A 61,536-nucleotide genomic window follows, 5' to 3' on the forward strand; every position below is an offset into this window, starting at 1 on the left:
TCTTCTCTCAACTGTATTATTTCTAATCACAATTTGAAAATAGTCTAACTGGAATCGTCTTATAGACAATTTCCAGAAGTACTTATTTATTTTCAACATGGCTGTTGTTTACATCAGTAAACCCCCTCTCATCATCACCACGTACTTAGCATTGTCAGTGTTACACCAAACGTTTTATTTTTCATCACTCTTGCAAAGTGTTATTGGTTATTGCAAAGGTTATTGTATCATTTGCAAGATATAATTAAAATCCATTTGGAATAGAAGCGTACTTGTTAGGGAAGGCCAAGCTGTTGCTGTGCCAGAGCAGCCTCGTTGATGCCAGACACGGAGGATTGGCTCTGGAGCACCTGTACACGATCAGCTCTCTGTGCAGACACCCAGAGACAGCCTCCAGCTCAGACACCGGGAAATCGTTCCTCCTTATACACGAGGGAATTTCCCGGCGTGGTGACACTTTCCTCACGTCCACAGACTAGAAATTCAGTCCAGGACCTGAGAAACTCTTTATGTCAGAACAGAGACGTGCACTCCCACAGAGAAAGTCTTAATCTTTAATAAGCACATTTTGTATTTAGGCGAGGAGGAAAAGGTTTCATAAGGACTCCATAACCGGACTGACACACTTCTGGCGTTATCCCGAGCCTCATGACGGGGCTTCCCCTGCCGAGGCTTTCCCCGACACTCCGCCACACGATTCGGAGAGACACGGCTGCTCTCGCCAGGCCCGCAGCTCCTGGGGATGCGACAGCCCCGCCACCGACCTTGTCCAGCACGGGGCCGGGCACAGCCCGAGCCGGAGAGGCCTTGCTCGGACACGCCCGGGGCCGGACCCATCGCTGCCCTACAGCTGACTGGCGCAACGAGGACACCCTGCAGCAGCCGTACACCTCCCTGCGCCCGCGCACCCGGGATTTATGAACTTTCTCCCGCCCCTTTTCCCAATCGCCTCCGCAGGCCCCAGCTCCTCCCCAGCCTGTGTCGGGCAGCCTCAGGCGGGGCGGTGCCCGTACTCCCGCTGCCCGCACCATGAGCCGCGCCGCGCTGCTGGCGCTGCGGGGCCCGCGGCTCCTGGGGGCCGCCGCCCGCCCGCCCCGCTGGAGCCGCCGGCGCAGCGCGGGCTGCGAGCCCCCGGCGGGCGCCGCGGTGCGCATCGGCTGCGCCTCGGGCTTCTGGGGGGACACGGCGGTCGCAGGTGGGCGGTGGGGCGGCAGCGGCTGCTCGGGGGGCGGCCCGGAGACCCGGCGGGGCGGCGGGGACCGGGGTCAGCCCGGCGGGCGGCGGCCCCAGCGCCATGGAGAGCCCCGTTGCGCAAGCGGCCGGGCCGGGGCCGCCGCCGCACGCCCGGGCGGGGCCGGCACCGGGGCCAGGGGTGGGCACCGGGGGTACCCCGAGCTGATGGTGCCTTCTTGCCTGCCCCGGCAGTGCCGCAGCTGCTGTACGGAGGGAAGCTGGATTTCCTCGTCTTCGATTACCTCTCCGAGATCACCATGTCGCTGCTGACGGCCGCCAAGGCCCGCTCTCCCGTAAGTAGAGCCGGTGTCCGGCCCCAGCGTGCCGGGCTCGGCCGGGGCGGGCGCGCTCTGGTACTTTGCGACCTCCCGAGCTCTCCTTCAGCACAAATCGCGCCCGAAACCTGTTTAAGACATACCTGGTCACGGGGACACGGTTTCTTAAGTATACTTGTTATTCGCATGTATTTATTTGCATCTGTTCAGTTTCATCTGGTGAAAGTGTTCGTGTCGTTTCCCATCATTACCTAAATGATGGTACTATTTGAGACGTAGTGGTTCTTCGCTGTTTTCTGTGTTAACCAAGGAGAGGGATTGGGTTGACCTACGTGTAAGAAATGGTTACAGCTCTTAATTATTTCAGGTTTTAGGCTACACTCCGGATTTTGTCTCCACTGCCATGGCTCCCTATATAAACGATATTCACAGGAAAGGTATGCTACTCCTTGCACGAGTTTCTGTGTTAATTCAGTACACCTGCTTAGGAAAGCAGGCTGACAGAGTTGGGACTGTTCAGTCTCGAGAAGAGAAGGCTCTGGGAAGATCTTGCAGCGCCTTGCAGTAGCTAAAGGGGGCTTGCAAGAGAGTTGGACTTTTTGCAGGGATATGTAGTGATAGAAGAAGGGGGAATAGCCATAAGCTGGGGTAGATTTGGATTGGATGCTAGGAAGAAGCTCTTTACTGTGAGGGTGGTGAGGCACTGGAGCAGGTTGGCTGGAGAAGTTGTGAGTGCCCCATCCCTGGAAGTGTTTAGGGCCGGGATGGATGGAGCCCTGAATAACCTTGCCCATAACAGGTGACTTGGACCTAGGTGATCTCTAAGGTCCTTCTAATCCAAACTATTCTAGAATTCTATGAAAAATCCCATTGTAATTGATGTGGGGTACAGGTCTGATGGTGAAATTGGGTTGATTTAAGGTATTTGTTGCAATTGCAAATACATACGTGTATTTCCATGTATTTCTTACTATAGCTTCAATCTGTGAATGGTAGATTGCTTTACAGATCTTTTTTAAAGCGTGAGAGCTAGATGTTTTCAAGGTATTTTAAAATTCCCACATAGTTCTACAATATGATTTTCCACTGTTTTTTTTGTTTGTTTACATTAGCAAAGCTTCACAGTGTCTATTGCTGTTCTGCTGGAGGTGTTTGATGGTGTCTGTCTGCCTCATTATGTGTGTCTTTCTGGTCACTTTCTCCTTCCATTCATAAAGGATAGATGAGAAGTATCTATAGGAGTTATTTTTCTCTAAACAATTTTGCACTGGCTTATTCTGATCATTTCACAGGTTAAATGTGGTTTTATTTTAATGTGGTTTTTGTATTTTGCTTGACTGAATGTCTGTTACCTTGCAAAGATGATACCTTGCTTGTGCTCCAGCACACTTTTTAAAGTACAGGTTATTGATTATTGATGCTGCTGAACTTTATTTGCCTTTGTTTTTTTTCTGTTAGGTGTTCGTGTCGTCAGTAATGCTGGTGGAATTAATCCACTTGCTTGTGCAGCTGCCCTTCAGGAGGTGGCAAAGAAGGCAGATGTTGATTTGAAAATAGCTGTTGTTGCTGGAGATGATCTGATGAGTGAGGTATTTCACTGTGTTTTACACCCTAGCAGCTCAAGTCTGTATAGCATGAAGATGGCAGTTACTGTCCCATAGGAACCCTGTGTGTCTCTATGCACTAGTCTTCTACTATCAGAAGCATTGTTCTTCATAATCTTTTATGTTCTTTTAGTTCATAAATATAATTCTTGGCACATCTGCTGTTTGGTATACAGTGGGGTTGAATTTTATAAGGTTCTGCATCTTCTGTTTAGCTTTTTGAAGCAAAATGTGCATCTTCTGTAAGGTCTGTCTGCTCTTCAGGAGAAGCTATTACATGCAGTTATTTACTGCTTCTGTCTAAACTAGGTAATCATGCCAGTTAATTCTTCTGAATGTGGTGTAGCTACCACACATTCAAATGTTTATCCCTTCTAGCTTTTTTAGTGGTTTACAGGCATTTCCTGATGGTACTTTGTTTATAGATAGTTGGTTTTCTGGTTTTAAGTAATTAGTTTACAGCCAGTAAGGTAATGTTAAGTGAGAGGATTGAAGTTCAAATATAAAAAATAAAATGAAAGATTAAATACATGGGATTTTTTTTTTAATTTAGAGAATTGCACTTTATCTATGAAATCTGCAGAAAAAGGTTGGCCATACCTGAAAAGCTACTGGGAAAAGAGTTTGTACACAATAGTAGTTAAGAGAGGAGAGGTTTGCACTGTGGTTAAATCTCTGCCTGTAACTTGGAAAATGATTTATCTGCATAGGATCTGTTACCTCTTGCATGCTCTTGAATGTGGAAGATTGTCAAGTAAGATTCCTTATTTGCAAGTTATGTGTGGTGCTTGGACTTCCTTTTAAGACACTTCTGCCCTGCTGAGATTACTGTCTGTGGGCCAGAATTTCATTACTGGTACAACAGTGGTTGTTGTTTGAGCTTGTTATGAACATGTCTGATCTGAAATGCATTGTTTTCTGTGCTGTTGCCAGTACATAACCTACAGGAACAAAACAACACAGCTTTTATGGTCTACAGACAACTTCTACTGTTGATACATGAAACATGGTAAATGTTACTTGTGGTTTGGAGGATTTCGGTCATTTAGAATACCAAATTAGTTCAGAGTGGAAGTTTGGGGTTTTTTTTCCCCACACTAGAGATCCCACCTGTAAATTAGTATTTACAGTTTACATGGGTGTTGTGTCTATGCATTCACTGTCCCCTCAATCCACAGGATTGCCAAGCTAATGCCTAATTCATGGTCAAAACCACACCCTCCCCTTGCCCCTACTTTTCTGGAAACACAGCTTATTCTAAGTACCATATGAAGCTGCAGGATTAACCTTCTTCTCTGACCATGACACCATTGGTGATGTGGCAGGTACATTTCTGATTGCAGGGTTTGATTTATTTAGTCCTACAGCAATTAAACACCTTTTGAAGCCTAGGAAATACACCAGATCATTGTTATTGGTCATATATAAATGAACATTACATTCTTTAAAGACTACCTTAATTTTCTGCATGCTGGAAGAGTTGTGGTTAAAAGTGTATCTAAGGCTTTTAGCCATTCACTGGATTGGTATTGTTAATGCTTTTAATAATTATACTTGGCTTAGAGTTGCTATGATGTGGATCTGTTGTTTGATACTAAAGAGAGGCTAACAGTAGAAACTTCAAAATACTCACAGCTTGTGTGTTCTGCTTGTTTTCTAACAGAAAGACAACTTAAAAGGAGCTGGTGTCACCGACTTAGAGAGTGGCAAACAATTTCCAGAGAATATTCACAGCATGAATGTGTATCTTGGGTGAGTTATTTTAGCAAGGTGTATTTATTATGAACAACTAATTTTAACACATTGAATACAGGAATTTATTTTGCTTTGCAGTTAGAACTACTCAGTAGATGAGGTTCACCTTTGAATTAAAATTCAGGCAACCAGAAAAAAATTTGTTTGTAACTAAGTTTTAGTTATGACATTGTAAGTTATGACTTCTTAGCAGTACACCATCTGAATTATCAGGTTTTAGTTGAAGCCAAAACAGTGTTAGTTCAATTATAACAATTGCAAAAGTGCTTTTTCATATGCTGAGTATTCTGTTGCAAAATGGAGTAGTTTATTGTGTTGTCACTAGAGAAGTGCAAACAGGGAATTAAAGTACTGGAATGTGGTCAGTGCTGTAGGAGGTTCTGTTATGTTGTGCTGAACTCTGTCAGGCTTTGTACAATTGAAATTTTGGAAACCAGTTTTTCAGCATGGTCACTTGTTTTGAAAGATCTCCCTTCCCTCCTTTATGATGCTTAGGGTTTCCATAAGTCTGTGAATGCAGGTATTCTAGCTACCTCTTTGTGAAACTGCATTTTCATTGTCACCATCCACTTCTGATGAATCAGTGTGAATCAGGTCTAGTAAAGGGAGATTACTGAGAAATGAGACAGTGGTCACAGGCATCTCTTCCAATTGATGGTCCTGGTGATCCCATTCTTGCACAGTGCTCTTGAAGCTGGACAATATTGTGAGTTCTTAAATCACATAGGTAATTGACCTGAAAGGTTTAAAATTGAAGGACTAAGTCACCAGGTTTTGTCCCTGAAGAATGTTCATCTTTATACACTTTATACACACTGAAAATTAAATGGTTAATGAATCTCTGAAAAGCACTCTTTTCTGTAATTTATTTAGAAATGTCCCACTCTGCACTTTATCCAAGAAAGTTTCCATGGACATTAAAGAAAGTGTTCCAGTTATGTTATGTAGGTACCTGAATCTGATAGTGCCCTGATGACTGCTCTTTAAAATACTCTTGATGTACATACCTAACCACAGGTTTGTTGTTGTAGTAGATTTTATTGATTTCTTATGCAATTTTTAAGTGTTTTTTTAGCCAGTGTGTGTCAGGGAACTGATGCTTTAAAAGATGAAGGTACTTACTGCTGTGTTTTGTCATTTTTAGAGCCAGACCAATAAGCAGAGCTCTAGACCTTGGAGCTGATATTGTTGTGACGGGCAGATGTGTCGACAGCGGGATCGTATTGGGACCACTCATTCATTCTGTAAGTACAAGTTAATTTCCAAATGCTAATGAATAAATGTGAGTGAATATTCAGCAGTTGTCAGACAATTTTTGTCCCTTATGAAAATGTAGATACTAAATAAAAATAATGAGCATCTGTATTTTTTTTCTTACATGTGTGAAAAGTGTCAGCTTCTGCTTGTCCTAGATTGATAGCAGGCATATTTGTTAACTTGTTAATTTGTTACCATTGAACTAGAAAGCACAGGTGAAGTTCAGGAAGTCTTAGCCTCTTTTACCAATATTTAACTCTTACCATTTGTTTTAGATTTTTTTCCCTTGCCTTTCTGAAAAATTTGGTGTGCAAGTATATTTTTCTTTACCACCAAGTGTCAGTAGTAGAGCTCACTCTGGTTGGGGGGTGGCATGTGAGGTGGTGTAAAACATTGGGGTTTTCTATTCAGTGGGTAAGCAGTTTTGTTTCATGTAGTCAAGTTTCAATGCAGCATTTCTGAAAGTCCTTGAAATTCAAAAATTACACTGGCATAGTATGTAGTTTTCTCAAGTATTTTTAATAGGCTTTCATGAATTTTTGTGAAGGATCACACATGGTCAAATATAGAAGCTTTCTTTTGGTGTGTATTTAAAAAAATAGAGTATGTGTTTAGTTATACTTTCTATGACATCATACTCCTTTGACTTCAAAAATTGCCTAATTAATTTTCCATTTATAATTTCCATTATGACTTCTTGCTTTATTCCTTGTTGTTAACTTTCACAAAATAACAACTGTCAGTGTGTATTACCTACTCCTGAGAGACCTTATCTAATTTATGTAGGAAGGGTTTTAGGAAGATTTCTGCAAAGTGCTAAATAAGAAACAATTACTGTATTGCTTGCAGGTTGAACTCAGGGAAAAGACTCTAGCTAAAATTTCTAATTAAACAGAAAGCATACGTCCAGTTTTTGAGGGTGACTGGTAGTACTCCAGGAATTGATAATTTTCAGAAGTTGAAGACACAGAGGTTTGTCCAGGTGACGCAAGCTAGGTACTATACTTTTAAACCTGTAGTTTGTTCACTTTTAAGTAATATGGGTGTTGCCCTTCCAGTTTTTTTGAAGAGGGTATGACTTTCAGAGTTTAAATCTGTTGTGGTGTATCAATGGGAGCAAAACTGGAGCATGTCAGAAGTTTTTTTTGCTGATTTTGCTGATTTGTATAGGAACTCAAATCCATGTGCCTGCCAGTTATTGTTATTTAGATTTAAAATATATCCAATGCATTGTTACTCAAAGCAATGAACATACTGTGTGCAGTTTGTTGTACTGTATGAAACTTATGTGCATTTAAAATATTTTTGTTTTTTCTTCTAGTTTGGCTGGAATAGGGATGACTATGACTTGCTAGCTGCAGGAAGGTAAATGATATAAGAAGAAATGGGGTAAATCTATATTTCATATCATAATGTCGAGGTAGCAGCTTTTTGAGCCCCTACTAATTTTTCATATTATCACTGCATTAATTTATTTGCATGTTTTTGTTAGGTTTTGAGTTTTTTCAATGCTCACTTACTACTCTCACTTGGAATTGAAATTATAGAAACTTCATTCTGGAACCAGCTTAAAATAAGAAAAGAAAGAAAGAGTTGAAAGATTTTATTTAACAGCTTAACTTTCTCTTGCTGTTTATTTTGTGTTGAGAGATGAAATCTTATACTTCAGGCCACTGATTCCCAGGTTTTTCTGTCTGGCTGCCACTGTTGATAATTGGAGTGGTTGCAGGGCTAACTCTGAAAGATGCACAAAAGCAGGTTTGGTCAGAAGGCAGCATCCTGGTATGGTTTTGTTGCAGCTCAGTGTCATGCTCCCATTTACAAATCCTTGTTGTAGTCCTAAGGTTAGGAATGTGTTTCAGAAAGGAGTAGAATTATGCCTCCTAATTTAATGTTGTGCATAATTTATCTGAATTGAAGTCCTCATTATGAAGACTCATTATATGAAGTCCTTAGCCTGAGCAAACTCTGGTGTTAGTGTTCTTGAACTTCTGCTTGAGGAAAAAATGTGGAGAGAAATTAATTCAGGCTCCACTGAGGGATGATGGAAATGAAGATTTTCCCCATAATTCTGTTAAATAGTTATGGACTATCACAATCAAAATTAGAAAATAGTAATACATAATTATAATACACTGTAGTGAATATATAAATGCAGAGGTGAATTTTTTTTCTCTTCATTTAAAATTGGTCTTTGTCTGTTTAGTTACACACAGTGCGGACTACTAAGATACTGAATTTTAGATCAAGATTTGAAATGACTAGGAGAACTTGGTTTTAGGTGTGAGGTAATCTTCTAGGTATTCATTTTGTGTAAGAAAATTCTTGCAAAAATTTTCTCTTTAAACAAGGTATTCATGTTTCAGGATCCCTTTTTATGCTTAATGTATAGTTCATAATTGTGTTAGATACTTGTGGAGGAAAATGGCATGTTTTTAATTTAGCTCTATTTCCATTGTATTTTAAAACTGAATTTGTAAAAATTTATTTTTGCATTTTACTTAGTTACTTTAATGCCATTTTCCCAGTCTTGCAGGTCATCTCATTGAATGTGGTGCTCAGTGCACAGGTGGAATATTCACTGATTGGCACACAGTACCAGACTGGTAGGTAAACTGGAGACCAGCATGCATGTTTGTAGTGGACTAAACATGAGGTTTTCTGCCTGTATCTGTGTTATGAAAACTGCTTCTACCTTTTTCTTTTTGGAGACACAATATAGGCCTCTTGATATTTTGCCACCTCAACATTACTTTTCTACAAGTTCTGGTTTTCATTTTTGGTCAGACAGGGTCTTTCTTTTGTTAACTTCAGCAGATTTTGAAAAACAAATTAGCTCTTTGATTATTTTTTCCCCTTTAAAACTATTTTTTTCCTGTTCCCTTCAGTATCCTCTGCTTTTTGAAAAGATTTATTATTGGCTTTCATGTATGATTGTATCAGAAAAGTCAATATTGATGTTTTGGATGCTGTTACAATAGTCTTTGGTTAGATGAGAGATGCTTGCTGGTCAGTCCAAATTTCACATAATTTGCTTTGGTAGGTATGAGTATATGCCTTAGTTCTGTCCTGCTGAATAACCCAATGAACACAAATGTGTTGGATGGTCAGTCCTTCCAGAAAATTCTGTGTGTATCTTGTGCTCAGAGGTATTGAATTAGAGTTACGTGTATGTATGCTGTTCTGCCTGCTGAGGGAGCCAGCTTTTTACCAACGTGTTTTTAAAAGTAGTTGGGGAACACATGAGAAAGGCAGGATGAAGAGCAGCAGGGAGGTGCAGGAGAGAAGAGTGCTTTAATGCAGTGTGTTCCTGCACTCAGGCTGACTCTGGTCCAGGTGGGTGACCCAGCAGAATTGTGCCCTGCTGTCTGAAGAGCCATAGGGCTCCCTGGATTCTTTCTTCTCCTCTGCTGCTGATTCAGAGTGTGATCCTAAAAGATGTATGCTGCTTTTCTGAGTTCCTAAGCGCTGCTGATTAAAGGTGAATGCATGTATGGCATTGAAACAAACAGGATTGGACATTTCTTCTCACCTACTGGAAGTTTACTGAGCAAAGTGCACTCACTCTTCACTGTTGTATTGTATGGGAAATCAAAGGAGAGAGTTTATAGTAACAAGTTGGTTTGGAAATTTAGAATTCCTATTCTGATGTCTTTCCCAGTCATTTAATTGTGCTGCATCATGAAACTTCTTAAAATCTTTTGTAACTGTGACTCCAGAAGACCTTGCTTTATAAAAGAATTAAAGTGAAAAAAGAGAATAGTAATTTTCTTATTAAAATGTTTGCTAGGTCTTTATTTTTAAGGATTTTTCTGTGAAGAGTGTCCATCTGGCTTTTAAAAAGAAAGGCACCTTGAATATATGAAGCTGTTGTGAGCTATTGGAGTGGGAGTAGCTCATTTTCCAGAAGGGTTTAAGTACACGAATATGCATAGCTAATAGTTTTGTATCTGTAAAATCACAGAACTTTGTCTAAAATCATAGTAGACTTGTGACAGCTGACTGGTGCTGAATTGAATCTCTGTTAAAGAATATAGAGGTTTAACACTTGATACTGCTGTTACCGTGTCCCCTTCGATATGTGTACATACCCTGAAACCATACAGGACTGTATTTGTGTTAATATAACAGTTATTTATTTACCTTCAGTTTAAGTCTGCTAGAAAGTTGATTATGGTGCCTTAAACTAGTCAGTTTGTTGGCAATTTTTGAGTCTTAGACAGGGAATTGATGAAATTCTTGAAATAAAATAATGTGACACATCAGCCTGTATGATAAGCTGCTAAAATCAGTCAAAACCAGAATAATGTATGAGCTTTGATTTTAGGTTTTGAGCTGTAGAGTGGAGATCCACTTCACTAGCTGAAGTGGAATTGGGATCCAGCCCATCCACTTAGAATACGGGGAGAAGGAATGCAGGGAGAAGATTATTTGGATAAATTTTGGCTTCCTGATGAATAGTGATTGTCTATATTTAGGCCCAAAAGCATGGAGGGCAGATATTATTAAGAGTCTTGGGATGCAGAAAAATGTGTTTTCCATTTAATAGTTTAGTAGTAACCTGTTCTCTCCTGAGTTTTACAAAATTTTCTGGCTTGGGGTTTTTCGTTGTTTAGACAGTCTGAATCTGTTTTCAGATAATGCATTCATAATAATGTACAATAATAACATGGTGTCTCAGTAGTGACCAAAACATCCCATACCTGCAGCCACTAACTATATTGCAAATAGTTCATCAGAGCTCTGACAGAGTTTGCAGAAGTTACATGACTGTGTCTGTTAATGATTTCGCCCTCCTTTAGAAAAAATGACATTTTTAGCAGTCTCCTGGAAATAAGTGAAAATAACTTACATCTCAATAAATCATTGTGTCTGTGGTACCTAATGTTAAATCCAAACCAGCCCAATTAAATTAGTAAATAGGAGGGGGAAGAAGCCAAGTTAAATCTGTGTTTATCATTAATGTGCCTTTCACATAGGGGTTTCCCACTCCGTGAGTGTATCTCTGCAGCCCAAGAGCAGAAAACCCATCCCGTGCACTTACACTGGTGTGTGGAAACTGAACACTGGAGGGCATCCTCTCTCCTCCTCACACCTCACTGTGGAGGGTGAGCTTCATTAGCCTACAAATGGGGTCACTTTTTGACTGTCCTTGGGGTTTTGTTCTCTCCAAGAACAGTAATCCATGGGGCTGTTCTGTCTAAGAAGGACTGATGGGTATGTTTTTTTTCTAACTTGTAAACAAAACCCAAAGAATTTGCTGCATTTCGGGTTCATAAAGCTTATCTGTCTATTGTTTATGCATAAGCAGAAATAATTACCTCTGTAAACAAGAATACTTTGGTTAATCTAAATGAAGCCAGACAAGTTAGAGCTTACATTCTGTGCATTTGCTATCATGTCTTGGTGAGTATTGAGGCACTGGATTGAATCCACTTCATTCATCCAACATAGTTGGTGGATTTTTGATGTGGGGGGGGGGGTTGTTTGTTTTTAATTTTCTTGAAATGTTTGATGCCGATACTTCTGGGAACTCAATTCCACTGCAAAAGGGTGCTTTGAATCTCAGGAATATTTGTGTGGGCATTTAATAGTTAATTACTAAAACCTAAGCTATTCTTTCATTTCCTTTGTTGTCTCCTGAAAGTAAGTTTTTAATGTAAAACAATTGAAGTGCATGTTCCAGCTTGTGACTCTCCAAGTTACTTTAGTTGATGGAAGCTGAACTTATTTGCTTTCTTTGTGTTCACCTAAGGCACTGAGATTTGTGCTGTGTGTATCTCCTTAGTGCATTTGGGGTGTAGGTGGGAATCTTGAAGCTGTAAGGTTTTGTCCAGTTTTCATGAAGACAACAGATAGGTAGAGGGGATAGGTGCTGTTTATTTTTCCAGTGAGAGGGTAGGTGCTTGACTCTTGTGTGGATTCTCTGATGTTTAGCAGAGAAAGTGCAAGAAACCATTAGTTCATAGTCTATAGAAAGAGTAATGTGCATTCCTAAAGTCTGATTTTAAGTTAGTGTTAACAAAAAAGGCGCTTAGTCCATTTCTGTTATTTGTATAGTAATACACATCAGCAGAGGGTCAGCGGAAGTGATAATACAGCACTGCTCCCAATTTAATGTCTGTTAGCAGACATTACATTACGTTGTCTGCAGCTTATAGTGGGGAATTCATGTCGTGTGTGAAAATGAAGTGTACTGCTAGAACTACACTGATAATTCACAGATCTCTATTTCATTTCGTTTGTCCCCAGACATTGCTGTCTCTTGCTCTTATTTAGTGCCAGTGGGTGATTAGTACATTGTTTTGTTTTGTTTTGAAATGCAGGAGAGAATAAACTAAGGCTGATCAGTAGATAATCATTTTGAGGAGATGATAAACACTGACATTTTACCCTAAGCCAAGAGTACATTGGTTGAGACTGCATAATCCTCTGGCCTGGGATGACCAAAAGGGTAAGTCAATAGCTGTAGACTCTTAAGGGCTGGATCCAGATTTCTTAATTTGAGACTAGAACAAAATCCAGCATGCAAGTCCCATTCAGCAGTGTGGAATGGTTTTTTTCTCTGTAGCACCCTCTGTTCCAGGCAGGTGAGAACACCAGGCAGCTGGTCTGTTTAGCCTGAAATTGTCTGGCCATTCGAAATGGAGGTACAAGACATAGAAATGCCCTAGTCAGAGGGGATAAGTGATGCAACCACTAAGTCTTGCCTCAAGCAGAATTGCATGTTAGGAAACATTTTGGTACCTACACATGAGGAGATGCTTATACCTTTACTTTGTAAGTTTGTGCTGATCTTGCCTGATGTAGTAACAGTTTCGAACCTGTTGTCAAAACGCTACTAGAAGTGGTAGGAGCTTCTGGTTTTTGCTTAGTAGCATTCTGGTTAAAATGCATAGCTAAGGAGTTGAGAAGCTTGGCTCAGAGCTCTCCTTGGTGTGACATTCACTGAGTCACGTCCCAGGCAGCTGCATTAGCTGTAGAGCTGAAAGTTCACACCACAGCTTACTTGGATCCTGGTTCACTTCCACTGTGCATTGCTATGGGGTTTTGTTTTCATTCTTGCAGCAACTTCCCCTGCAAGTAAATGTACTCCACTCCCTCTCCCATCTTCTGTTGCCAGTAATCTTCATTGAGCAGTAGTGGCTAGAATGAGGTACTTGAGGGATTTGACAGTTTTGATGGGAGAAATACATGTTCCATCTCATATGTCTCTTTCCCTGAGCCAAAGTACTGGTCATGGATTTTACTTTGCTTGTAATGCAAACGGTGTAAGAAGTATGGCAAGACAAGGAGGAAGTTTATCTCGATGGCTCCTCAGAGGCTTCTGAGTAGTGTTCCAGAGTAGACAGGGAGGAGATCCTTGCTTAGACTGCTTGATTTATCACCTATGACATGCCCATAAGCTGTAACATTTCTGAGAGCCAAAGCTGAAGAAAAAATAACATTTTACATGGAAAAAATTAATCCAAGAGTAAGTTGTTGGCTGGCAGAGAACTTGACAGAAAACTCAGATTCTTGATTGCTATAAGAGTAAGTTGATGAGATGGAGGCTTCAGCAGCAAAACCAGTTTTGTAACTTGGTTATTCCTGTGCTGTAGGTCTTCACTGAGACCTGCTTTAACTGTTAACTCCTATCTAGGCCCAGTTTGGAGGGGTTTTCTGAGGTATAATCTTAGCTTGGTCTCATTCAGTGCTCTGGTTTATTAATGTCTATATTATATATACATTCATTTATAATGGATTTACTTGCTAAGTGGCAAACGTGCAACCTGAAATGGACCTTTTGGACTAAACAATGGTAGTTGTCATCTCCCCTCAGAAACTGATGTGTGTTTCTTGTGTATATTGACCCTGTGCTGAAAGAACTGCTTAAATATTTTAAAAGTAGTACTTGATATTTATTTCTAGTACCGTATTTTATTAATTTGTATAATTTAATTAAAGTGACTTGTATTAGTTCCCTTTTGGAATTGTTTACATTGCTTGCTACTGCTTCATCCTGCATAGGAATTCTGTCACTAAACTGATGCAGTTCTTTAATTGATGAAGGATGCCACTTTGCCAAGGTACCTTTGGATGATGTGACCATAGTTGCTGATAAAGTTCATAGTTCTGTGCTTACTCCCCTGCTACACTATACAAAAGGACAGCTTGGCTATGGGTTATGGACAGCCTAAATGTGGCGTGTTCCCCACAGAGGCGATGTCATGTGGTGTGTAGTCATTCAGCAAAGCCTACAAGTTAATCAGGCAGAGTCGCTGTTTTGAGTGATGGTCAGGGTGATGGTGTGACTATACTGCCTGTGGTATACCTGAGCCAGGCAACTACTACTGCTGAAGAGCTTTTTATGCCTTTAAGTAGCTGTCATTTGCCTGTATCTTAGCAGTGACAGACCAGTTTGTTTCCAAGGTGAAAATTAATTTTAAGTAATGTCTTTTAGCAATTTACAAAATAGATTTTTGTCTTAAGTGTGTGTATGTTAATGTGGGTTATTAATGCCATCTGCTACAAGATAATACTGGATATTTGTATTTTCCCAGTCATCCAGTTACAATAGAGGTAGAATCCAGTTGCTTCTTACCCAGATCATTGCATCTCTATGTTGTGAACTGTTAAAAAAGTGAGGGAAGCTTTCAAGGCTGGCATAACCTGGGGGAAAAAGCACATCTTCTGCAACTAACTGGCCATGCAGAAAAGTTCATTGGTTGGTGGTGTACCACAGGGGGGAAACAATATCTGCTGTATTTTGATCACATTAGGGGATGAAATTTCTCATTTTGTCTCACTATTACATTTAGGTTTTGTTTTTTAATGGTTTGGGGGTTTTGAGAGTGCAAGTTGGGCAAAATGAAGTTGAATCAATGTTAGCAGACTCAGTGGTTCAGAGTAGGAAGTTGAGTATCTACAGTTCAGTTCTTCCTTCAAGACAAAGATCACTGGAGAGCCCTGTAAGAGTTGCAAGTGCTGATGGCTGAGATTCCAGTGGGCTACAGCAGGGACACTGGCTGTCAGTGCAGGGACATGGACTGCTCTGGGTGATCTGTCTTCATGTGAGTGGTGTCTCTTCTGGGGATCTGATCTGATCAAGCTGCATTGAGCCTGCTAGCAGGGCACTGGGTGCTGTTGCATTGAGACAGGACAGATAGGTGGTAGGGTCAGCACACAAACATGGAACTGAGAGGATAAAAGCTTCTTAATTCTAGTCTTGTTCAGTCACTGATCCTGCTTTGTTATCCTGGCCAAATCATGATGCTTCCTCTGTGTGTCTCCTTGCATCTAAAATGGGGATAATTACACATTAGTCTGTTCCCAGATGTTTATGTTCTAGACCAAGAATTGAGGGCTTTTTTGGCTGTTATTTTTTTCTATGTCACACTTCAAAATTTTGAGTAGTACATACTTCTACTACCATCTTTTCTCTCTCTATATCCCCTCAACCTCCCCCCCACTAGAAGAGCCTGTATATGAAATTGTTAATTCCATTCAGTTCTTTGCATTCACCAGGGCAGGCTGGTTTTGTTTCCTATATATTTTTAGTGGTGTAAATAATTTCAAAGACCAGTCAAATGGAGTATTACCTTAACTGATTTGATGTGGTGTCCACCAGCTACCATACTTTTCAGTTTTGTCTGCTATAAGTGTTAAAAGTTGCTGATCTCTAGTAACAGATCTTGTGTCTTAATCCTTTCTTTAAAATAATGGAGTTATGTTTGAATATTTTTGATGATAAGGAATCTGCTCAAACTCCCATGAACTTTTACATTTGTCCCTTAAGAGTTCACTGGTATTTTTGCTTACTTTCTTTCAGACTTTGTGGATTTATGTTATACAAACTATGTTCATGTAACCTTTGCTGATAACCAATTCAGTTGTATGTTCAGCACATTGTTACCACTACCACCCAAAAATAATTAAATTGAGGGATTAACTGGTTTTAAGTTTGTATGGAAGACCTGAAGGTCATTGGCTTTAGCGAGCATGGTAAAGTTCATCACCTTTCATTATTAGGACCTTTTTAGAATGGTTTAGCTTTTGCAAGGGACTGTATCTCCTTAACTCAGCTTGTGGTATTTATTTTATGTTGTGGGACACTTGTACAAATTTCAGGCTTCCTGTGAGAGGGAAGGGAGCCAGGTAGACTTTTCAGAAGAATCTTTGCATTCTTAATTTTAATTATCAGGTACTTCTGAAAAGTTTGAAGTTCTTAATTTTGCTCAAATTCTCTGTAAAAAAAATGGAAGCCTTTTAGCTGGAAAAGCAGATGTCTGGATCTTGTCCACATAATCCTGAAAACTCTACCCTGCTACTGTAATGACCAGTATGTGCCTCCTGTTATGAGTTATTTGATCACTTTTTGTATATTTTGCTTGTGAGAATGTGAGGAAGAAGAATATTTTAATTTATGAACATCTCTGTGGTTTCACTGCTTTTCTTTTTGCTGTGCCTTGTAATTTTCTGTTAGTTCTGTCTTCTATGTGCTGAAGATCTTTCATATGTCTTCCTGTTTTTAATTATTACTTTCCTGAGTATAATTTATTATTAACGTGTGAAGTTATCCTTTGTAGGTGTGATTATTCCTGTTTCCTACTTCTCTTCATCTCTGAGGTTCCCAGCACAGTTTGTTCTCCCTGCTTTGACTGCCTTTTTACAAATCAGAGTGCAAGGTTTGTTTAGATGTCTTCACCGTCATGCTGTGTGTGCTGCTGTAGCCAAATGGGGCCAGAATTAACCATGGTTTATTTTACTCTAAATTTACATCTTTAATCATAGTCCTCTAATTCTTTCAGCTTTTTACTTGAACTGTTTCTGTCGGTGTCCTTCTCCATTCCCTTCCCTACACCCATGTTTGCAGGTGGAATCTCCTGTTATATCTATGTTTCTTCGCCAGACAGTAGACTACATCCTCATATTATTTCAGTTGAACAGTTTGTTCAAGGCTTGTTTTTTTTTTTTTTAGTCTATGTTTCTGTAGAAACAACCAGATAAATTGTAACTCTTGACAGGTTTTACTTGACTGGCCATTACTAAGAAATTTTGGTTTGTTGTTCATATTTCTTTTCACTTTCCCTTCGTATTTATAAGGCTTTTTTCTTAATGTTTTTATATTCTAGGCACAACATAGGCTTTCCCATTGTAGAATGTTCCTCTGAAGGAGACTTTATTCTTTCCAAACCACCAGACACAGGGGGACTGATTTCTTTTGGCACTGTAGCTGAGCAGCTGGTCTATGAGTTGGGCAATCCTCAGCGCTATCTTTTACCAGATGTTACGTGTGACTTTTCCCAGGTTTCCATCACTGAAATTCCAGGTTAGTCCTCTTTCATGTAATGATATCTGTGTCCATGAAGTGTGTTATCAAACAAAAGCAGCTACTTTAATTTCCATTTAGTCTCTGCATATTTCTTGTTAAATCAGTTCCTTAGAGTCATGTTGTATTAAACTGCTACTTTCAAGGACTTCTTCTAGAAATTCTTTTAGAAATTGTAAATGTAATCTTATTTATCTTACTGGCTGACTATTTTATATTTTTGATCACTGCTCCTTTTGCTTTACTTTTTAATGCCTGCCTTGCACCTGTCAAGTCCGTAAAGTATTTATTCAGTGAGAACAACATCAAGACAGCTTCATTATGATTTCAGTATTTTTTTTAAACTGCAGCTAAATTTTTTTTCTCAAAAAAATGTTTTGTACATGGTTTTACTTAGGACATTTGAAGTGTTGGTAGCAATGAAAGGCTGTGTCTTTCAAAGCACTGCTTGGCAATGGCGTTTTTCTTAGACATTTAGGTGGATCATGGTAGAAGAATGATTAGGTACAGGATTTCCACCAGAGAATCTTTTTTTAAAAAGTCCATTTGCAATCCTCAAAACACTTAACAGCCAGTAAACTAAAGATAGATATAATGTATGTTCAGAATTTAGCTTCAAAAAGAAAACAAAAAAACTCCAGGCTTAACAGATTCAGAGACCTGTAATTTGAGTAAGACAGTTTGAAAAAAATTTTATCTACAGTCATCTAGAGTTTGCCTTTTACTGGATCTATATTATATTTTTTTCCTTCTGATGAAACTTACTTGTGACAGAATGCCAGGTGTCTTTCTAAAGCTTAGAACAATCGAAATCTCGAATTAAAAACTTACTGGAATAAAACTGAAATTGTGGTAACATAAAGAATATATTGCTTGAGTAAAAAAGTACATGAAGTGAATCTTCAGCTCATGCAACAAACGGCTGTCTGATAAGGCCAGCTTGCTGCTTTTAGCCCCTAGTCTTTCTCTTTTTAAAAAAAGAATCCCTAACCTTCCTATGAACTTTTAGCTTGCAAATGACCTGATATGACATGTTTGAACTTAAAATGAACTTTCACATGAACTTTCAGTTAGTCCTCTTAGAAATATAACAGATGGAAAATGGGCAGATTGCTTAAATATTTTAGTTTGAAGTGCTTTGACACGTACACCAGTAAAAAGAGGCAAGCTATCTAATTTTGCTGTTTATATTGCTGATTTTATTGTTCTGTTGGATTACTTGCAGGGTTTGAGCTGAGAGGTGCTTGTTTTCTTTTTGTCAATGGATGCTATGCATTTGGTTTTGTGGTATTTGTTTTCTTGTACTATGCTTTCACCTGGAACATAAAACTTTTCCATATCTTCACCCTGAATGGAGGGATGCAGTTCTCTATTTATAGAGTTAAATTAACTTCATGTCAGTCAGAGAGACAGTGATGATGTTATTTGACTAAAATTTGTATTAGTGACATTTACTTTTTTAGATAGGCTCTGATCTTTTCAGAGTATTTATATAAGGCTTTGAACTGCTTCTTAAATATTTACAAACACAGGTTAGTCACAGGTGAACTACACTATAATTCTGGCTCTAAAACATGAGGTGCCAATCCTGCACTGCTGATTTTCAAGGAGTAGCACCTACTGATTTTCTCCACCTCAAGCTTGAACCTGATGGCATCACAGCAATTTTCTGCTTTTCTCTTTTTGCATTAATATTCCTAATACTGAACATGGTTGTTGCCCTGGCAAATATATTCAGACTGTTTCTGTTATTGATAAGAAAGCTAACATTAAGTTACCCTTCCCTTACTAAGCTCTCAGCCAATAGCTCTTGCTGGTTTCTCATCTTGCTTTGATTCTTCACCAAGTGAGGCATTGCAGTCCACTCCAGCCAGCTGCAGTAAATTGTATGCTCTCTGTGTGTGTGTGCAATAACTGGATATTAAGAGGAATGTAACTATTGAGTCTAATGTCCTAAGGCTGCTTTCTTTGTTAAGTATTTTTTAAGTGCATGAATAAACATTTCAATCGCCCTCTTAAAAGGCTCATGGCAGACATAAATTCAGTCACCAGTTTGCTGCTGTGCCTTCTAAGGCAGGAAGGACTGTTTTCTGAAAGGTTTACTCTTCTCTGGCAGTACAGCTATCAATGATTTGCTTTTTAATTAAATGCATTTGATTAATATGTATCACAAAAGAATGTCTTTGAAGTTATATTGAAGAAGCTGAAGTACTGATTTTTAACTACTCTAGGTTTTGATGGTGGAGCAGTGAAAGTTTGTGGAGCAAAAGGATTGCCTCCTTCAACATTTTATAAGGTATTACCTCATTTTTTGATGTGAAAGGTATATTTTGATTTACAAGATCTTAAATTTTGGAGACGCTGCTAAAACTTAACACTATCCTCATCTTCTCTGCCCTAAGAGTAAAAGAAAGAGGGGGAAAATTTGGAAAGGCAAACCTTTTTTTATATGCAAAAACCTGTTACTTTGTTTAAAAAGTATGTATTTGTATAGATAATGATTGCCAGAGAGCGTTTATAGCCTGTCAGTACTGAATTCCATGTAACTTCATAATCTCTTTATCATTAGGTAAATGCCACTTATCTTGATGGCTTCAGAGCTACTGCTGTCTGTCCAGTGGGAGGCCCAAAGGCAGTTCAAAAAGCAAAACGCACTGCAGAAGCTATTCTGCAAAGGTTGGTATTTGAGTCTTGGAAGGGGATCTGGTTTGCTCCTTTTTTTTTCCAGATGTGATGAAAATAGAACAGTGACCCATGATGGCAACATTACTAACCTTGTAAGAATCCTAGAAGATTATAGTTTTCCTATTGGGATGACATTTCAAGACTTAAGTAACCTTTTCAAGAAACATGTTTTCAATATGTAGCTGCACTTCGGTTAGGTTGGACAGAGTGAGAAAAGTGTCAAATACATTTAAAAATAGGTGGCTGGAGAGAGACTGAATTTATTGAGGAACAAGCTGTGGTTGAGATTAAATTTTATTAGATACCAGAGATAAACCCATGTGAAACTAGTTTTCAGCAGCTTTCACAGAACTTTTTAATGAAAAACCTTACTGATATGAAATATAGGAAGTTTATTGAGTTGGTGTTTAAAACATGCTTTCTAAAATGTGACCCAGTGATTTTTGTTTTTTTTTCTTAGGACAGAGTTACAATTCTAAGACAGAGTGATAAACTTTCAGTTGTGTTGTCCTGCCAGTTTATTTGGGCATGGAGGAATTCCTCTTAAATATAATTCCATATCAGGAATCTCTCAGTGCTTATTCCAGTAGCTCCAGTCTTTCTAGTTAAGAGATCTATTTCCTTGTGCCATGTTTTATATAAAGCTTCTTCCCCATCCTGTTGTAGACTCCTGCAGAACAGTCAGAAATCCAAGGTTTACTGTGAACTTGGAGTGATTATTCATGTGCCTGTGTGCAGCACTGTGGTGAAAGAGTTGTCTGACTTCCCTCAAGAGATATGGCAGATAAGAGCAGGCTGATAGGGGCTGTGGAATTGCAAATGCTAAAAGCTCCTGTCCAAGAGCTATTGAGAAAATCCAATTATAAAAAAAAACCATCAGAAAGTGGCCAATATGAAGACTCGGAGCCTCTGGAAGGCCATCTTTCTGGAACCTAGATGTTTATTTTAGGAAAAAAGTAGAATGTTTTGTTTTCTATTTCATATTTGCTTTTGGACATTATTTCAGACTGGACTATATGTGTATCTTTGAATGAAACAGATTGTAGTGCTGCTGCTATCTCTGACATCTAGAAAATTAATTCAGCCTGTATACTGTGCTCTCTTGCATAATGATCAGAGGAAAGCTGAAGTGAGGTACTTGAGGGCTGATTAACTGGTGTGAAAAGTGGCCTGTAGCCCATTAGGCATGCTAGTGGGCTAGTTCTCTGTTTTGAAAATTACAGTATACACATTCTGCATCTCAAATGTAGTCTTAAACAGCTTAATATGTGGAATTGTTTCTTTGACACAGCAAAAGATTGGTGTATGTCAGCCCAGATAGAGAATAAGAATTAAGCTGTTCTGATCCCTCTCAAAGGATGCTCTGTGAGCAACTGTAACTGTTTCAGAAACGTTAACGTAAGGTTTTCTTCCTGGTTTCTGTTCATAAAATCCTGGAATTGTCAAGGTTGGAAGAGACCTTTAAGATCAGCAAGTCCAACCATCAACTCAGCTCCATCACTGTAATCCCTAAATCATATCACCCAGCACCAGATCCAGACATCTCTTAAACACCTGCAGGAGTGGTTACTTCACCACCTCCTTGGGAAACCTACTCCAGTGCCTGACAACTTGAACAGTGGAAACTTTTTTTTCTGATACCTAATCTGGATCTCCCCTGTCTCAGCTTAAGGCCATTTCCTCTGCTCCTCTCACTGCAGGCACAGTAGAAGGAGCTGGCCTCGTCCTCAGTACACCCTCCTTTTATGTGTAGCCTTTTTCCAGGCTGAGCACCCCCAGCTCCCTCAGCCATTCCTTGTAAGACATGTTTTCTAGACCTTTTACAACCCTTATTGCCCTTCTATGGCTGTGCTCCAGCACCTCAGTGTTCTTTCTAAAGTGAGGGGCCCAAAACTGGACGCAGGATTTGAGGTGCGGCCTCACCAGTGCCGAGTACAGAGGGACAATCACTGCCCTGGTCCTGCTCGTCACACCATTGCTGATCCAGGCCAGGATGCCACCGGCCTTCGTGGCCTCCTGGGCACACGCTGGCTTGTGTTCAGCTGCCTGTCAGTCACCATGTGAGAGTCTCTTTCTGCCAAGCAGCTCTCAGGCCACCCTGGCCCAGACTGTGGTGCTGCCTGTGCTTGCTGTGACCCAAGTGCAGGACCCAGCACTTTGCCTGAGTGAACTTCATGCAGTTGTCTTTAGGCCATTGATCGAGCCTGTCTGGGTCTCTGTTTCAAGAGAATGTTCTAAGGATGTGTTCTTTCAACTACCCAGCTTCCAGTCTGTTCTAGGTTAAGTTCTGTCCAGTAGTTGAGTGGCAGCAAGTGCAGAAGAAGGCGCACAAATTTAATTGCTTCATTGATACAGATCAAATTAGTTGTTAACCTAAGACATTGAACAGCTTTGGCAGCTTGTAAGATGACTTACTTTACTTCTTTCATGTGTGCTTCTCCTTTTACTTGTTTATTCATTATTGAAAGCAGAAGGGATTTGGCAATATGTGTGTGAAGAAGTCTTGAAATATCTCTGGTGTACTTCTATGTTCATGATTCTTTGTTGCATTATTAACACAGGAAAGGGCTAAAAATGACCCACAGAATGTATTTTCAGCTGTAGTATCTGTAGCTGTAATGTTTGTAGATATATAAATTTATATATATCTAATAAATAATAAATAATTAAAATAATTTAAAATAACTTAGTACAGACACAGTTTGCAAATTCAGTTGCCTTAAATGAGATTGTCTTATTTTTATCTCGTCAAAGATAAAGGTGGACTCATTTCTATTGTGTGAACACATTTCCATCTCTTTACAGCAATTAAAAAATTGTATCTTGTATTTATGTCTTGTACATTGCTTCATTATTGCTGTGGTTGTTTATGACAACAGTGATAGATTAGCAGCATGTTCAAAATGTTCCACCAAAGCAAAAAATGTTACTTGTTTCACCACGCAAAATATATATCCTTAAAAATTCCAGTATTTCAACTGATAAAGTCTTTTATACAGCTGTTTGACAAAGTTAACTTCTGTGGTCCACACAGGGCTACTTCAGATAATCATTTTGAGACCGTTTACTAATAAAAAAATCATTTATTGCAGGACTCGTCTTATTTTCAGTCAGCTTGGGTATGAAGATTACAGTGCAGTTAACATACAGGTTTTAGGGTCTGAAGATACATATGGACCTCATGCTAGAAGGAGTATAGAAGGTGTAAGTATGCAGTGGAGTGTTCTTAAACTTTTACTGACCTCTTTTAATCTTTCCATATTGTTATCTTTTCCACAACTTTAAAGGAAGTCATTATCATCTTGGGAATTTCACCCCTTCATGTTGCAAAGAATTCACTGTCACTACTTAATGTAGAAAATTAACAGTGACAAGGTCTTTGCAGTATTGGGTCTTCCAGAAGCACTGATACAAAATCTTACAAAAATGTTGTTGTACTTTGTTCTGATGATCTCCTAAAGAAATACCATATTATAATAACTTCTGTGGCATAGACTTAAATTGCATTAGATGTAATGCAAAAAGACCGCACTATAAATATTGCAGTCAGGAAATCTCAGCATTTATGTTGCCTGCACAACTTCAAAATTTTCTGTGAGTACTAGATATAGTACTGAAGAAATAATCTTCAGCTATGTAATTCTGCACTGTGAGTGCTTATATAAGAATATGAATGATGGCCATAGCCACTGCAGCTGTGATATCCATGGTCTGTTTTCCTAATCTAGAGAATGAAAGTCCTTTTTAAAGAAGGAAGACTGTAAATCATGTCCTCACTTAGACACAGTTTAAATATTTAGACAGTTTAGTTTGTTCCAAAACAGTAGCATTTAATTCTTCTTTGTCAGTGGCAGCCTTGCAAAACTCTTAAGGTACGCGTGGCAAAACTCAGCTCTGAGTTTCTTACTAGTGCTGACATTTTATCCAACAGTTTGTATCTAAAGGAAATGTGAATGTGGTGTGGAGAAGGACAGTGGACTTCTTACTAGTGAAATTGAGTGTTCTTAGAAATTGGTCAAGTAATAGCTGCAGCAATTAATTTCAGTGCTTGAGTTTCAATTCCCTTCAGCAAAGCAGCAAGAGTTGCCTCCTGAAGACTGAGCTTTATAATGTGGTCTCTTTCGTTTTAGGACCATAAAACCTGCAATTTTAAGTGTCTTACAAAGAGTGCAGAATCAAAATTTTGAAAGAGAGGAACAGATGTTCCAGATGTTCAACTTGTCTGTGTTCAGTTTGTACCAACTCCTGATCATTACACAATGTAATGTATTCTTTAATTGAATTGTTGTATAGGAAGTTCTGTACGAAGTGAATAATGAGTTGAAGTAGAGCAGTTTCTCCCTCCTGATTGATTGTTCAGTTTGCCTTGCTTATAGTACATTAAAGAAATTTTTTCAGTGGAAGAGTATTTTTAGTACTTTCTGTGTTTCCAGCCTCAGTTCCCAGCTCTTATATTAAAAGTAAACAGAGTGTTATCACCATTGTATGTGCTTCCATCCATGCCTGAAACAGGATGTGAGAGCTAAGGCTGAAATACAGGAAATCAGACTCTATTGCCTTTCATGCCTCCTCCAGCATTTTAGAAGAAGCTAGCCAGGGGAGCTTTCATCTGGAAAGCAGCCATGGTAGTTTGAGAAAAAGGACTGGGGAGTGGAGCTGGCTTTTCCATTTAAAATACAAAGTCATAGAATCCCAAGGAGAACATTTACTCATTGGGGCTTCAGGTAGGGATAGTGTAGTCACAAACACTCTTTCTTACAGTGTCCCTCCATGCAAATTTAGACCTGGTTATTTGGGTTACAAATCACGGTACTCAAAACCAGAGCCATACTATGTTAAGCAGTATATTCACACATAAGGAAAATAGTTCCTGCTTTGAAAGTTCTGCTACCTAAATTTGAAGCAAAGAAGCAAATATGTACATGAATACCAAGACAGGGTAAGTTGAACAATACTTGGAGCTCAGTGTTGATATGTGGTGTGGCTGGACTACTTCCCATGCACATCTGTCATACTGGTGCAGTGGTTAGCCTTTGCAGCTGTGAAATCACTGTGTCTCCCAGCCTTAGGTAAGCCTCTAGTCTGAGCTGCTGTGTGGAGGATTGACTGTTCCTGACAACACAAAATACCCTTGAGAAATAGGAAAGGGTGGCAAGCGCTTCTTTTTCTCGGACTTTGCTGCCTGTCACTCTTGATAGCACTTTGTCAGTTAGACAAAGGGACCTGAATCAGCCCTGAGTACTTTTAGTGATATTTGATTTTTAGTATCCTCTGTTCTGTTGGGGAGGAAGGAGTTGTGACAGTGAGTTTGTGGTTTGGAAATCTGGGATATGTTTCATGTAAGCTGTTTTTTAATAGTACATCAGGCATTAGAGTTTGTGGCATAGAAACTGTATATGTTCTGTTAATTTTCTGCTAACCCATTGTTAATTGATTTCCATGATATTGTTGAGACTTTGTTTTGCTGGTTTTTTTTTTTGTTTTAATTCTGATACAGTAAGATTAATTTCTTCAGCCTATATATATATATATACCAGTTTTAATACTGAGTTCATCCACTTCAAAAGGATCCAGCTGATTTTCGTAGACATTTTTATCTTGCCTTTGCAGGCAAGGAGGTAAAATGGAACTTTAAATGGAATCTTGATTATATGGTACAGAAAGCAGATGTGAATGCATGAGGATGTTTTCTTGCAAGAATGTTTCCAGTTGATTATTATTTGTAGTAATTTAATAAATCTTTTGATAGCTTTAGGAAGACTGAATGTTAAAATTCTGCACTTGTTGGGTTGTATGGCTCTATATTTTTTGTGTATTGATTCCAATGGTAGAAATGAGAGACAGTGCTCATCTGCAATGACAGGTGTTTTGGCTAGAGTAGGGAGCACATTTGGTTTATCTTTAGTGGGAGCATCTGCTCTTCTCTCTGAAAACATGGTGGTTTTTACAAGTTCTGTTCTCACATTTATCTCCCAAGGATTAGGTTTGAATTCTTTTCTGTGGACAGATCTGCTTCCTTCTTGATGCTAAGAGAAGTGAACCTGGCTCTCTAACTTGTCCCCAGAGTACTTTCAATGCTCTTAGAATAAGAGCAAACTTTGTTTGCCAGTTCCACTGACAGTGAAGCCACGAATTTGGTATTGTTAGTTACAGTACTTGATTCTTGGAGAATGCTGGAGAACAGGCACAGTGCCGTAGTGACTTGAAATACCCAATAGTTGATTCCATGGTATTCCAAAATAAAGATAATGAAAAGCTGGCAGCAAATGATAGTGATGGTGGATAAAAAGTCACCGAATGATTTAACTCAAATACTGAGCTAGAGTTATTTTTCAGTTTTGTAAATTTAACCAATGTTCTGCATCTAAGCTAATCTAATTTCAACCTTTTTGAAGCAGGGACCTCGGGAAGCTGTTATTTGGCTTGCTGTACACCATAAACAAAGAGAAGCTGTAGAAATCTTCTCCAAAGAGATTGCACCAGCTGGAACTGGCATGGGTAATTATTCATATAATCTAAGAATTTTCAAGTTATTTTTTCTTTTTATTCTCTGAGCATGACTAGCACCCAAAAACTTGGTCATATTAGGCTTTCTTATGTTGTTCATAGTGAATTAATAATTTTTAAAGGTGTATAAGCTCGGTGTAGAAATGCAACAGACATTAGCAGAATGATAAAATGAAAGTCCTCAAAGTTCACCTTTATATTCCTTTTAGATTCTTTATTCTTCCCGTGCTGCTACTGTTCCATCCTATTTTTTTCCTTTTCCTCATCCATCTGTTTTCCTACATGTGACTGCACTGATGTGCAGCAGTGATTTACTTTTTTTACCATGTTCCTAAAACTTAGTAATGCTATTAGACTTTGCTGAGTGTTACTCAACTGGCAAAAATATACTGTGTCCAACTATAACACTGCAGTTTAGGAAGAGATGTGCAGTTTGAGAGTTCTGAAGGTTCTCTTCATACTTCATTATCTGGTGTTGCTACAAAGGATTTTTATTGATGCTACTGTACTTTCAACTGTTTAATGTATAGCTGCTTGTGTAAGTAATAACAAGATTCAGGTATAATTTAAAAAATTTAATACTGCAGTGATGGTGCTGACAATCTGCATCTTAATTCCCATTGCGTATTAAATACCCAACTTAACTCATCCTGCAGTATGAAGTCTAACCTCAAATTATTCAGTCCTCAGAATTTGATTTTGTGATATATTGCAAGATTTCTTTTTGAATTGATGTGTGAGGTAAAATCTAACCACTAGAATTTGATTAAGTCCATCTTAATTTTGAGGGTATATTTTTAATTATTGGCTTGAAGGTCACGTAATGTGAAATGATCTGTGCTTCTATCACTTGCCAAATGTTTGTTCCAAAAAAGGGCACATTTTTTTTTTATAAATGTCATTGGTTTCTCTAAATTTTCTGGGGCGACCTACTGTGTGATTATTTTGAGCAAATTTTTTTCTTTTCTACTCCCAAGTCCTTAGGTGTCACCACTATAACTATCTGAGTTCTAAGCTCTTTCATGTGTTCTGTGCATAAATCATGAGTACTCATCCCACTTCTATTATCCATTCTAAAAGAATTTAAATTTTGACAGCCTAATTTGAGGACCAGAGTTTAGATATTTTGCAGTGGCTTCTGCATATCTTAATGAAGACTATATCTAGGATTTACATAGATCTTCAAAGTTAAATTCCATGGGCTTCACCTCAAACTCTGAAGTTCCGTAGCAAATCTAAAATACTGATTAATGGAGGACTAGTTAAATGTTGCCTTGCAATTAAGGAATGAATTTTTTGCCAGTTGGTTAAAATTTGTGCAGAAGTGTGCACATTCTCACATTCTGTGTTTATAGTCTTTCAATTTGCAGAGAACAGTTTAATGCAGGTTGGGGTTTTCTTTAAAGCTGTATTTATAGAGACAAGGTCAGCACATGGTCCTTTTTTCTTTTTTTTTTTTTTGTGTCTACAATAAAGAGATGATCATGTAGAATTAACTGTAAATACTCATTGAGATAATAGTTTAAAATGTTGCTGTTCTGAAGGCTGATCAGCAGGTCAGCATTTACCATAGATGTAAGTTGCTTATAAAGACTTGAAGTTTTCGTTATGAATGAAGGACAGTATTTTCAGTTGGACCAAACTATCATATCTGTAACTAGTTAGGAAATCATAACTGAAGTAGTTTCTCCTTTTTCATAGTGATTTCTCCATAGCAGACCAAGAAAGTAAAAATACATTCTTATTATTTATTCTGTGCATGCATAGACAGTGCCCTAGAAAACATCCTTTTGAATTAAAGAAAGCTGTGTGGATTTTAAAATCATTGCTTTTCTGGAAGGTCCAGAACTAATGGACCTGTACTTGTCTCTCTATTCCTAATCTGTGCTTCTTTTATAAAGCAATTGCTGTGTATTTAAACCTTGTTTAAAGTCTGAAAGTGTTGGTTTTATTAAGGGTTCGATTTTTTGCTTTTACCACTGATCTTTCTAGAATGAAAAAGTGAAAAATCTGCCTACGTGGGTTGGGTGAAATATGCAGAATTGAAATTGAGTTACGGTAACATGTGAACATCTGTGCCTTAAGGTGACTGGCAAACTTTCAGTTCTTGTTATCAGGGCTTTCAGTGATGAAACAAATGCATTCCTATGTGGAATAGGTTAGGCAGTCTGTGTGGATGATGGTTGGAGTGCTGAGCTTGTTTCCAAAAGGAACAGTTTAAGCTTTCTAGAATATCCTGTAGAAGTTTTTCTCAGAAAAAAAAATCTGTTTCAATTCTTAGAGCTGCTGCTAGTGACCAGCAGTGGGAAAGAGGCTATTTCTGGAATCATCCAAGGCATCTGGTGATAAATAGCACTTATCCTTGCCAGGTACAGGACTGCAAAAAGGGTTTTGGCCTCCATGACAAAAATGACTACTGTCAAAGGCTATCAGGGCAGTTTACTGACATGCTTCCAAGTGCATAGTCATTCTTTATTTTTAATTTGTGGAAGATATACTGGAACTGCTTCATACAGTCACTTGTTTCAGTTGCTGTTGTGTGGTAAATTTCTGTATTACCTGTGCCCGTAAACTCTTACATAAGCAGAGAAGGGTCAGATTTGGGATCTGAATGCTTAGTAAGCTACTTGTTGGTGTGGAGTATGTTTAAAGCTGTGATTAAGAAGAATGTTTTTAATTTTCTTTCTTCAGTGAGATTTAGAATTTTGCAACACTGCCAAACAGTAATTAGTGGAGTACTAATAACTGCATCAGCTTAACGATGCTTAATTTCTGACAGAAGTGTGGAATTCCAGACCTTGCTGTGAAGAGCAGAACAAGGAATTCTTGATGCTTAATTGTCTTAAAATGGGCAGGTCCACAAACAAGACTTGTAGGGATGGGTGAGTGATCTTGGGAACAGAAGCCAGAACTAAGACTGTTGAGATTTTTGTTGTCCTGGGTGAATTCTCCAGTAACAGCACCTGGTGTTCATTTCGCTTCCCCTTTTCCCTGAGCTTATTCCCTCCCTTCTATTTGACTAGGACATTTTTGGAAATTATTACAATTCTCTGGAATGTCACAGCTTCAGGGAGGGGCGGAGCATGCCCCATGGCAGTATGGTCACCCTCATGAGAGGGTCAGATTGTCCACAGGCAGAGAGCCCAGAACTTGAGCCTTGCATGCCCTGCGCAAGTGCTCTGGGCAGTGAGTACCTGAGGTCCCATTCTGTACAGTGCTGCACCACTTTTTCTCACTGGACATTGAATAAAAATAGCTGCAGCTGCTGTCTCTTACATGGATAGAGCATGTCTGTCAAATGTGGCTTTGTGCGTTGCACATGGATCTGTGTGATGTAACTGCAGGTGGCTTTGTTCTGCCAAAATGGTGGCAGCTCTGGGGATACACACCGAGTGAGATTTTAAGCATGAGTGGCTTTTCCATATGCAAATCCTTTAAACAGTGAAGTCCTGTGTTTCAAAGGTGGCCAGCTTGGTCATACACCTCCCAACTCTCCCATGTTAGTTCACTTCCAGGAGGTGAGATAGTGACTATGAGAGTCATTGCAAATAAACCTTCTTTCTTTTTCTGCATATCCTTTTAATGAAGTATTGGAATTAAAGTAGAACAGAGGAAGAACAGAGGAAAAGCAGAAACAAATTACAAATCTTTTATAATTGACACCAGGGAGGAAGGAGAAGTTGATGACTTGTAAAGTGATGTCACCTGAACTGAAACACTTTGTTCCATTACTTTTGGACATTTAAGAGTGACCTTTAAAAAACAAAGTACACTTTTAGATCTGTACTGGGAAAAAAGGAAATATTTTCTCTTCTGCTTGGAGTGTTTATAGTGGTTGAGGAGTACTGTTTCTAACTATATTCTTCTTTCCCAACAGTAGCAGTTTGGTGCTTGTCACTCTGAAGCGCTGTGTAGGCGGTTGTACAGATAATAATCTTCCTTTGTAGCACCTTTCATCCAAGAACCTTTAGCAAGCTGTGTGAAGATGATCAGCTAAGCTTTCTAACATCTTAGTAGCATTGGAAAGTATTCTGTCTGCTTTACAGATGGTTTCCTGAGATAGTGAAAAAAAGCATTAGCACAAAAGAATGTGAATCAAGAGTCCTTGGTTCTGCTTTCCCTGTAAGAAATGCTGAAGAGCAACTCCACCAGTATTTAAGGGGACCAAAATTTAAGTTGGCTAAAATTTAAGAATGAGGAGAAGAGAGATTGAGAAATGAGATTTGATGGTTCAGAATAAGTGTGAAGAGTCACAAGAGCACCTGCTGCATCTTTTGTAGTGAAATCCAGAAGCACTGTCACTTCTGGTGTTTCATCAGGTGATTTAAGCCTGCTAGTCACTACTTGTGGAGTTGTCAGCTGGAGTTGGTTGGTAGTTTTTTTTTGGGCACTATCTTAATATGAAAATTACAATTTGTATGTAAAATAGGTGTTGATTTCTTTAATAATCAGTCCTAAAAGCCTACTTTTGGTGTTTTTCACTTAGGCTGAATTTAAATCACTTGAGTAAAAATGTTTTACCTATTGGCTTGATAAACTTTGGAGGGAGTTTTCAGTTGGGGCTTTTCAGATTTTGCAGGGAACAACAGTAAAATTAAAATAACTTCTTTTCCTTCCTGTAATTAAAAATCACATCATAATAATTTTGTTGAGGAGTGATCTTCAGAATGCTTCACTTCAGAGACTTAAAACTGGATGTTAGGTCTTGAGTATCAGATGTGCTTTTTAGTAAATTTAGTCTTAATGTCAGTATTTAGTAACTTCTGACTTACTTTGCAGCATGTGACTTTTGGATATGATATAATTTTTGGGAATTGGTATATGTCAGGGATAATAAAACTCAGGTCTCATGAAAGGAGAGCATTGCATAGCTTCTGATCAGTTTAAGAGTGCTTAAATTGATTCCTCCCCTCTCCCCTCCACACTAGTAGAACCATCTAAAGGCATTGTGCTGATCTGAAATTCCCAGTTTCTTATGAAATTGTATCCTCTGCATAAAAAGGAATGCTGTCTATATGTTGAAATGGGCTGAAACCTGTGTTTGTGCTCTGCAATATATGCAAGGAGTGAGACCTGCAAGAGGGAATTTTGAGATGTTGCATTTTTCAAGAAGCTTCTATAGTCAGTAATGAATGACTGAGATTTTCATAGTTATTCCCTGACTTTTTTTCCTAATTCTTTTTCAATTCCCGTTGTAAAGCCCAGCAGGATACATTGGCATACTTTCACAGAAATTGTTGTGAAGTATTAATAAAACTGCAGATGAGGCACTTAAGCCCAGAGAAGAATTTGAAGTTACTGTATATAGACATGTCATGTTGGAGAGTGATTTGTTGTTTATTTTCTGTTTGGAATGGAAGACATTTATTGTAAACTTCTGTTGAGTGTGGTATTTAGTTCACAAGTTCAAATGCTTAATCAGTTTTCATTTAGATTATGCTGCTCTGATGAACTTAAAGGGATACATACTATTAAAAAAAAGGCCAAGCACACCTTATCCCATCTTTCAATATTTTTTTGCAGTTAATACTTGAGTTTAACCTTTTAATTGATAAAATTATTCTTTGTTTAGTCCTCAATAGTCTGAAAGTTGATAATGGCCAGGTTTTTTTTTATCAGCAAGCAGCAGGTTTGGTTGGCTTTATGCATCTTGGTCTCCTGAAAAAAATAACTTTCAATCTGTTTGTACAGTTCTGTCCTAATAGTGGGGTCTTCACAGGTATGCTGTTAAGTGAGATTCCTATGCTTGGCAGTGGAGAATCCTAGGCACATAGACTCAGATTTTTAAATCTGTAGTAACCTATGGGAGTTCAGTGCAGTTCTACAACATTCAGTCCATAGAAGTTCACCCTCACTTCAAGAGAGCTAGCAAACACAGACTTGGTTTGTGTTACTCAGTGAAAATCTCTTCATTATGTACAGTCCAGTCAGCCAAATGGTTAGAATTTAAATAATGTCTGTTGATTCAATGTCTTTATGTCATCTTCTTTAATTCAGATACTTTATTCTGAGTGAAATGCAGTAGCGAAGAGGCTCAAGAAGAGCCTTACTGTGGGAATCTGGTGTTTATAGTTTAACGGGGGTTCAGTAGCTAAGAAATGTTTTACTAATAGCTGAAATCATGTGCTGACCCTTATTTCACATTAAAATGACCGGAGTTTGACACTAAGATGACAGCTGGTTAATACAACTTGAGATTTTAAAGTGCTTGAGTATATGTAAATATTTTGACTGATGTCCTGAGTGTGTTGGAAGATACTTTTAGAAATGTCCTTGTTGTAGCAGTTTACTGCAGTCCCTGGTTTTTTGAGAATAATAGTGCAGAAGATAAACTATCTGCTGTTTTCAGAGGACATAGATAGAATAATTAAGAACGTACAATTGACCCCTGCAAAAAAAGGCTGTATGCATTTTGTACTGGCGCTCAACCATATTGTAAGAACTGCTGAGTATAAAACCTGAGACTTCAGATTTCTCCAGTGTGATCACTAAAAAATAATGCTTGACAAGTGGACTACTTTGTCTGGTTTTATATATAAAAACCTATTTGATTCCTTAGAATGTGTGGTAAATACATTAATAACCTATTGGTTGAGCTGATTCAATCACTGGAAGTGTAAGGGTCAAAAGCTGAATGCTGTTCAGCAAGAGACATTGCTGTATCTTGAAATTCTGTGAAACTTCAAAAAAAAGCCCTTAAGTTTAATAAAACTTAAAGTGCTTGAAGCTTTTTAGATTACAAGTAGTTGGAGCATTTTCATGCTTTTTTACTCCAAAACATTTTACAAAATGCTTCATGCAGTCTAGCATCCTTTGTATATTGCATAATGTTTTATTCTGTGGAAAAATATATGGAATTCTACAGAAGGGGTTTTTTTTTGACAGAAGTGGATTAAAGAATAAGTAGTAATTATCCAAAATTAGGTGTGACCATTCAAGTAGGATTGGAATAGGATAGAGGGAATACTAAGGAGGCAAAACATCTGGCTTTTCTGCCATTTGTAAATCTAGTGGTGAATAATGAGAGTTGGAAGGAACGAGGCTTGTTTTGCTGGAAATTTGCATCTCATAGGTTGATTACAAGTTCCAACCAGGGTGTTTTCTGCTGTAGGGCATTTTACAGGGCATGGTATATATGATATAGATTATAAGGTATTAGAAGATGGTGGTTCTACATATTGAAATAGGTGCTTATTTGGGCTAATTTTATGCATCTTTTATCAGGGCTGGTTATCAATGGATCCATTCCCCTGAATTTCCCCAACTGAGGGCAACACTGGTTTTCCCAAGTACTCTTTAGTTTGCTTGATACCTCTGCTCATGAAATTTATCATGTTTTCTTTTCCAGCACATCATATGGGATTTTTAGAAGAATTTGTATTTGCAAGTCCATCCACAGAAGGGTTTTACAGGGTGAGAAAATAAAAAAAGATTAAGAGGCAGCTGGAGAGATAAAACATACATGGGAAACCAGAAATTGTCAAGCTTTTGTAGCAAGGACTGTGTCCTGATTGGACTTCACCTCGTATTATTTACATGGATATCTGTTCCTACATCTCTGCTCACAGGGACGTGCCAGTCATGTGATGTTAGTGTGCTTTGGTATTCTTGAGATTCCTCTCCATCCTTCATATTTCGATCAAATTTGTCATTGGACCCAAAATGTGGGAGTCTGCAGGTGTGCTGAAACAATCATGAACTAAGGAAGAAAACCTGACAAATAATTAAGTATATGGATGTATATACACAGACGATAATGGTTTAGTTTTTGTAAGATAATTGGGCTGAAAATGTGTAAGACATAAAGTAGACTAGAGGAAAGGAGTCATAAAATGAGAAGACAGGATAAGACTGTATGAAAAATTGTGAAGATTAATGAAAGAAATGCACTTTCTAACTAATAATATATTTATTGAATAGATGCAGTGCAGATTTAAACCTTTAAACACAGAGTCTGAAGGAAGAGTCCCGTACCAGAGCTTAGTCACCTAGAAAGGAGTATGTTTACTATTCTTACTGCCTTAAGTTTTTCCAACCGTGCAATATATTTGGGAGTTAATAAAAAACAGTGGAATCCCAGTGGTGTAATTCCCAGTACTCATTGGTTTAAAATGCCCAGCCACCTGGAGAATTTGTAGTTCTTAGGCTTGGTCCCCAGCCACTGTGAGAAAATAGAAGGCTTTTGGGTCAAAATAAGTGTCATGATACTCAGTTTGACACCAAAAAAACACTGTACCTACAGATGAACAGGATATGGATGCATTGAAAGGAAGGTCTCCCATCTAGAGGTAATCACTCCAATCTGCAGTGCATCAGTTTTATGCCATTCTGAGGCACAGAAGCTGGCAGAGAGTGGTGGTGAGTTCATTGGCTTGAAGTGAAGCAACATGTTCAAGAGGTTCAGTGGTAGCAGAGGAGACAATACTTTTATCTTCCTTGAGGCACTAAGGAATGGAGCTCTGGTGACAAAAAGTGGTCATGTGAAGTTTCTGCGAAAATAGATCAAGAGCTTCAATTTAGCTGAGAATCTTAGGGATTTGAGACTGCATTTGAGACTGATTGATATTCTTAACAAGTAGGACAAATTGTTTGTGTTATTGTAGATAAAGATAAGCCTTTCCAGAAAGGAGGGAGAGCATCTGTACAGATATTTAAACAGGCAGTGCAACATAAGCATAAATTCCAGCATGAAGACATATTTTTATAAGTTTTCTTGGGGACATCCAAGGCAATCATATTTAATTAGCAGAAGGTAGATCTAAACATGGTGACAAGGTTCACTATTTCTTGGTTGTACTACACCTTCCATTGCCTTCTTTTGGTTTACTGGAGGAATGTAATAGGAATCTGAGACCTGGGTTGAGGTGAGGTGTAGTGCTCGTGTGCTGTTTACAGAATTAACAAACTGGTTGTGGCTTACAATCAGTAATTGAAGATTTGCTTTGTCTTCTCTGCTTGAGCCCTAACTAGGAATTTCATATAGATAAAAATTAAATTTGACTTTATATTGCTTCCATCATATTTATATTTACATAAACAATAATCATAGCGTAGAACTTTAATATGTTGCTCCTGGGATGTTGGTGCAACACTATTATAGTTTTGCACAAAGGTATAACTTTGCTCTGCAGTTGTAGGGATGGCTGTAGTAGCTCCAAAGACAGATATGCTGTTACAGTAGCTTGTGCTCCTGAACTTCAGAAAGACCAACAGAAGAAGGTTATCCTAGCCTCAAGGTGTGAGCAATTGCTGCTCTTACTTGGACTGTTTTCTTGTCTTTGTTGAGAACTACTTTGTTGTAGAAGTCAAGGTCCCTTGTGTGAAAGCAAGCAAATGAAGAGCTTTCTTTAAAAGCTTTCAGGAAGTTGAAATTGATGTTGGAGCAAACTCTGGTATCCTTAATGAGCAGTTCAGCTGCCTAGCAGGAAGTGACCCATATGACATCCACAGATAATGTAACTAGCTTTATGGACCCGTATTTCCAACTTGACCTTACCATATCCACCCTCCTTCCCCAGCAACCTAAATAAACAAACTAGGCACATAATTCAATAAAATCTCTGCATCTGGTTTTGTTGCTGAGTGGCAGTTCTGCTTGAATGATTGCACAGGTATGATATATAGGGCTGAAACCTCACTGGATTATTTAAAGTTGTGTAATACTTACGTAAGGAATTCTTTTGTTTTCTGTCTGCCACCACATTTCTTTTTAGCAGTACATAGTGAGCAGGAGATGGTTGTTTGTGATGCTGTTTCTTTTGAAGGTTTCTTTTCTGTGTACTATAAAACATTATAGACTTTTTAGGGGAAGTCACTTCTGATGAGCATGAGTATGGCAAGGCTGTGTAATCTCTGCTGCCACTAGTATGTGTCCACATTGACAAGGCACTGAATCCGAGCTAAGGCAGCCTGCTGTGGAGTAGAGCTCATCACTATTAGCTCTAGTATCACAACAGCACAGTTACCTGGCTTTTAGCTTGCTTGGAGCACTAACTGAGAGCATTCACACCTGCAGAAAGTCTGAAGCCCTTTTTAGCCAGAATTAATTTGGCCAAATATACCATGTGGGCAGCTTTCCACAGCATTTTTTTTAAAGGCACTGCTTAACACAGTTGTTAATTAATTCCTAGGCTGATGTAATGTATGCGTTTTACTGTTTCTTTCCCCTCCTGTTTGGAGCTCTGATGCATCATGTGTTCCTGCTGTCCATGCCAGACAGAAGGATGAGAAGCTATACTCAGGATGAGGAGAGCAGAACCGTTTCTTTCAGAAATACTGAGCTGGGCAGATGGGTTTAATGACAGAGCCTGGCAACCTGATAATACAGTGCTGACTTACCACAGATCTGGGCTCGTGCCTTAAACTCCTGAATTGCCTCTGTACCACAGAGAGAGAATGGGATCTGCACTACTCAGCACCTTAAAAAAGCAAAGTTAGTTTAAAGGCTAGAGAAAGTGATTCAAATTTAACAGTTAATCTACACGAGCAAAGTCATTAAATACTAAAAGAAACCATGGTGCATCAGAATTTTTTCTCTGCTTTCTTTGAAAGTAAATAAAACAAGAATGACAAAAAAACTAAGGCAAAGTTCTTTTTTATCAAATGTGTTACCTCCCTGGCATTCGTATACAAAGTATTTGGAAGAAGATTCTAAAGATTTAGTTCACACTTTGCACATTTAATTTTTTTTTGTTAAAATTCACAGTTACGTGTTTTGCCTTTTAACTTGTATAAAATGTTCAGTTTTGTCAATTTATGGGAATGTATGTAATAAATGCAGAGATTTCCCTGCATTTATTAAAAATGGATCAATTCAAGCTGCGGTAAGCTGCAAGCTCTGATGTTTTGAAGAAGGCTTTAACCATTCTTTTGTGAATTTAATTTCCTTTTCCAGCCCCTGGCCTCACTGCAATTGTTGGAGGGCGCCCCAGAGTGTAAGTTAACTCCTGACCATTAACTTGTTGTAATGTGTGATTATAATGTTCCTACCAGTCACCATCACAAGCTTCCCCAGCTTGGGACAGCAGCCACAGAAGCAACTAAATCTTCCTGTGTCACTGTGCTTAATAACTGATAACAGGATATGTATGCAAATAGTAAAATTCTTTATTGAATTAAATGTGAGTTATTTAGTTTCTGATCAGCTCATAGCAATGTCTTTGCTTAATGAGCTGTAGGGAAAGCTTGAAATGTGACTTTGTGGCAAGGCAGCAGCTCAACCACATTAATACATGCAAATTTCTGGACCAGTTTTCTCTTGTAGTTGGTAGTTTGGAATATGGGCCCACCAAATTTAAATTTGTATGAGTTGACTTCACCTAGAAATGTAAGGTCAAATGCAAAAATATCCCACAAAATTTTAGCATGAAACCATTTCATGACTGAGCTGAACACAGCAATATTGAGCATGTTTAGAAAAATTGGCTTGATTCACTTTCTTTCTAGATATGGCTAAAATCTTGTGCTGATTTATAGCCTCACCTTTTGATGCTTATTCATCTAAAACTTTCCTGTCATTTAGCAAATGCTGCACATGAAGGTGGGAGAAGAACCTGTGGCTGTATTTCCAGTAGCCCTGTGTAGCTGGCCTAGGTATCAGTGTGGGGCTAAGGGCAGTGTAGTAGACTTCAATGTCAAGAAGTACATCCTTTGTCAAGAAAATATTTTTGCTGTTTTGCCTACTTTTCCTCAGTAAAATTTTCTTCAGTTTTAAACAAAACCTTACATTCCTAATAATGGAATTTAGGGAGTTTTTACACTCTTCAGGCTTTCCAAAGTTTGTTGAAAAACCATTACTAGACATGGTTGAATGGATTTAATTTACCATGTTTGGTATATGAATAGTCCAAAAGGTGTATGATCTGCAAGTTCCATTAATTTCTAGGTAAATGCATTTATGCTTGTTGTTTTGTATGTCTAGGTCTCCAGTTTTGAAGCCATTTTTCTTCTATTATCCCAAAAGCAATGTTCAGGTAAGACCTACTGCCTAAAGTCTGAGTTCTGTTTTCTTGGAAGTAATTTGAAAAGTCCTGCTGATTCTGGCATTTTTTGATGACTTTCAGTAATAAAACTGCAAAGTAGTCTGGTGACTTTGATTAAAAAATATTTCCTGAGAGACTGATGTTACTCACACAGAATGTTTTGCAACAGTTGAACGTGCCAACCTTCCATTTTAATTACTGCAAATTTTGAAACATCTTACATCAAAACTGAGGTTCTCTTTTCAGGTTCCTGGAATTGTAGGTTTGAATTATTTTTACTGCATTTGCAAAGAGTGCTTAAGAAAATTGTAGACTTTTTTGGAGGTTAATGGAGTCTCTTTAAGGAGTAAGCAGTTGGGTGTTCAGAGAATGGAACATTAATCTTGTGAACTTGGTCACTTCTTGTGAGTTTTTGGGGTGTGGTGTATTTTGTGTATAGTACTGGAAATAAATACTAAAATCACTGCATTTCCTCTGATTGGCAGGTTTATAACAGGTCTATAAAAATAGTAGTAATTTCTATTCTTGCCTGTATTACAAAACCTGTCAAATTATGAAAGCCAGTGCTACTATTGTGCTGTCATGGAGGAGCCTGTGACTCTGTGCCCCTGTTTAGTTCTCAGCAATAGTTTCTTTCAGTCCAAGAATTCACAGTTCACATGTATAGGTGGCCTAGGTGAGACATTGCAGTGTAAGATGACATGTTCATCCAGGGCCTACTTCTTTTCTGTGATGCAGATACCCCTGTCTAGTTCAAAGATTTCAAGATAAACTTGAAGAAATTGCTTTTGCTGAAACCATAAAGTGCTTGCATTTATAAACATTGTCTCTGTTCTTCTGTCAGGTATTGAATTTATCATTTGGAAACTGCAGACAAAACTGGATATATGCCTTTCTTTTTCAAGTAGCTTGTACCTACTGCATTTCTCTCATGCCAAGGCATCCTAATACTCAGTAAAAGTCTTCTCACCCATCCTCTGTCAAGAAAGTGACCCAAGGCTGGAATGTTGGTCTATGCTAGGCCACAGGTATTGTGACCTAACAGGTCACAGGTTGGTCAGCAGGCTTCTGCTTAGGGTGGCTCTGGGAAGCTTTGGGAGCACAGGCAGCAAGTGAAAAAGTGGGCAGGGGGGAGCAAACAAAACAACACGATCAGAAAGGGACTGTTTTGTTTTCATTCTTTAACGTTCATATAGTGCTTAGCACAACCAGCCCTATTCTTTAAGTAGTATTCTTCATTAAAGGAAAATATTTTCATTTCACAGCTTTATACAGAGGATGCAATTTAGTTATTAAATCTAAGTTAATTACAAACTCTTCACAGTGGAATAACATCAAAGAAACCCCCACCTTTCTTGTTGTCTAAAGTTGAATTACTTACTTTGATCATCACTTATGTGTTGCCTTATACAAATGGCTTGTCTTTGCCAAGTTTAGTGTGACATTATTATCTTTATGGAAGTTTAGTCTACCAATGTCTTGTTCAAATTCAGTATTAACTAACTTAATTAGCACTGTGTTCCAGACTTGGTAAAATGCTGATGAGATTAAACAGTAACCTAATTTAACGAGGAAAGTGTCTCATTTACTCTTCCCAATACAGAAAATCAGAGTCCTTGCTCTGTGTAACTAATCTGATAGAGGCACTGCTATGCTGTCAGCAAAATGCAGTGTGTCTTATCACTGTTGTCCTGCAGTAATATTGAGGGTAAAAACGGGGTGTGATTCAAGTCCTTGATTCAACATTCTAGCTGTATTTTAAAAAATATTGCTCAGTAAGAGATTAGAGTGAGTATGGCATGAATTAACTGATTTTCTAAATTAGAAGTTCAGTTACAAAGAGTCTAGTTTGTTTAGATCAGCATTTGACCTAAAACTAAAAAAAATTCCATAAGCAGATTATGAGTTATGTTAACATTGCTACAGTGGGTTCTTTTCTTTTGTGTTAGGTAACAGCTTTCTGGATGTCAGTTTGGATTCAATGTCTTGTTTGTTGTTTCCACTGCTTTTATGCAATTGTACTGATTTTATCATAGATCACCAGTGATTTCAGTTCACCAGTTCAAATAGTAGTTGTTTTCCATGTGTGCTTTGAAGGTAACCTAAAACTTTTACATAGGGAGAAATTGCAGCAAAGCTACTGAAGGCAAGTTGTTATTAGTTATTCTTTAAGGACAATCTTAAGAAAGAGTGCTGAGTAGAGTTATTTTGCATTTTCTGTCAACTGAGCACTAATAGCTGCTGCAGCTAAGTTCATTTATATTGTTTTGTTCTGGAAGTTTAACCTGACTGTGTCTGAATCTTTCATACTGGGAGTCCTCCAATACAGATGTAATGAATGCCATTATTCACTTCCATCCCACTTCTTCATGTCCTATCTGTGGTCCCACAGGTAAAACTGAAGGGTAGCCTGCTGTGTGTGTACTTTCTACATCCTTCCTCTTGATCAAAAGGATGATTACTGTTAAAAGCTGAGATACTGCTCCATATATATATCTGGGAGCGAGACATTTTTTTTCCCCCATGTTGTTGGAGGTGTTGAGCCACTTGATCCATGGCTGGTACCTCTGTCTCTCTCAGGTCATTGCTGCCAGTCCCTTGGGATACAGTGATGATGTGCTGCACACAAATTGCTCTCCTGTGGGTCACGGGAATTGGGCTTCATCTGGATCTGACCTGACTAATTGCACATTAGTTAAGTCACAATAAATCATTACTAGCATGGCTAATTCTTCTTCTTTCAAGAACTGGATTCTTCCCTGTATTGTGGTGCTCTTATCTGGGTGGCATACAGCATTTTCCTTGAAGAGATGCTCTTTTTCAGATCATCTAGTCCCAGCCTTCACTGTCATGGGCAGGGATACCTCCCACTAGACCAGGTTGTTCAAGGCCTTAACCAACCTGGCTTTGAATACCTCAGGGATGGAACATCCTTAACTTCCCTGGGCAGATTGTTCCAATGTTTCACCACCCTCACAGTGAAAAATTTCCTCCTAATATCTAAACTAAATTTCCCCTTTTTCAATTTGTACCCATTACCTTTGTCCTGTCACTACTGTTCTTGACAAAGAGCTGCTCTCCAGCTTCCATGTAGGCCCCTTCAGATCCTGGTGAGCTGCTGTGAGGTCTCCACACAACCTTCTCTTCTCCAGGCTCCCTCAGTCTGTCTTTGAAGGGAAGCTGCTCCAGTCCTTTTATGAACTTCATGGTCTCCTCTGGACTTGCTCCAGCAGATCTGTGTCCTTTGTATTTTGGGGACACCAGCACTGTACACAGTCCTCCAGGTGGGGTGTCACAAGAACAGAATAGAGGGGGAGAATCACCTCCTGCAGCTGACTGGCCACACTCCTTTTGATGCAGCTCAGTATTGGGTTGACTTTCTGGGCTGTGAACGTACACTGACGGGTTGAGTTTTCCATCAGCCATCACCCCCAAGTCTTTCTGTGCAGAGCTGATCTCTGAGAAATGGTCTTAAATATCTGTTTAAACTTTAAACAAGACCTGGAACACATTCACAAGACATGAGCCAACAGTGTGCCCAGGTGGCCAGGAAGGCCAGTGCCATCTTGGCCTGTGTCAGCAATAGTGTGGCCAGCAGGAGCAGGGCAGTGATTGTCCCCCTGTGCTCAGCACTGGTGAGGCCACATCTTGAGTCCTGTGTCCAGATCTGGGCCCCTCAATTTAGGAGGGACTTTGAGGTGCAGGAGCACATCGAAAGAAGCTGGCAAAGCTAGTGGAGGATCTGGAGCACAAGTCTCACAAGGAGCAGCTGAGGGAGCGGTGGTTGTTTAGCCTGGGGAATAGGAGGTTCAGGGCAGACCTTATCACACACTACAACTGCCTGAGAGGAGGTGGAGTCACCATACCTGGAGATGTTTAGGAAAGACTTAATGTGGCACTTAGGTCAAGTTGACATGGTGGTGTTGGATCATAGGTTGGACTCAATGATCTCAGAGATCTTTCCCAATCTAATTGAGTCTGTGGAGGCATAATGATAGGAACATGCTACTTTGAACATCCCAGGATATTTAAAATTCTCAAGATCTATTGTAATTAGGCTGGAGGATAAGAGGAAGGGAAGTGTGTCCCCTCCATGGTCTGAGTTTCCAAAGAGAAAAGGTAAAAGGTGTAATTATCAATGGTTGCTGATAGATGACTCCCAAGTACAGGGATGACAGCAATGCTGAGTGCAAATACCAGATTAGTTTCACAACCAGCAATTATATCATATCATTAGCCAGTGTTACAAAGTACAGCTTGATAACCTCAGCCCAGTTTCCATGGGTGATAAACACTGTAACAGAGAACACATACTGCAAGTAAGGCGGTACATAATTGAACTTAAGGAACAAACACATCAACTTGGTGAGCGAATAAGTCATTGTGGCCAGTGGCTATTAAACTAATGCAACAAATGCTTGTAAGAAATTTGTTCTAATATAGTCTACTCAGATCTATTGTTATCTCAACCCATTAACCCCCGTGCTGGGTGTGAAAAAGGTCTGTTGGGGTTTATTTCCAGCTGGCAATTAAGTGCCACTCAGCCACTCTCTCACCTCCCCCCTCCCCAGTGTAACAGGGAGAAGAATTGGAAAAATGGTAAAAATTAAGCTACACAAGTTGGGATAGGAACAGTTTAATAATTAAAACAAAGTAGTAGTTGTTGGTATTATTAAAAAAGGGATGTGACAAAAAAGTAAGAGGGGAATAAAAGCCAAGAAAGGGACACACCTGTAGAGTGTCCCTCCACCCACTGACCAATGTCCAGCCTATCCCCCAGCAGTGATCGGTAGCTCCCAGCCAACTCCCCACTCTCCCCGTTTATGTAAAGGGCATGATGCCCTTTGGTGTGGAATATCCTCTGGCCAGTTCAGGTCAGCTGTCCTGGCCGTGCTCCCTCCCAGCTCTCTGTGCACCTGCTTGCTGGCAGAGCATGGGAAACTGGAAAGTCCTTGACTTAGAGTCTACTAAGTGTTGCTACTGAGCAACAACCAAGCCCAAAATTCCTGTATTGATGTATTTTTTTAGCAGCTTTCACAAAATATATTTGAAGATATACACAGAATGCAGCGAGAAGTTTGTCTATAATACAGACAGCAATATTAAGAAGAGGGTTGCATCATGGAAAAGGTGGAAATGTTCAAGTTTTGGGATTCAGCTGTCAAGAGTTGTGACATGCAATGTTGCCATATATAGAGTGAGATGGAAAGAGATTTGTCTTCCTTTAAAAAATACCAAGCTGGACAAAGAATTCCTTTGGGGTTTTTTATACCATTTTTTCCCTAAACAAAGATTTCTTTTAGGTTTATAATGAATTATTATTGTATTGTGACCTTTTAAAAGGGAGCAACAGAGCCTTATATGTAAAGCTATTACTGGAAGTCTACTAGATCAGTACTTAATTAGGAATGTGCTTTATTTATTCACATTGTAATGGATTTCTGATTTGACTGTTTGAAAATCTGTGTTCTTTGTACAGATCAACCTATTTTTAAATGGGCAGCATGTTGAGATATTTGAGGAGGATCTCACGTTTACATCAGATGAGGTGGTTTCATTTGATCCACCTAAGATTAGCAGTGAATTGAAAGGTATGTTCATCTTTGTACTTGTGAATTTATCATCTGCTATCTTCATCCTTGTAAATTGTGTTGGATTTTGTCTCTGAAACACATTTTGCCTCCTTATGTGATACATTTTTATGGCTGTTGCAAAGGTAAACTGTTTTCTTGGAAGTGTTGTGTAGTATTTGAGACTATAAGAAGTATGGAAGTACATTTTTATTAAAAACCTCTAAGCCTTAAACACAACCAAAGATCATGTAAAGCTGGCTTGAAATTGAAATGTGATTTCAAAATATACTGTAATGTTAGCTTTTGTGAGTCCTGTGAATAGTTGGGTTTATCTTACATCAAGATAGTGTTCAGAATAGAGGACAAATGAACAGAATGATTTATGGACTCACAGGACTTAGATAATTAAAATTTGCTCCTGTTCCATATGGCAGCTTTCACAAAATCAACAAGAATGGGATCAGCCTGGAACTGGTGACTTTAAAAGAAACTATACTGGGGTAATAATCCAGTGTGATTGTGTAGTTGCTGTGCTGCTGCTAGACTTGTCTAACCAAATTCTCTGAGAAGAAAAAAAACCTTGAGAAGGGCTAACCAGTGAGCTGAACGGAGCAGATCAGGATGTCTGCAATGAAAAGGAAATGTTAAATCAGAGTTGCTCATACAAGCAATTATTGAAAGTGCTGGACATCTGAAAATTTTTATTATTGCTAATGGCTGAACTGTTTACGGTATTTCTTAAAGTATAGCATGCTCCATTATTCCCTTTTGGTCCAAACAGTCTTCATTATCTTATTTTTGCTTACCAGAGAACTGGGAGAATTAGTTCAAAGCTGTGGCTAGGTATTTGAAAATCTCAATCAGATGACTCTGCCTAAAAATTACAAGTTGGAAAATTTTCTGAAAATAATTACTGATGGTGAAAGAGTAATTCAGGTATTAAAGTCTGTGTATACTTAAAAAATTAATGCTATTAAGGCATTTATATGTTAAGGTTTACTCTGGATTCCAGATAAAGGTGAGCAGTGTTTTCTCAAAGCTAGCAGTAGAACAGTGTAACAATTAATATGAGTTAGTAAGGAATGTTTGTATCACATAGAGAAATTTTGAAATATGTACATGACTTTGTGTTTATTGCCATTTGAAAGCCACTGATAGTGGATGCCTGATTGCCATGCATGTGTTTATTTTCCCCATCTATTCAAAGATCTCTTCAATAGAATGATTTGTGCTGTGTGGAAACAATTTAAAGTCTTAAGTAGGTTTCAGCTCTTATATCTATTGGAAATCTAATGTCTTAGCAGCATCTCTCAGCTCCCTGGGAGTTCTCAGGAGGGCAGAGTGGTATTTGCACCATCAGACTGGGCAAGTTAAGGAATAGGAAGTAATTATTTGGCTTAATGAAAGGGTTAGCAAAAGTCCTGGGTTTGGGGTTTTTTTTCAGGGTGACTACAGTGCTAAATATGGGAGAAACAAAAAGCTGTTGGACTCCCTACTGCCTTCTTATAACTTGAGAAAACTTTCAGAGGTGCCTGACACCAGCGGTTAGCTACTGAATTCTTCAGGCCTTTTTTCAGGCAAAATTCCACTTTTGAGAGACAGCAGAATTTCTCTGGTTGTTTCCCCTGAGAAGCATCTCTAAACTTTTGCCCTTGGTTGTAAATATAAATGTTTTCTGCATGTGACTAAATACTTACCTACTTTTGTGGCTTAATGTAGGACAGCATGGATGAGAAAGACAAATGGGTTAGACTGTAAAAGGAATAGCCTCTGCTAAAGCATTTTCTGTAAGCATTTAGAGAGGAAAGTATTTTTCTTAGTTTCATGGTTATCTCAAGGGTGAGGGACTGTTAGTTGTCGTAGAATAGATAAGAGAAATATGTGAAAATGGATTTAAAATATGTGCTAGATGTGCTTCTGAGAGGGTGGAATTTGTATTTACCATTTTCCCTAGCTTTGAAGGGAATTCTTTTGTAGATTTGTTTAAGATGTTTATTAAATGAAAACAATTTCCTGATAAACAGATCATGAAAGATAAATCAATTAGGGTAATAATATGTGAGAATACCAGAAACACTGACTTAAACTGGTTTTGTTTAAAGAGACTGACTGTGTAAAACATCTGATGGAGAAAAGATTTCTGTAGCTTATGCAATTTAGATATTGTCAAATTTCAGCCTGTGATAAAGCACCACATTTTGTCTTGAATGGTATATTGAATAAAATTATTAAAATTAATGTCATTTCTCTAGTGTAGGAAGTGTGGTAGTCTTGTCCAAAATGAGCAATGAGCTTTAGGTGAATTTTCAGATCCACTCTCAGTGGAGATGTTTAATCACAAAAAATATTCCCCAATTAAATAAATACACCCTTAAATATTTTCTGCCACATCTCATGGTACATTTCTGCTAGCGAGTGAATGTGGAAAAGATTGTGAGCTTCAAGCTCAAAACAAGCGTGCTGTGTTCCTCTTTCTCACTGTATGCTTTAACTTCTTCATATTTCATGTTACTGTGAGTTTTACCACTGAGGAGCTGATGTGCCAGACTGGACTGTAATCACTCTTCCAGCTCACCTTTCACAGAGACCCAATATATATTATAAAACTCTAGGTCTTAATTAAAGCAGTTCAGTGGTGATAAGTTGTTGGGCAGATTGTGGGAAGATTTTCTGATGCAAGTGTGCCAGTAGAAGAGGTTGCTGTGGTGAGCCCCTAGTTCTTCATTATGTTTTCCTTGTTGTTGCCACTCACATGTGCCAGCAGAGCTCCTCCTGTGGGTGTTGACTGATCTCCTTCAACCAAACACAGATACACTGTACAAATTATGTGTCATGCCCTACTGAGCCATTTTTGTTATCCAATATCTCTCCTACCCCATACCCAAATGGATTTGGGGGATCTGTCCAGCTGCCACTGCCACAGACAGGGTCAGTGAAAACTGCAGCCAGTAGGACTTGGACATAGTTTCTCTCTTACCCAGGTCAGCCTGGCTCACCTGGTTCAGTCTTTGTCAGCAATTTCCTGTGGGCAGGAAGCAGTTGAAGGTTAGGATGATTAGGCTAGGGCTGGGTTTACCTGATCACCTGATGCAGTTCACAGAGTACATACCTACTCATGCCTGCATGGTAGGTGCACTAAGCTCTAAGTGATCCCTCAGGCCAGCATTTGGAGCATAAGATCTTTAATACTGGGTCTCCTACTGCCTAAAATTAAATCAAAATTTAAAAAGGGAAAAAAAAAAATCAACACAAATAGGTTGGTATTCTCAGCAGAAGCAATATAGTACAAAAGGGACAGACTGATGTATTTTCACATTGCATTGTGCCTTGCAACATGAAGTTAGTCCAGCATAATTGATTTACAAGACCTTGTATCAATTCCTTTAAATTCAGGACGTTTGTGACTTGCTGCTTCTGGCTGCCATCAGCAGCAGTTGCACCAAAGCTGCCACAAAGCAGGAAGGCTGTTACTTCCCTGCCCTGCATATTCCCCCTGCAGGTGTCTAAGGAGCAGAGAGAGGGGGAGAACTGCTACTTGTGTCCAGAAGGATGGAAAAAAAGACAGGAAGGGGACGCAGGAGAGAAGGACTGAGGGATGAGAAGTTTACTGCGAGTCAGGAGTGGAGGTCAGTCTGTTATTTGATGGTGAGGTTGAAAAGCCAAGGAGAGTTCATATGGCCGTAGGAAAGTTGGATCAGAAGCAGAACTGACTGCAAATTACTCGATTCTTGCTGCCTAAAGCTTACATATAGCCCATGCTTCAAGTTGCAGTGTTATGTTGTGATCAATGAATAGCTCAAATTCATTAGCAAAGTGGGTGCTTCATCTCTCGCTTTAGAGAACAGGAGGTAGATGGTGACAGCCTACTACACATAATCAACAATTGCAGGAGGTCTGTGCTGTGTAACAACCATCAAACCTCGGGTATATACTGTGAGAATCCCACAATATTAAATGCTGGATTTGGACAGCACTGGGTTTGCTTTTTGATGCATAGATGGATAATTTATTTCGTATCAGCGTCATTCAGTGAAGTGCAACAGCCTCCATGTTCTTTAAACATCCAATACTCAGAATTGACAATTGAGACTGGCTTCCTAGAAAGCATATGTTTTCTTATAAAGATATTTACAAAAGTAGTAACTTGAAAAAGAAATCTTAGGTTTCTTCTATACATGTGGATAAGAAGCTGTATATTGCAAATGCAAATGAGAGATGCATTGTCTTGAAAAGGAATTTGTTACTCTTTTCTACAGGTATTAGCAGATAATTCTGTAACATCTGTTCAGTCAGGACAGGAGCAACTGCAGGTATCTTCCACCTGCATTGGAGGCAGGGATCTCTGTCTTAAGGGGACAGAAGCTGCTGGCTAGCCAAGAAAAGACAAGCAGCTGCTATCCCTCCTTCAGAGGTCCTCCATTGCTAAGGCCAAGATGGAAGTCATATTGAAGGGTCATGGAAAAGGGGATGCATTTGGCTGTAAAAAAGTAAAAGGGATTTGGGAGATGGAGCAGGAGGGATCAACTTCCTAATGTTGGCCCCTCAGTCTTGCCTTTTTTTCTCTAGGTGCTCCTGTGAGAAGAAGGACTGGAAATGTTTTCAGAGTACTGCAAACAATGCAAAAAACATGGACCTAAACTGACAGTTACTCCTTCAAAATGTGCAATTATTTGTAGCATCATTAAAATGAATTGATTTTTTTTGTTGTACAGATCTGCCAAGTGGTCCACACACTTACCGCTTAGAAGAGCTTGCCTATACTAGAAGTGGAGATAAAGGCAATTCTGCAAACATAGGTATTTTTCTTTCTTTTGCTTTCTGAAGTGATGAAACATTTTCACATAAGAGTTACATATCAAGTGCTAGTCTTAATTTGTTTAAACATCACCTGACCTTTTTTATAATTGTGCTGAAACAAATGACAATGTGTATTGAATATGGATTTACTGATGAAATATCTGTAGTCTTCTGATTAGCAGCTGTTGTAATCTGAGGTACTAAGAAAAAATACTAGCATGTCATACTAAAAAGAAAGGTTTTTGTTTTGGGCTGGAAAGTTGAGCTCCCAGAAGTTAAGAAATGCCTTTTTAAAGTGTCTTTTACACATCACTTGCTAGTCCTTCATGTGTGGATGTTAGATCATATAATTTCTTGGTTGTCTGATCATGTATAATATTTTGATATATTAATTTTGTAACATGTCTATGGCTAAAACATTGACATTAGTAGGAAACACTAAAGTTGTTCTCATGCATACAAGAATGTTTTTATTATATTGCTAATGCAAATGGTATATTTCAGTGTGCAGTCTCTTTACATTGATTGTGCTGCTTCTTGCATTGTTTAATAATTCCTTCTATTCCTTACTTCTGCATGCAACAATTGGCTCTCTTACTTGTTGGAAGATGAGAGCGTGTGGTGTTCAAAGCTCAGTATGAATTAAAGGTGCGTTTGGGATTTGATTTGCTATTAGCTGTCATGCTAAAACTGATGAATTTTGTTCATTTGTATTCAGGAATATAGTTTTCTTGTCCTTGTTTGTGAAACTAGTTTTTTTGGGTTGAAGAATGAAGCAATGTTGATTTTTTTTTTTCTTTTTCCTATTTTTTCTTTTTCTTTCTCCATGATTGATCACTGTTGCAGTGTAGCATTGCCAAGTCATGAATGAAGTATATGTAGTAGACTGCTTCAGATACAAGGACACTGCTGCTTTTCTAAGGAACAACACTAACAACAACAAACTTAACCTCTAATTTAAGTCCAGCTAGAAAGGTCCCAGTGATACAAAGCTGTTTTCCTGATCCTGCTCTGGAACCTCAGCTTCAGCATAAAATTAGCTGAAGCTTATAAAGCATGTTTACAGAAGTAAAAATGTAATTGCGATTTGTCATACTTATGTCAGAATCCTGTGCAAGAGGTGGGGCAAGGACCAAACCTTTGGTCACTGATCATTCCTTGTTGTGGTTAATTGTGATTACTTAAATATCTAAGTCTTGCAAACCATTTAAGGGAAGAGAATTGCCTGTGGGTTGTTGTGATGTTGTTGTTCTTTAGGTGTCTTTTCAGTGGCAGGGACTGTTTGCAGCAGAAAAAAATCCAGTGATCACTTAGTGGTAACTTAGCATTCTTTGGTGTCATGCTCCACGCTACATCTCTACTGACAGAGGGAGAGCTGTCATACTGTTGTGTTTTTTATTCAGGAGCTCATTAAAGGGGATCCATATGTACAGTTTCAGTTAAGCGGAGGACCTCAAATTGGTTTTGAAAGGATAAATACAAATTGGTTTTAACAGTTCCTATTTCATCTAATGCCAGTTAATGCCTAACAGGTGTGATAGCACGGCATCCCCTCTACTATCCATACTTAAAGAAAACTTTAACTGCTCAAGCCCTGCAGAATTACTTTCAACACCTTTTAGAGCATGAGAAACCAGAAGAAGAAGTAGTAATAAGGTGAGTAGCTCGCTGTGCATCCCACAGTTGTATGGTAGATATATGATGGTATCAGAGGTTATCTTAAAATATGTTAATATAAATATTGTGAGTTTATATGTATTCTCTTTGGGTTTTTTAATGTATCTTCCTTTGCCTTTTTAAATAACAACATGAGCATAGTCACTGAGAGCATGAAGTTGGGCCTCTCTCGAAGCTGGATAAAGGCCGTGAATCTGTTTAGTGAAGGCATTTAAATTCTCAGAATTAGCATAGTAGTGTTGGGGCTGTTCCTTTGTTTTGTGCCAGTACAGAATGTTTTTACCAACTAGAAACAGCTTCCAATGCCCTTTGAGAAATTTATCTTTCTACTGGTTTTGCACCATTTGGGAACTGCAGGAGCCTTAAAAACTGAAGCTTCCCAAGCCTCTGAGCCAGTGCTGAACTGAGAGTTAGAAATCTGTAAAACACTACCTGAAAGACATTTACACAGCCACTGTGGTCTGGAGCCCAAATTTACCTGATGATCCATCAGAAATGGGCCTCATACTGTCCCTGTTTCTGCAAAGCATTTTAATATATTCCTTCTAGTACTTCACTCTCACCCACTTTTGTGCCATCTATACCATGCCAGAGTTTAAAGAAAAAACATAGCTAATTTCTCTTAAAATCTGAAAGAGAGTACATACTAAACAGGACACTTATGTGATAGTCATCTACTAAAGAATATTCTCTGCTAGCAGATAACATTCTTATTTTTGTGTTGTGACTGATGCTCAGGGCCCTTCCTGGGGACTGAATGAAACATAGACTGCTCTTCCTGTAGCGTGAGGCAGTGAAGCTCACTCTCCTAAGGATGTCCAGTAGAATAGTCAACAGATTTTAAACCTTTTTATCTCTTTGAAAACAAGTAAAAGCTGAATACTGCCACTAAATATTCGGTCTTCTAAAACATGTTTTGATACAAAGTCAGTTCTGTTGCATATAAGGAGATTTTGCTAAAATCCTTTATGTATTTCCATGGGTAGTGGATAAACTGTTGCCTGTCTTTTTGTTTGTTCAGAAAGCTTGAGTCAGAAAGGTACAGCTCAAAGCTCAGAGAGAGCTTGGAGTTATTTTAACCCCTGATCTTTGAATTGTAAGTGCTGGTTTTGTCTTCATAAGCAGCTCAGTGCAGATCTCACCCACTGTTTCATAAGTGCTAACAAATCTATGTATCTAATAAATTGTGATACTAAGAATTGTAATTTAATTTCCTCGGAAACAGAGCAGAGACAAGAAGAAATAAACAATGTCATTCCTCCTAATGATAGTAGAAGTGGATTCATTGTCATTGCTTAATGCTGTTTATGTTCATAAATAGAAGTAGAAATTTTCTCTCTTTGGATGTAGCCAGATTAATTTGATTAATTAGATTATCTGTTTGTGGTTTTGGCTTCCTTTAATGATGTGATAATGGAGCTCTGTGAGTAAATTGGAAAGCTACTGGGGAAAAAGAATAAAACCTTTTGTGGAAATATTTAGGATTATAAGGATTATGCTCATGTGCTTCAGATTTCTTTTTTAATTACTTGTTTATTTTTTAGTTTTAACTGTCATTAAAAAAGAGTTGTCTTACTGTCTGATTTTCCTTCATTTCTTTTATTTAAATAGTGAGTAGTTAAAAACTATGTATTAGTTTTGCTACTATAAACATACCAACTATGGCTCTTACTCACTACAGAACAGTCTATTAACCAGCTGCCTTTCATGCTTTCTCACTAGAGGTATTAAATAGGTGTACTAAACAGAGAAAAAATGGGATTATTTTGGTAGAGGACACTGAAAACTCATGAATTTCCAGATCTGCAGGTAAAATAATAGAAAAAGATGGTCTTTCAATCCTCAGGTGATTGCTTCCCACAGTAGAGTGCTGCTGTACATTCTTAACAGATCCAAATATCTTAAGATACAGAACAAGAAACTTTCTATGCAGTGGTACTAGATCAGTAATTTAAGAAGGATAGTAAAACTATCCTGTAAGGTTTTTCTATTTTCATCTTCTGAAATGTGTTATATGTAATGTTTTGAAAACTCTTCAATGCTCAGAAATACTATAAATTGACAGTTGATTTCTTCCTATGCGATGTTTTCACCAGGAGCTGAAGAACAAGAAATGTGGATGCTGATCCTTCTAGATGGCTTTTTCTTACATACATTTGTTAGGAAAAATAAGTATTTCTCTACAGTATCTCTCATATGCAAACACTTCTTTAAGCCTATGGATTTGGTTCCTGCTTTCTGGTGATGAAAAGAATCATGTCTTTTCCTTGATTTAAATGCATTAAATAATTTTATATCATTATTATTTCCGTGCTTTTTAATGGGAGATTGACCAGAAGACCTTACTTCTCTGAATGCTATGGACAGCACTTTAAAGAAAGTAGCTAATCAGGCACTCCGTTGTGCCTAAGCATAGGAATTCAGCTAGAACAGTGAATACTCCTTGTCTTACTGGTTTTTGTCACAGATACAGTATTCTTTGAAAGGTTTGTTTTCTGTGTTTTTAAAAGCAGCTCTTAAAACATTTAATTAAGTTGTACAATTAGATTTTTTTTCCTTTAGATCTCAGATAATTAAGCTTAAATTGTTTCATTATGCTGAGTAAATGCCTGCCAGCATTTTGGTCAATGTATTGTTGCTACTTAAGACTATTATAATTGTTATAGTGGTTTTTCTTCCTTTTATTGTGCAAGTTTATATTCTTTGTGGAAATATTTTGGATGCTCATATGCTACAGACAAGCCTTAAAATAGTGAAGATGTTGGCCATCATATATTATTTTGTAATTCTCATTTTAGCTACATTACTCCACTGTAAATAGTTTCTTAAAGTAAATAGAATGAATATGCCATGTAATAGTGTTCCAAATTAAGATTTGTTGCTTGTATTGCATATTTCCTCTGCCAAAACTACTGCAGAAAGTGAAATGAAATTGTTCCACTTACATGTATCTGCATTTATATGCTCTGAACTTTCTCTCCTGATTTGTTTTTCCTGATTGATTTTCATGACACTTCTTTTGAGAGATGAGCTATTAGGAATCAAAATTCCATCAGTCTAGTTCTTGAGAAGACGTCTTCCAGTTGTGAAATTCTTTGCTGCCTGGAAATCTTTGCCAGCTTTTCAGAGTAAAATTCATAGTGTAGTGCTTTGCTTTGGTAGATCTCTGGCTTTTGTGGTATGTGGTGATTGGAAATTTTTATTTAGTTTTTCAGAAAATTTGGTGGGGTTGTGCCATATAGTTGATTATGGTATTAAATTTAGTAAATTAGGTAGGTAACTTCTTGTAGAATTGCTTTATTCTTCATATTCTTGTTGTCTAAATGAGCACTGATAGATTAATCTACTTTCCTGCCTTCCCAGTGGATTTGTCTTTAAGCATGATAATGGTGCCTGTCAGCTAGTTTTTGAGAAAGGGTAACAGAACACCAACACCAATTTTTTTTTCTTAATAATAACTAATAATACTAACACTAAAGAAGAGTGGGGTAATGAAAAAGTTTAAGGAACTCATTGAAACTTTTTGCCTGGGAGACAGACATGGACACTCTGACTTCTTGCTTTCTACAACAAGAACTGAAGTGATTGCCAGGCTGCTCAGCAGAATCATCTCTTTCTATGAGAGGTTTAGGTCATATGCCCAAGATGAAAGGGCAGACAGGGCTGTGAGCACCAGCAACAGCCATGGTTTTCACAGTGCTCAAAAGGAGCTGAAAGAGATAAACCTCAAAGTGATAAAATCAGCAGTGTAAGAGCACTGCAAGAAATTGTGCGTCTTTTAGGGGAAAGATGTAAAGAATCTGTCCCAACCAAATGAAGATCAGGTAGGTGACTAAAGCAAAGTAAGTGATGTTGGAGGAAGCAGGATTTAAATTGGATATCATCTTTGTTAATTCCTCATGGCTTGATGATGTTCTGATTTAAATTCTTTCCTATGGAATTAAAGCAAAGCTATCAGGTACTTGGATGAAGAAAATATTGAAGGAAAGCAAAACCAAAGAAAACCAACAATAGAAAGAAGATGGCAAAACACTGCAAGGAGAGGCAAATGGAAATATACTGTAGACCTATTTATGGATTTTGAAACAATAGGAAACCACAGAGCCATTTGCCAAACTGCTACGGAAGTTTCCAAATTGGAACTGCACCAGTCAAAAGCAAGGATGGAAAAATGCTTACAGTGGTGATGGAACAGAAACATAGGTCTGTCACACTAAAATAAAGTTTTATCTGAACAAAGTGCATGGCTCCAGGAAAGCTCTGATTTGAATTTGCCATAAAGTTATCTGTTTGTCGTAAGAGCTGATGTAGTGACTCACAGAGGTTTCTCAATAATGAAGAGGGTGTCTTTCCAATTAGCTGGCAGCATTTGTTAGCAAAAGTGAGTTCCAGGAATTAAGTGATTGTACTTTTCAGTATCAGAACTAGGAGCTAATACAAATATTTTCTTTTGCCCCTTGTGTTATCCAAGTTCATATTGGATCTTCAACCTCTGGCTTTCAGATAGCAACTTTAACTCACAGAAAGAAAGAACTCTCGGAACAACCCTATTAGAAATTGGAGATTTTTGAATAGAGGAGAATGATTACCTTATGGTCCAGCTTTAAAACTATTAAGGGCTAGTAATTTGGAATAAGAGAAAGGAACAAGAAGGCAAGGCCTTGTGTTAATCTTGTTACTTTTTGGACTTTGACTCAGCAGTGGGATGTGATCAGAAGCATGAAAATTTTGCATGCTGTTTTTTTTTTTGTTTTCTACATGTGTTTCTTCCAAAATCTGCTGACAAATAATGTGCAGTTTTTATTTTACAGATATGAGTTACCAGGAATCCATGGATTAAATTTTGTTCTGAAGAATTCCCTTGGTGGTGGTGGTATAGCATCCCTAAGAAGTGACCCTCAGGCATGTATCAAAGCCATCATTTTAATGTCATCTTTAAGTCATCTTTTATGGGTGTCTTCATAACCAGCTTTTGGGCTGGAACTGTGAGGTTTGGCTTTGATTCTACTTCCTTTTAATTTCCTGTTAATAGATACTATTTATTTAATTTTGTAAGGTTTGAAAACAACATAGGAAAGTAGATTTGGAATATTTGGTGAAAAAGATGTGCACTAATAATATAGCACATCATAAAGAGCAGTACTGATTTAAAGACCACCAGTTTTTTGATGCACCAGCAAAATTAGTTTATCATAAACTAATTGCAGAATTTAATATCAGAAACTTATTTCTCATTTTGAAAAATGCAGATTTACTAGACAGTTCTGATTGTTTCCAAGTATATACAGGAACTATGCTGTAGGACAACTCATTTAGCCTATCCCTTCTATAGTTAAAATACTGATAAATAATGTGTATAAACATGAAAAGCAGATGGATATGAGGTCTTTTGTATTGATGATTTCATGTGAATCTGCAAGTAAGATTTTTTTTGCAAATGTACAATCTGAGTATTAAATATTTAAAATATCTAAACCTGAAGATGAGATCCTGAGCAATGCTATGGTTTACATAGCTGTCTTATAGGCTCAGAAATGCTCATGTGTGTATAATCTCAGCATAGTCAAGAAGACTGCTCGCAAAGTGAGCTGATGTTATGTATGAATAGATAGAATTGAACCCCAAATTAATTGATTTTAGCAGTAGGTACCAAATAAATGGAAGAAACTGTTCAGTCTATTCAAATTTGGATGCTTGAAAACTCAAGAAACTTAGAATGAATTTTCACCCTGATTATAGGAAAAACACTCATATGAAACCATTAGAAAAAAAAATATTTAAAAGATAGTATGTTTAGATAGTAAAATAAAATGTTGGTTTGTTTCTTTTTTCTTACAGGGTAAAGCACTTGGACAGATGCTGTTGGATTTCCAGATTAAAAATGTTCCTGATTTAAAATCACTGATAGAATAACAAGTGTTTAATATATATGCTTTTAACACTAAGTGGTATAAAAGCATGTTATGAACAAGAACTGGCTTCTTGAATGCGAATTTTTTCTAAAGTTAAAGAGTAGAAATTCGACAGTTATTTCTCACAGGTTTAGCTATATGGTACAGATTGGCAAATGTTTTGAGTAATACCAGATTAATAGCTTTGTCTGTGTCTGATAACATTTCCTGTCTAGATAGTACAGTGGATGAAGAATCAATTTATTTCCTGAAAAATAGGATTAATCAAATTGCAACATAACATTTAATTACAAGGCAAGATAATCTTTATTTCAAGATGGAAATTACCTCCTGTTCCGTCCATCTCTCTTTTCCTTCTCTCATCCTTTATTTGGAAACCACTGGGACTGCTGTCCTGTCAGCTGTGTGTGTCCTGTGCAGTGAGTGAGGCTGGGTAGCCTGCTCTGCACGGCTGGGAAGGCAGCACTGTCTGGTACTGGGGAACAGTTCTCCCTGCTGGGCAATAAAGAAAAGTAATAATTGGTACTGTTATACAGTGACTGGTCATAAATGCTGACCTTTGGTGGTGATCCACCAAACTTCCAGCACTTTGTCTGGTTAATGACAGACTTTTTTATTGCATTTTCCAGTATCTTTTACTAATTAATCCTTCAGTTGAAAGCACTGAGTAGTAGTAAATTGCAGATCTTAGTGTGGTAATAAATTTGAAGATGAGGAAAGGAGAGTCTGTCTGCTTACTCCTTCTTGTGGTGGTGTAATCCTGGCAGGGGTGAAGCAGGGCTGGGTGGTTTTGTTCCAGGGCTATTAAATCCTTGATTTGTGCAGCAGAGTAATGCCTGGATTAAGTTTATTTAACTGTCATTTGCATTGCCCTTAACATAGTTATGTTGCATTTAACATAGTTAAATGTATGTACTCTGTCTTTATTCTGACTCCCAGTTATCACCTCTCCATCTCCCTTCCTGCACAATATGATTAGCATGTTCAAATTTGGATACTTCTGAACTTCTTCATCTCATTAAGAAAAGATTTAAAAATCTGTATCAAATTTCCTGGGACAATATCATGGTGGAAATTCTGATAAATATATTTTCTCTGCAGAAGCTGTAAAAATACTACTCCATGTGTTCAGGCATTTTATATTCAGAAATTAATCTTTCTGTTTATTTTGAGGAGATTGTACTAATTGCTTAGTGCTGACAAAATGAGACATTACTAATAGCAGAAAAAACTATGGAAATAAGTACTTTTTTAATTGTCACCTAACCTATCTGTTAGTTCCTAAATTTCCAGTGCTGTATATCACTGTTATTAATTTCCTAGCCTCTTGCTTGCTAATGAGGACTATGCAGTGAATTGTTCCCATGTTTTCTGTGGTTTTGTTCATTTGAATTGAAAGCATCATAAATTAATGCTTTATCCATCTAAACAATTATTGCCTGAGCTAGTCATAGGTATCGTCCATGTGTAGAACATGATTGTCAGGTTGTAAAAAATGTCATTACTTCATTGCAGAAAAAAGGCCAAGTTAATAACTTCAAAGGGAAAATGGCATGCAGGTTTTATGATGTTTACAGTTATTGTTTGTTAGAAAACTCTCCTTAATAATTTGGAAGCATACTGAGAGAAGTAAAAAAGAAAAAGTGATAGACCTCAGTAGCAAACTTAGAAGGATAAAAAGGCTACAGTAAATTTTTGCAGTTCACTCAATATGCTGCTTAAGTGACTCTGGAAATGTGTATGCAGTAAGTTTCTGAATAAAAGTCAACATTAATAAAGTATAAATTTGTTTTACTTGTTTATGTGGTTTCTTCTTCTGGAAGAGAGTGATACTTAGTTTAGAAATTCTTTCTTTGGAGTTGTTTCACTTGCCTGTAATTTCATGCATTGTCTTGCTGGTTCCTTTCTTGATTCAGATTTTTTCTGTTCTGTCCCTAATCTTTGTTAAATATAAAAACCAAAAAAGTAAATAATACCATTTACTGGAGATCTGGTCACTTAGAGCTCTGTAATGAAAGCTGTAATTTGCTGAAAGGAATGGTAGTGTTCAAATGGATTGGATATTGGAATACAAAGGTGTTATTTTTTATCTCTGGAGTAGCCCTTTTGGATGTTATTAAACTATCCTTCACAAACATGTTTTCTGTCCATTATTTCTTTCGGCACACCAGCTTAAACCAAATGGCTTTGCTCTTCAGATACTTTTCTTGCAAATTATGTCCTCCAAAAACCGCTATTCAAAGATGTTACTCTCCTTCAGTATCTTAACATGTTTTGAATTCATGAACCTCTGCTTATTTCAGCAGTCCCAGATCATCTGAAAGTAAAGCTTGCGGATAGTAAAGCTAATTGAGAGAGGTTTGGTAAAATACACATAAAGGTGAGCATGTATGCAGTCAGCATTGGTCAAACTTCAGTAAGTTAAAAAATTCATTCTGCCTGCTCGTTAAACCAGGTCTGTTCCTCATATAGGCAAGAACATACCCTTCCAACTCCCCGCCTTTCCTGCCTTTTCCCTACTGTGTTAGCTGTGAGAGCAGGATGGAAATAGTCATGTCTAGTGCATAAAATAAGGTTCCATCTAATACAGGAGTTTCAGTGTAATGGAAACTGGCTTACACCTCTTACTGAAGTTTTTGTACTTTGGCTCATCTGCACTACTAAACAAAGGCTGCATTCTTACCTCTCACAGCTCCCTTACTGCATCTCAGCCTAACTCTCAAAAATAAAGCATAGCCTTTATCATTAAATTATTCCATGACACTTAACAGTCCAAACAAATACTTCCTCAGTGGTTTTGGGTTTATATTTAATATTCCAGAGTGATTTTTCCCACTTAAATTTGTGTACTAAAGTACAAAAGCTATTATACAAAAGTCACCTAAGAATATGTGCCAGTGTTTGATGCACAATGTGTATTTTTAGTTTTGCCATCTCCAGTAGAGATGTTTTTCCATTAAAGTACATGTTTTCTTGGTTTCTTCCCCTTTCGGATGCAAAATTATGTTAAGTATACTTTACATTGCACTGTAGAAGTTTAACAGTAATAGAAGTGCAGCCCCTTGGGTTTGAAAGCAGAAAATGCTGGGTTGCAGGTTGCTTTTTAAGAATTTGAATGGTTTAATTCGGGAATTACTTTGATGTGTTGTACTAAGTGCTTTGCACACAGTAATGCTCACAACGGTTGCAAAGTAGTGGCAAAGCTTTCATTACCTGAGTGGATTCCACAGACCCATCTGTTCTGTAATGCCTTTTGGGCTTGTTCACTGGGGTTTCTGGGCCAGTGAGTGAGTGGCTGGGGGGAGGGAGAGAGGAAGCTCTTCAGTCCCTGAGGTATGAGGAAATTACACAGCAGAAGTGTCACACCTTTCACCTTACTACTTTGAAGCCCTCCCATGCAGTAGGTAAGGCTTTGAGTCTGCTTCTCATGGCAATTCCTCTTCTTCAGTTTCATCCTGCTTTCCTTTCTGGATTTACTTGAAATGGACCGTGGTGATTTTGGGATTAAAGCTAACTGGCATGAAGAAAATAAACAAAGGTTGCCTCCATGTGAAAGATCCCATTGGGAAGTGTCTGTATCTGCCAGGGAGTTAATTGAATTCCTCTGCCTACCTTTGGACAGGGAAGAGAAACCTGAGCTGTAGGACTGAAGCATCTCTACCGCCTGTTTCAGCAAAGACCAGCCAGACACTCCCTAGACAGCTTTAGGGAAGGGGAGAGGGGGAGTCTTGAGACAGCAGTGCAGGGCAGGAATGGTGCTCATCCACACAGGAGGGAAACAGGAATATTTCTGTGCCAGGACTTTTTTGTGGAGTCTGACAATCTTCTGTGCCTCTGCATGTGATGCTGTGACCATCACCAAATCGGTGAGACCCTTTATGAAAATGAGGTGTTTAAATTTCTTTTCCCCTCATCCATTAAAAAAAATGCACTAGTTAAAAATGAGAAGTTCCTCCTTCTCCTCCCCCCACTTTTATTTACTAGTAGCAAAAGCCTCAAACCTTTAAAATAATGTTTTTTAACAGCTGGATTTGAAAATACTTTGGTTTAATTATATAATTGTGTGTCTGGTGGCTAATCTGCAGGGTTCCTGTACAAGCATCATAAGCTACATCTAAAAGGTATTTTCTCTTTTGTAAGTGATGTGATTTGAAGTAGGGGACTTGAGAGGGGTAAGCCTCTTGCATAAAAATTTGGCTGAGACTCTAGAGAAAATCCCAAAGGCCTGATCACTCTGTTGGTAGTGCTGGGACTGTGGCCTGTGAACAAGAGCTTGTGGGGGGGCTCTTTCTTTGCAGATGAAGCAAGGTGAGGGTAGTCTTAGCTTCCCAGGGAGCTGCTCTCTGCTCCAAGCAGGAGGAAACAGAAGGGCACTAGCCATTGTCTTTTGTTGACAAGTAGTGAGGTAACCTCCTCCCCCGAAATATTTTCTTTACTGAGGAAGTGGGAAAACTTGCTTTTGGTACATCAATAAACTTTTATGTTTACAAGATCCTGAACCTGGGTTTAGAATCTGTGAGGGTAGAAGGCTCTTACCTGCTGGGTCCTTTGTATCCCCTTTGCTTTCCAAATCATACCAGAGTTGTTTGCTAATGGAAAGAAAAGGGATAGTGAACACTCTTCTTTGCTGGTGTGACCAAAGGGCTTGTACAGCTCTGGGGTGGTCTAGAGGTCTCATTCGTGTTCCATAGAGTTTGAAGTGACTGAGGAGAGAAAAATAACCTACTGTTTCAACGCGGTTTGCCTGTGGAGAGCTGCCAAGCTGTTACACACCATCGCTCCTCTTCCCACTTCCCCGTTTCGTATTTGGCATCCTGAGGTTGCAGTGTTTGCCCGAGTTTAAAGGAAGGTGCTCCCCCAAACTTCTCCAGCATTCTTACACACATATTCTCTTTCCTCCTCCCTCCACCCGCTCTGCGTTTCTCAGAGGCGAAAGCTCCCCCCTGCAGCCGGAGCGGCAGCGGCACGA

At 38.4% G+C, this 61,536-nt stretch overlaps 1 protein-coding gene across 1 annotated transcript; it reads left to right on the plus strand.

Moving 5' to 3' along the window:
- The first annotated feature begins 1,029 nt into the window (after positions 1-1,029).
- LOC132072733 (uncharacterized) lies at positions 1,030-58,704 on the plus strand. Its single transcript, XM_059471224.1, has 20 exons — positions 1,030-1,195; positions 1,426-1,526; positions 1,876-1,945; positions 2,967-3,097; positions 4,776-4,864; positions 6,012-6,111; positions 7,446-7,489; positions 8,653-8,730; positions 17,239-17,435; positions 19,667-19,731; positions 20,005-20,111; positions 23,213-23,324; positions 26,519-26,618; positions 37,522-37,561; positions 38,548-38,599; positions 44,088-44,199; positions 48,894-48,977; positions 50,511-50,634; positions 55,467-55,557; positions 56,494-58,704. The coding sequence occupies exons 1-20, from the start codon at positions 1,030-1,032 to the stop codon at positions 56,566-56,568; spliced, it is 1,938 nt and encodes a 645-aa protein (XP_059327207.1). The 3' UTR covers positions 56,569-58,704.
- The last annotated feature ends 2,832 nt before the right edge of the window (positions 58,705-61,536 follow it).

Source organism: Ammospiza nelsoni, chromosome 4, assembly GCF_027579445.1.
Source record: "Ammospiza nelsoni isolate bAmmNel1 chromosome 4, bAmmNel1.pri, whole genome shotgun sequence".
Lineage (NCBI taxonomy): Eukaryota > Metazoa > Chordata > Aves > Passeriformes > Passerellidae > Ammospiza > Ammospiza nelsoni.

Coding starts and splice junctions, on each gene's coding strand:
- LOC132072733 (XM_059471224.1), top strand. CDS start 1,030: ATGAGCCGCGCCGCGCTGCTGGCGCTGCGGGGCCCGCGGCTCCTGGGG. Junction 37,562..38,547: donor GTTGGAGGGCGCCCCAGAGT/GTAAGTTAACTC, acceptor TTGTATGTCTAG/GTCTCCAGTTTTGAAGCCAT. Junction 44,200..48,893: donor GATTAGCAGTGAATTGAAAG/GTATGTTCATCT, acceptor TTTGTTGTACAG/ATCTGCCAAGTGGTCCACAC.